General features: G+C 44.6%; 5 protein-coding genes across 7 annotated transcripts in view; 2 read left to right on the top strand and 3 right to left on the bottom strand.

Annotated features, from left to right (window-relative positions):
* Window positions 1-1,774, bottom strand: part of LOC123395150 (protein FRIGIDA) — a 3,198-nt gene extending 1,424 nt beyond the window's left edge. Inside the window, exons 1-2 of the mRNA XM_045090087.1 lie at window positions 535-1,774; window positions 273-448 (exon numbers count right to left, since the gene is read on the bottom strand). Of these exons, the coding sequence (XP_044946022.1) occupies window positions 273-448; window positions 535-1,711 (1,353 nt within the window). The 5' untranslated portion in view covers window positions 1,712-1,774. The remainder of the gene's footprint in view (window positions 1-272; window positions 449-534) is intronic.
* A 1,955-nt stretch (window positions 1,775-3,729) lies between these two features.
* Window positions 3,730-9,697, bottom strand: LOC123395149. 3 transcript variants are annotated; one of them, XR_006609670.1, is made up of 5 exons: window positions 9,387-9,697; window positions 9,069-9,152; window positions 8,320-8,884; window positions 3,897-8,039; window positions 3,730-3,814 (listed from the first exon to the last, which is right to left on the bottom strand). XR_006609670.1 is itself a non-coding variant. In XM_045090086.1 (4 exons), exons 1-4 carry the CDS (start codon window positions 9,676-9,678, stop codon window positions 3,959-3,961), a joined length of 5,022 nt encoding a protein of 1,673 aa, XP_044946021.1. In that variant the 5' UTR covers window positions 9,679-9,697; the 3' UTR covers window positions 3,730-3,958. The 3 variants fall into 3 exon arrangements, 1 of the variants encoding a protein (XP_044946021.1); XR_006609671.1 differs by having other exon boundaries at window positions 3,897-8,036; XM_045090086.1 differs by having other exon boundaries at window positions 3,730-8,039.
* An 11,879-nt stretch (window positions 9,698-21,576) lies between these two features.
* LOC123395148 (U2 small nuclear ribonucleoprotein A') lies at window positions 21,577-26,630 on the bottom strand. Its single transcript, XM_045090085.1, has 8 exons — window positions 26,447-26,630; window positions 26,302-26,342; window positions 24,102-24,231; window positions 23,789-23,994; window positions 22,596-22,763; window positions 22,222-22,272; window positions 21,952-22,122; window positions 21,577-21,847 (listed from the first exon to the last, which is right to left on the bottom strand). The coding sequence occupies exons 1-8, from the start codon at window positions 26,526-26,528 to the stop codon at window positions 21,842-21,844; spliced, it is 855 nt and encodes a 284-aa protein (XP_044946020.1). The 5' UTR covers window positions 26,529-26,630; the 3' UTR covers window positions 21,577-21,841.
* A 6,097-nt stretch (window positions 26,631-32,727) lies between these two features.
* On the top strand, window positions 32,728-35,863 carry LOC123397435. The gene is made up of 7 exons (XM_045091968.1): window positions 32,728-32,783; window positions 33,248-33,271; window positions 33,393-33,488; window positions 33,889-33,975; window positions 34,660-34,936; window positions 35,048-35,234; window positions 35,408-35,863. The coding sequence occupies exons 1-7, from the start codon at window positions 32,728-32,730 to the stop codon at window positions 35,530-35,532; spliced, it is 852 nt and encodes a 283-aa protein (XP_044947903.1). The 3' UTR covers window positions 35,533-35,863.
* Window positions 35,864-38,472: 2,609 nt separating this feature from the next.
* LOC123397434 (putative disease resistance protein At3g14460) lies at window positions 38,473-43,289 on the top strand. Its single transcript, XM_045091967.1, has 2 exons — window positions 38,473-38,964; window positions 41,625-43,289. The coding sequence occupies exons 1-2, from the start codon at window positions 38,611-38,613 to the stop codon at window positions 43,287-43,289; spliced, it is 2,019 nt and encodes a 672-aa protein (XP_044947902.1). The 5' UTR covers window positions 38,473-38,610.
* Window positions 43,290-71,232: the final 27,943 nt, after the last annotated feature.

Genomic DNA, 71,232 nt, shown 5'->3' with positions numbered 1-71,232 from the left:
TGTAACATCTGATATAACAGTTATCGAATATATCGCGGCATATGAAGGTGTTGAAGATTATATGTAACATCTGATATAACAGTTATCGAATATATCGCGGCATATGAAGGTGTTGAAGATTATATCTGACATCTATAACGGTTATTATCCAATCAACGCAATAGTGGAAAGAATTTACCAGGTCAGTCATTAAATCCTTCTGGCCACGTACATCAGTTAACTCTCTTTTCAGTAGTGATAAACTGATTGCATGAGAAAAGGACAAAACATACCGATCCCACCAAATCACACTCCGCCTCGCTCTCTTGCTCCTTCCTATTGCACACAACCTTGTCAACGATGAAAGTGAGTACGCCTGTGATCGGGAACGCCTCCTGCAGGTCAAATGCAAGGATCACACCGATCGCTTCGCGATAAATTCCCCTGTTCAGCATATGAGCAACAACATCTGCAACAGAAGAACAGTCTTGATTAGTCAGGAAGCAGGATAATTAGGCCGTGCCGATGTAAAAGGTCTGGTAGGATGCCCTTTACCACGCAGCTTCTTCATGAAGAGCTGGGAGCATCTGAGCACCTCGACGCAGGTCAAGCAGCCACCGGCAAGCAGCAGCTCATAGAACTCCTGCAGCGGGAATTCGGGGGGAACACCGAAGCCGGCCATGAGGAGGATGAGGCCGCGGGCGTCCCTGGGGCTGGCGTCGGCGACCTGTCCCTTGTCCCGCACGATCCGGCTGCGCCACGACAGCGCCGCCACGCGCGCCTCCGCCCGCAGCTCGGCCTCCGCCTCCGGCCGGCGGGGGCAGCCCGCGCGCAAGTAGAGCTCCAGGAGGAGCACGCAGGCGGTCTCGGCGTTTTCGCTCTCGGCGCAGATGTAGCAGCGGCTGACGGCGCGGAGGACGAGCACGGCTGGGTCCGGGGCGAGGCGCAGCGCGCCCGGGCCAACGCGGCGCAGCCAGGCGCGGTCCCGCAGGTGCCTGGCGACGAAGCCGCGGAGCGACCGCGACCCCATCTGCTCGCAGATGGTCCCCAGCATCTCCGCCGACGGCTCGCCGGCCCTGCGCTCGCGGCCGGGGGCGGGCTTGGGAATGGGGTTGGGCGCGCGAACGGGCTCGAGCCCGACCGGGAGGACGGGTTCAGGTTCGGGCTCCGGGACAGGGACGGCGACCGGGAACCTAGCGGCCGGCGGCGCAGGCACGGGACTGTGCTCGCGGTGCTCGACCACCGGGTCGGGTCTAGGATTGGATTCGTACCGCTGGTGGAGGGGATCTTCCTCGGGAGCAGGCACGGGACTGAGCTCGCGGCGCTCGGCTACGGGGTCGGGTGATCTAGGGTTGGATTCGTCCGCTACGCGGTCGGCGAGGGGGGAGGCGGCGGCGGCGGCGGCGAGGACGGGGTTGCACTGGCCGAGGAGGCCCGCGCGGTCTCCCACGGGGATGGGCATGGGTTCGGGGTTGGTATCGGCTTCGGGGTCGGCGAGCGGGGGCAGGGCGGCGGCGATGGAGTCGGCGTCGAGGAGGAGGGCGTTCCACTGGTGGAGGAAGTCGGCGAGCACGTCGCTGAAGGAGGCGAGACCCTCGACAGTGCTCGCAATGGCGGGGAGGGACGCATCGGGCGCGGCGGCGCTGGTGGGAGAGACGGCGGGCGGCGGCGGCGGCGGCATGGGGGAGTCGGGGAGGGGCGGAGAGGAGTTGCCGGTCGGGCAGGCTGGCATCGCCTCACTACTGTACACAATAGACAAGTCTCGAGCCAACCAACGGAGGAAGGAACGCGTGTCTGCTCACTCCGCGTTTCTTAACATCTTTGTCGTGCAATAAATCCTTTCTTAAACCCTTTTGTATTTTTTGAGGGAAATCACAGGGTATTTGTTCCAAGGTAGTAATGGAATTACAATCTTTCCATCCCAAAAAAGTAAATAAAAAATCTTCTACGACTAGGGAGCTGTTAGCGACATCCAGTTTTAATTTGTGGAGTAGTTAAACCGATGCTTCGCGCGCTCCGCTCCTTGATGGACCGAGGAGCGGATGGTTGCCGAACACAGCCTAGCTCGTACATACTTGAAGAAGGTTGGTTTAACCACCATGCAGTGATATCCTCGTTCTAATCAAATGCCGTTGAACAACATGTAAATTTATTTTGAACATGTAAATTTATTTTGAACGGTATAATTTTTTATTGCAAAATCATGTGACTATGCATTGATCTGTCCAGGGATTCATCTGTGAACGCCTTGAAAGCAATTGTGTAGTACAACTAAAGTTGTATAGGTAAACTTGATCATTCAAATGCCAAAGAGACCCTTTCAATAATCGCATGGATCTCATTTTATAAAGCCCCATTGCAATGGAAAAGCCTTACTATGTAAGTAGCGGAGATCACCTTTTTTTGAACTGGGCAGGCCAGGATGGCCCTTATATTTCATGCGATAGGAGGGTTACATCATTTGCTAGTACATCAATGAGGAAGCTAGGAGGCTTCTCCATCCACTTTATAGTTTCAGTGGGATCAGCATTTCTAGCTAGAGTATCTGCTACCATATTAGCCTACCTAGAACAAAACATAAATTGGATGAGATTGAAGTTTCTAGCAAGAAAAGGACACTCTTCATAGATTGCAGCAGCCGTCGTCGGCCCGTCAAGGCTCGTCGGCCAGATGCTCGGCTAGTCGCCACCGGCGCCGGAACTGCTACCGCCAGCGAAGGACGCCATCGTCGGGAAGAGAGGTCAGGGGAAGGAGCAGTGGGGCGACAGGGGAGAGGAGAAGAGAGGAGAGCGACGCGTCTGGGCGACGTGCCGGGGGGCGCCGACTTTATATAGACCGCTGGGGGAAGGGGAGGCGACGGGACGGTTGGGCGACGTTACTCCCCCGAAGTAAATACGTTGCCTCGGGGAGGCGACGGGCCTCGGGAGACGCGGTTTCAAGCGTTAATGCGACGGCCTCGGGAGGCCGAACCGACGGTCAATAGGCGGCGGCATCAGGCGTTAATGCACCGGGCCCCGGAAGACGGCGGACCGACGGTCAATAGGCGGCGGCATCAGGCGTTAATGCGCCGGGCCTCGGGAGACGGCAAACTGACGACGCAGAGACGGGATTAATGGCGGCGGCCTCGGGAGACGGCGAACTGACGACGCAAACGGGATTAATGGCGGCGGCCTCGGGAGACGGCGAACTGACGACGCAAACGGGATTAATGGCGGCGGCCTCGGGAACCGACGGTCAATCTGAAACCGGCGCGAAGGGGTCTTTTTTAACCGCGGTCAGGGCGACGCAGGCTGGCGTGGAGACGACACGTCACGCCAGCTGACGCGGGTACCCCCAGTACCTATACGTCGCCCGACCGTCCGCTACGTCGCCCGACCGTCCGCTGGTGCCGCGAGGCTGACGCGGGTACCCCCAGTACCTATACGTCGCCCGACCGTCCGCTGGTGCCGCGAGGCTGACGCGCGTACGTTGGAGCGGGAGAAAAGACCATCCTGCCCTTTTTATGAAAGAGTATCGTCCAATCTGAGCCGTCGTTGTGTCCGAGGGGTTGTGCTGAAGAAGAAGTGTCTACCAATATATACAGAAAATCGATATTTTCCAGTTAAAGTTGATTACAGTATAAACTTGCGACAGAAAAAGAGAAACATCCTCCCTCCGTCCCATAATATAAGATCGTTTTGTAAGCTAAAACAGCTTGCAAAACGATCTTATATTATGGGACGGAGGGAGTATGATTTAGGTTATGGTCTGCAAGCATAAAACGTGTGATCCAGAAAAGGCAGGGATGTCATCATCCTGATGACGGTGCATCCCTGCAGCAACCATATCATATCCCCTGCAGAGGAGCTGCTTACATTAGCATCACATAGATGAGTGTGTCAACTCTGAAGATACTAACATGATTAATGCTAGAATACCTTGGAAAGCACTGGTTTGATAACTGTTACGCTTGTAAGAAGTGTGCTTAACATGCCAAGCATTAAGAAGTTTGTGTATTTCCAACAATTTTGACCTTTAGCTTCCCTGTTGCTGCTAGAGACTTGCAGTGATCATTAAACACCTTGCTGCAATTGCTGATATCCAGTTCTTGCAGCGAGAATGGGAGGCCCTGTTCTGGCAGCCTTGAGATTCCTAAACAACCATTGATCTTCAACTTCTTGAGCGAAGGAAGGCCGTGCAACCCCACAGGAAGATATTTGAGATCAGAACTGCAACCCCGGAATTCCAGCTCTTCCAATGATGTCAGAAGCTGAAGCCCTCTCTCTTGCTCCTCTGTTAGTCTCGTTACAAATTCCCAGTTTTCAAGTTCTAGGTGTTGGAGGGAGTTGAGTTGCTTGCAGACTGACATGGTAAAGACAGAGGGGCCATCGGTCACAAGCTTTTTCAGTCCAGGGAATAAAGCATAGCCCTGCTTTGACAAATTCTCCAAACATGGAAGAACGCCAGGGGATCTGAATACTTTCAAATATTTAAGGCTGCCAAGGAACTGCAAGCTCTCTGGTGCAGCAAGTGATCCACAGTTTCCAATTATCAACTCTTCCAGTGCTGTGCAGGTATGCAGCTGTAGAGATCTCAGACTTGGGCTGAACCACACTTCTAGTTTTTTGAGGTTGGTTACATTCCCTGGAAAACATGGCTGCAGCATTTCTGGTGAATCACCACGGATCTCGAGTTCTTCAAGTGATTTCGGCAGGAGCCATCTTCCGTTCCTCTGATCATCATTTCCATCTTTATCCACCAAAGATGAGAGCAGCCCGGGGCATCCCCAAATTGTTAGCTTCTCAAGGCAGGTAAATCTAGACAAGTCTTTGTTATTCCTGCGAAATACTAGATGGGGGCATTCCCGAATCGATATCTTCTTGAGAGAGGACATGAGATTTAGCGGAAGGCACAAGAGTTCATCTTGAGCTGCGCTTGTCAGCAATGTGTCACCTGGACCTCCTGATGATGAATCCACTGGAACTGAGGTACCATAATCTTGAATGTGTTCTTCCTCTTCTATCTCTAACTGTGTTACCCCAGGGCAATCCTCTAAAAATAATTCCACCAGGGCCGGCACATATCCCAGCATCGAAGATAGCCACTTTCCTGCTATTCCACAACACTTAATTCTGAGAGTGACAAGAGATGGGAGGGGCTTGCAACTTGCAGCTGTCACATCTGCATGGGTATGCTCTGGTATAACATTTGACGAGAAAAGTTTTCGACAGCTACATATTTCCAAACTCCTTAAAGAAATAAGTTCCCCTAATCCTGTGAATGAAATAGACACCAGATTTTGGCAACCATCTATACGCAAGTACCTGAGGCCCCTCAGGTTGTGGAATGCCAAAATTTTGCAATCCAGTATAGTCATGATATCAGAAGAAGGATCAAAATTATCATAACCCTCACTTCTGGATCCAACTGTTAATGTCTCGCCAGAAGATCCCTCTATCCTTGGGAGTGTTGGAACGTCAACGACGGATAGTTTGGAGATGGTAGGTGATGGAGGAATGGGATGTGGCACAAGTAAATTAGGACATCCATGGATAATGAGTTCCCTAAGACTGGGCAACCATGACTTGTGCTCGATTTTAAATTTGAGTGAGCTCTCAAATAGAGGAAAGACCTTCACTGCAGGACACCTCTTAATCTTCAGAACCCTTAAATTGGAGCTCAAGTCCCTAGTGGAAATGCAGGAAAACCGCTCCAACTTCGGTGTTTCAATTAATACCAGTTCCTCCAATGAAGGAATTGATATTTCTGTTATACGTGGTAGTTCCATCAACTTCAACTTTCTAAGGAATGGAAGCTGTTCAAAAGATGGAAGTATTTCCAACTTTCCACAACCCTCTATATGAAGGGTCTGCAAAGAGGTAACTGAGGCCAGCCAAATTGGAGAGAGATGCCCATTGTACCCAGATATCCGCAGATGCTTCAGGTTATTGTGTGGTTCAAGGCCCTCAATAACCTCCACCGACAACCAATCTGTAACAGAGGAGCTCATGTCCCTACCATATTCAACATCTGACGAGGGAACTTCCCAGGACAAGTGCAACTCTTTCAAGTGTTGTTTCTCTCTTAGTCCTGCCCCATAAGCCTCCTCCCGAGTTTTAACATTTTCAAGTTGAGACACTCCAAGTCGTACAAGCTCTTTCATGGACTGGAGTTGTGTTATCTCAAAGCCGCTTGAATTTTGAACCACAAAACCGGGTAGCTCCTGAAGAGATGCCAGGTTACCAATGTTAGCAATGGAAGAGTATGCCCTCTCTTCTGTAACAAGATGCCGCAACCTAACAATATGGTCAATCCTGACTGGTATTGTAGGATTGGTGTATGAGCTAACATGTAATACTTCAAGATGGCAAAACTTGATCAAAATTTGAGGCAAAACCCCAAGCCCATTAGCAGCTTCGATGTTTAAGTAGCGAAGATGTTTCAAATTCACCAAACTGCACAGTAAAGGATTTAAATCAGCAGATGCTGCAGAAATTTGCAGCAGGCGCAAATTATGTGCCTCTTGGAATATATCTTGAAAGGATTTGAAGAAGAACATGTCATACTGCCCAATGAATACCAATGTTCTCAATTTTCTCAGCGATGTACATCTGGCGAGCATTTTCTTCTCAAAGTTCTTATTGCAAGGTTTGTCTCCATGCTGAGCTGTGTTATATCCAGAATCACTTACTATTGATACATGGCGCATAGTTGGCAGCATCTCACAGTACTGCGTGCCATCTATAGTTGCAAACTCAGCTCTTGAGACTACCCTAGCAAGATCACGCATAAGATCATGCATAATGTAGCCAGTTTGATTTTCTGGATCGGTCTCTTCTCTTTCAACTTGCTGAAAGAAGCCCAAGTTCACAAGATCAGCCAGATAGTCCAATCCTTTCTCCTCAAGTCTCTTACTTGAATCATCACAATGCACAAATCCATGCGAAATCCACATTTGGACCAGCTCCTCATCAAGGAACTGATATTTCTCGGGGAATAAAGCACAAAATGAGAAGCATTGTCGTAAATTGTATGGGAGCTGGTCGTAGCTAAGCTTCAGAGCAGACATTATACCTCCACTGAGTTGCAGAGATTTCCAATCTTCGTTCTTCAGAATGTTATTCCAATGATCAATAGTAAGGCTCCTTCGTAATAGCTCCCCTACTGTTGCTGCTGCCAATGGGTTTCCCTTTAACTTCTCTACTATTTGCAATCCAATGATGCTAAGATTTTGATCCCTTTCATACTTCTCATCACCAAATGCACATGATTTAAATAATAACCAAAAATCGTCATATGCTAAACTACGTAACTTAATTGGTTTAACTGTACCAACAGTTTGTGCAACAGAAATTTTTTGAGTTGTCAAAAGAATCACAGTACCCTTTGTGCCACACTGCAAAGGAGCCAATAGTTGGCTCCATCTGCGGAAGTTAGATTCATCCCAAACATCATCAAAAATAAGCAGAACCCTCTTTGATGTGATATGCATCTTCAAGACCTCCTGAAGCTTGGCAAAGCTGCATAATCCTTCATGTGTTTGCTTCTGAGAGACAAAATCTAAGATCTCTCTGGAGAGCCTTAGTTCATCGAAGTTGTTAGACACCGAAACCCATATCCTTTGGTCAAAGTGCTCTGCCACGATTGGGTCATTGTATACAAGCTGAGCAAGAGCAGTCTTCCCAACCCCTGCACTGCCTACAATAGGAAGAACATATGAACCATCGGGTCTGTCTTCTGTCATGAACTTTATGATGTAATCCTTCTCTGTAACTCTTCCATAGACTTTCCTTGCGACAACACTTGATGTTCGTACGTGTTGATCTGATATTGTACTTGGATAGTGATTTGAGCTTGCAGCAAAATCTGGTCCATATAACTTGAGAACCTTACTCAGAACCCCTGATATGTCTTGTAACAGGCGAGTTATTTCTTGTATCCTATGCAAGGATTCAGCCTTGTCCCAAAGGTGTGTTTTAGGTTTGGTCCCGCATGTTGACTCCGCATCCATTCTACTCCTTTTTCTGCTGTGTGAACCAGGAATCACAACAGTTTCAATATTTTCTATACCATCAGCGCTGCTGCAGGGAAAGGTAAAATAATAATTGTGGGTTGTCCAAATTGCACAGATGCTGAAATGAACAAAATTCCACATGCACATAAATACTCATTACATATATATATATATATATATATATATATATATATGTGTGTGTGTGTGTGTGTGTGTGTGTGTGTGGAAGCGAATCAAGATTGTTGGCTTGATAACTGAATCAACTTTCTTTTGGTGACAAAGTTTAGTATGCTATTGAAAAAAGTTGTGTGCGTGTGGGGGGATTATCCAGTGATTAAGTGCAGTACCTTGAAGTGTTTAGCGGCTTGTCGGCTGCTTGTTTTTTCTTGGTACAAGCTGCACTATCAATATGGCGTTTCAAACCCGATGTCCCATGTTTGGGTCCACAGTTGAGCTGTGAGCCACAGTGAACACACTTGGCTTTCACAGGCCTGCTGTTTTCATCAGCTTCAGAGATGACAAAGTGGTCCCATACCGGAGACCGTGTCTTGCCACCCTGCCTACTCTGTGCATCTATATCTCCCCTTGATTTCTTATTGCCAAACACTGCCCCAAACATGTCTTCCTGCTCTCTCCGAGCGGTATGTGTGTCATTGGAGAATTCAGTTGCTTCATTTCTACTCTCGCAGCATGCAGTCTTCAAATGTGATGTGCCCAGTCCATGCCTAACCATCAGCTCCGAGCCGCAGCAATAACATTTGACCCGACAATCATGTCCATCTTGATCCAGGAGCTCATGATGTTCCCACATGGAAAACGACTGCCTCTTGCTGGCAACCTGGCTATCCATCATATTCATATCTCCCCTGTATTCCTCCCCAAATCTGTCTTGCTGCTCGCCCACAGCATTATCTGAGACACAAGACAAGAGTACTATGAACAGGTCTGTGGAATTATCTTTTTTTTTATAAAGAGGAAACGAGCCCCCGGCCTCTGCATCAATCGATGCATGCAGCCAAGGAATTATCTGAGACACAAGACACAAGACAAGACACAAGGCAAGCTGACAGAGATTGAATTATGTATGTAGGCTTACCTGACGAATCTGTGGAAGGGGAGTAGATGAACAGGTCGGCGAGCGTAGCCGTAGATTGTATGGACGCGTCATTGCACCCGACCACTGCATACATACGTAGTACTCTCTATAAGTCTTTTAAGATATTTCAATAGATGTCTACATAAAGAGCAAAATGAATAAATCTATACTCTAAAATATGTCTACATACATCCGTATGTAGTCCATTATTAAAACATGTAGAAAGACTTATATTTAGAAACGGAGGGAGTATATAAGTATAAGAAATACATAAGGCGGATTAGCACGAGCAGATCTGCGGTGGGCTTTATTAATTACCTGATGATGAACGAGCAGCGGTGTGGAGGAGGCGGTAGTAGTCAAGCTCGTCGACGAGGTCGTCGGCTTGGTAGAGCAGGTCGTGGAGGCGGGCGAGGGAGCGGGCCAGCAGCGGCCTGTCCCCGGGCAGCCTCTCCCGCACGGCGGCGTACCCCATGTCGGCCACCTCCACCTCCGTCTCCAGCATCTGGATGGCATGCGCGAGGCCCGCCCGGCGAATCCACGCCTGCAGCTCCGCGGTGGCGAGGGCGCCCTGAATGTTTCGCGCCAGCCACCCAATCGCGCCATCCATCACCCTTCTTCCTTTCCTTCTTCCTTTTCCTCTCCTCTCCTCTCCTCTCGGCGATGAAACCAACTCCAACACCGCACACAACAAGGGTACTGTATCTTTGTGTATATATATATATGTATAACCCATGGTTTTTGTGCACGGAAGGCACACAAGTCGAACAAGCCATACAAAATCCTGGTGACTCAGTCAATCAGTCAGAGACACATAAACCACACCCTTCCTTTATACGACACCAAATCAAATCAAACAAACAAACAAACAAACAAACTTTTATAGATGGAACCAAAGTTGAGCACGCCGGCCGGCCGGCCGGCCGTTGAATTTGCAAATTTTCATCATCCTACGCACAAACAAACATCGTTTTAAACAATCAAGCAACAGTCCCTCCTCCTTTACAGCTAGTAAGTAGTAGTAGTAGTTTCTCGTGTTCTCAAAAATTATTAGTCGGTGCATATTACACTCCACGGATCACACGTACATACATACATACATACATACACACATACACACATGTATATACAAATTTAACAAAACGACTTAAAATTCGTGCACCGAGAGAAATGTTGCATCTCAATTATATACACACACACGGACACATAAAACACTATTCCTCTGGCTTGACCGGAAGAAAGCACCCGAGGACGAGCGCGAGGACGAGCAGCAGCGGGAGGACGGTGAATCCGAGGATGAGCACCGCAGCCACGCGCCAGCCGCCCGGGCGGAGCTCGGCCATGGAGAACCAAATGCCGGCCACCATGGGGACGAGGCCCCAGGCGGCGGCGCAGATGAGCGTGCCGTGGTACGCCTCGCCGTGGTTGAGGAATATGCCTTGGGGCGGCCTGAAGATGTACACCGCTAGGGCCAGCACCGTCCCCACGCTGCCGGACATGAAGAGGCCACGCGGCAGCCTCTCCTCGTTGGCCCATCCGTCCGCCATCCAGCCCACGACGGCCACCGCCAACTGGAAATAGTCCATCCTTTCGTTTCGTCCCTCAACTCTACTGCTACTGCACCACCACTGGTATTGGAGTATGGGACTATGGGATGCGTACGTATGGGCTATGGGATATATTATGGGACCGTCCCTCCATGGGAATGGGATAATCCAGTTCTCCACCCATTTCCCTTCCCGATGGTACTTCTCTACCAAGCCTCTGACCCCTTTGGACGCTTGCAGTGTTTGTCCTGGTTACATGTACTCGTCCGTCCACCACCGCTAACATGGATTAATTACTCCTTTACAGGGCGTGCATTGCTAGGTATAGCATCGTGATTTTCATCATTTTCGTTTAAATAGATAACATCCAGCTCTTGTCGCCGAGACGGCTCAGCAAGACTGCGATGGCGAGGCCTGGATGGATTCATTGTCCTCGAATGGCTCACCACCATTGCAACCGTTGGTTCAGCCTATGTTATTTTCCATATCTCCTTCCTTATATCATGGATCTTTCAATGCATCGGTGCTTAAATAAGGTGTTAAGTATATTTAAAATCTTAATAACTAGTCTTCTTAACGCATAGGTGATTAGCTTTTGTTGCTAATTTTTTTATATGAAATTGTTTAATAATTATACTTTATCATGTGTTGGTTGATATTCATTTCACATATGTTCACGTGTTTAGCATCGTTTCTTTCTAAGTTATTATAATGCTCCCTCTTCTTTTTAATTACGTTCTTACGTTATTTTTTTATTTTTGTCTATGTGACATCCTAAGCATCGTTGCACTCGAAAGGGTCTTATGCTCTCTCTATCTAGGTCTTATGCTCTCTCCGTCTACAACCCATTGTTGATGGTGATAGGATAGGGGTTTGTTTCCCAAAACATAAGGCAATGACACTTCATCAAGCATTTAATACACTCGACTGCCTACCTGTTCGGATCCATGGCATTTTCTTAAGCATCTACGGCGGGAATTTGTAAATCCATCCCCACAGACGTGTCCGGTCAGTGATCGGACGTGATCGTTTTGAGCCTTTACTTTTTTATCTGTATAGTCACATCTCTCATATTTTTCTCGTATGTACGGTCACTTGCACGTGACTGATGGAAAAATAAAAAGAAAGAATGAATGAATAAACAAAGAGCAAAGGTGGTCCTGGATAGGGTCACGTCCTACGTGGTGAACTGATCAGGCGTGTCCGCAAGCCCTCATATCGTTTCCATATTTGAAATGGATATAAGGGGTGTCGGTTAGTTCGCACGTTTGAGATAGGTATGAGAGGTCGATGTTGGGGAACGTCGCATGGGAAACAAAAATTTTCCTACGCGCACGACGACCTATCATGGTGATGTCCATCTACGAGAGGGGATGAGTGATCTACGTACCCTTGTAGACCGTACAGCAGAAGCGTTAGTGAACGCGGTTGATGTAGTGGAACGTCCTCACGTCCCTCGATCCGCCCCGCGAACAATCCCGCGATCAGTCCCACGATCTAGTATCGAACAGACGGCACCTCCGCGTTCAGCACACGTACAGCTCGACGATGATCTCGGCCTTCTTGATCCAGCAAGAGAGACGGAGAGGTAGAAGAGTTCTCCGGCAGCGTGACGGCGCTCCGGAGGTTGGTGATGACCTTGTCTCAGCAGGGCTCCGCCCGAGCTCCGCAGAAACGCGATCTAGAGGAAAAACCGTGGAGGTATGTGGTTGGGCTGCCGTGGAAAAATCGTCTCAAATCAGCCCTAAAACCTCCGTATATATAGGTGGGAGGGAGGGGACCTTGCCTTGGGGCTCAAGGAGCCCCAAGGGGGTCGGCCGAGTCCAAGGGGGAAGGCTCCCCCCCCCCCAAACCGAGTTGGACTTGGTTTGGTGGGTGGGAGTCCTTCCTTCCCTTCCCACCTCCTTTTTTTTCTCTTTGATTTTCTTTCCTAGGCGCATAGGGCCCTTTTGGGCTGTCCCACCAGCCCACTAAGGGCTGATGTGCCACCCTCAAGGCCTATGGGCTTCCCCGGGGTGGGTTGCCCCCCCCCCCCCCGGTGAACTCCCGGAACCCATTCGTCATTCCCGGTACATTCCCGGTAACTCCGAAAACCTTCCGGTAATCAAATGAGGTCATCCTATATATCAATCTTCGTTTCCGGACCATTCCGGAAACCCTCGTGACGTCCGTGATCTCATCCGGGACTCCGAACAACATTCGGTAACCAACCATATAACTCAAATACGCATAAAACAACGTCGAACCTTAAGTGTGCAGACCCTGCGGGTTCGAGAACTATGTAGACATGACCCGAGAGACTCCTCGTTCAATATCCAATAGCGGGACCTGGATGCCCATATTGGATCCTAAATATTCTACGAAGATCTTATCGTTTGAACCTCAGTGCCAAGGATTCATATAATCCCGTATGTCATTCCCTTTGTCCTTCGGTATGTTACTTGCCCGAGATTCGATCGTCAGTATCCGCATACCTATTTCAATCTCGTTTACCGGCAAGTCTCTTTACTCGTTCCGTAATACAAGATCCCGCAACTTACACTAAGTCACATTGCTTGCAAGGCTTGTGTGTGATGTTGTATTACCGAGTGGGCCCCGAGATACCTCTCCGTCACACGGAGTGACAAATCCCAGTCTTGATCCATACTAACTCAACTAACACCTTCGGAGATACCTGTTGAGCATCTTTATAGTCACCAAGTTACGTTGCGACGTTTGATACACACAAAGTATTCCTCCGGTATCAGTGAGTTATATGATCTCATGGTCATAGGAACAAATACTTGACACGCAGAAAACAGTAGCAACAAAATGACACGATCAACATGGTACGTCTATTAGTTTGGGTCCAGTCCATCACGTGATTCTCCTAATGACGTGATCCAGTTATCAAGCAACAACACCTTGTTCATAATCAGAAGACACTGACTATCTTTGATCAACTGGCTAGCCAACTAGAGGCTTGCTTGGGACGGTGTTTTGTCTATGTATCCACACATGTAAATGAGTCTTCATTCAATACAATTATAGCATGGATAATAAACGATTATCTTGATACAGGAATTATAATAATAACTATATTTATTATTGCCTCTAGGGCATAATTCCAACAGTATCCCACTTGCACTAGAGTCAATAATCTAGCCCTCACATCATCATGTGAATTACATTGTAATAAATCTAACACCCATACAGTTCTGCTGTTGATCATGCTTTGGTCGTGGAAGAGGTTTAGTCAGCGGGTGTGCTACATTCAGATCCGTGTGCACTTTGCATATATTTACGTCCTCTCCCTGGACGTAGTCGCGGATGAGGTTGAAGCGTCGTTTGATGTGTCTGGTCTTCTTGTGAAACCGTGGTTCCTTTGATAAGGCAATGGCACCCGTGTTGTCACAGAACAAGGTTATTGGATTCAGTGCGCTTGGCACCACTCCAAGATCCGTCATGAACTGCTTCATCCAGACACCCTCCTTAGCCGCCTCCGAGGCAGCCATGTACTCCGCTTCACATGTAGAATTTTCTACGACGCTTTGCTTGGAACTGCACCAGCTTACCGCACCCCCATTAAGAATAAATACGTATCCGGTTTGTGACTTAGAGTCGTCCGGATCTGTGTCAAAGCTTGCATCGACGTAACCTTTTACGGCGAGCTCTTCGTCACCTCCATACACAAGAAACATCTCCTTAGTCCTTTTCAGGTACTTCAGGATATTCTTGACCGCCGTCCAGTGATCCACTCCTGGATTACTCTGGAACCTACCTGCCATACTTATGGCCAGGCTAACATCCGGTCTAGTGCACAGCATTGCATACATGATAGAACCTATGGCTGAAGCATAGGGGACGGAGCGCATATGCTCTCTATCTTCATCAGTTGTTGGGCACTGAGTCTTACTCAATCTCGTACCTTGTAAAACTGGCAAGAACCCTTTCTTGGACTGTTCCATTTTGAACCTCTTCAAAACTTTATCAAGGTATGTGCTTTGTGAAAGTCCTATCAGGCGTTTTGATCTATCCCTATAGATCTTAATGCCTAGAATGTAAGCAGCTTCTCCTAGGTCCTTCATAGAGAAACTTTTATTCAAGTAATCCTTTATGCTCTCTAAAAACTCCACGTTGTTTCCAATCAGCAATATGTCATCCACATATAATATTAGAAACTCCACAGAGCTCCCACTCACTTTCTTGTAAATGCAAGATTCTCCAACCACTTGTATAAACCCAAATGCTTTGATCACCTCATCAAAGCGTTTGTTCCAACTCCGAGATGCTTGCACCAGTCCATAAATGGATCGCTGGAGCTTGCACACCTTGTTAGCATTCTTAGGATCGACAAAACCTTCGGGTTGCATCATATACAATTCTTCCTTAAGGAAACCGTTAAGGAACGCCGTTTTGACATCCATCTGCCAGATTTCATAATCGAAAAATGCAGCTATTGCTAACATGATTCTGACGGACTTAAGCATCGCTACGGGTGAGAATGTCTCATCGTAGTCAACTCCTTGAACTTGTGAAAAACCCTTTGCCACAAGTCGAGCTTTATAAACGGTCACATTGTCGTCAGCGTCTGTCTTCCTCTTAAAGATCCATTTGTTCTGAATAGCCTTGTGGCCTTCAGGCAGTACCTCCAAAGTACACACTTTGTTCTCATACATGGATCCTATCTCGGACTTCATGGCTTCTAGCCATTTGTTGGAATCTGGACCCACCATTGCTTCTTCATAATTTGCAGGTTCATTGTTGTCCAACAACATGATTGACAAGACGGGATTACCGTACCACTCTGGAGCAGCACGTGGTCTCGTCGACCTGTGTGGTTCGATAGAAACTTGAACCGGAGTTTCATGATCATCATCATTAACTTCCTCCTCAACCGGCATCGCAACGACAGAGGTTTCCCCTTGCCCTGCGCCACCATCCAGAGGGATGGGAGGTTCGACAACCTCGTCAAGCTCTATCTTCCTCCCACTCAATTCTCTCGAGAGAAACTCCTTCTCGAGAAAAGCTCCGTTTTTAGCAACAAACACTTTGCCCTCGGATTTGAGATAGAAGGTGTACCCAACTGTCTCTTTTGGGTAACCTATGAAGACGCACTTTTCCGCTTTGGGTTCCAGCTTTTCAGGCTGAAGCCTTTTTGACATAAGCATCACATCCCCAAACTTTAAGAAACGACAACTTTGGCCTTTTGCCATACCACAGTTCGTACGGTGTCGTCTCAACGGATTTTGATGGTGCCCTATTTAAAGTGAATGCAGCTGTTTCTAATGCATAACCCCAAAACGATAACGGCAAATCGGTAAGAGACATCATAGATCGCACCATCTCTAATAAAGTACGATTACGACGTTCGGACACACCATTATGCTGTGGTGTTCCAGGCGGTGTTAACTGTGAAACAATTCCACATTGTCTTAAGTGAGCACCAAACTCGAAACTCAGATATTCACCCCCACGATCAGACCGTAGGAACTTGATCTTCTTGTTACGATGATTTTCAACTTCACTCTGAAATTGCTTGAACTTTTCAAATGTTTCAGACTTGTGCTTCATCAAGTAGACATAACCATATCTACTCAAATCGTCAGTGAAGGTGAGAAAATAACGATATCCGCTGCGCGCCTCTAGGCTCATCGGACCACACACATCGGTATGTATGATTTCCAACAAGTCACTTGCACGCTCCATAGTTCCGGAGAACGGAGTCTTAGTCATCTTGCCCATGAGGCATGGTTCGCACGTGTCAAGTGAATCAAAGTCAAGTGATTCCAAAAGTCCATCAGCATGGAGTTTCTTCATGCGCTTTACACCAATATGACCTAAGCGGCAGTGCCACAAAAATATGGCGCTATCATTGTTACTAACTCTTTTGGTCTCAATGTTATGTATATGCGTATCGCTATCAAGATTCAATATGAACAATCCTCTCACATTAGGTGCATGACCATAAAAGATGTTACTCATAGAAATAGAACAACCATTATTCTCTGACTTAAAAGAGTAACCGTCTCGCAATAAACAAGATCCAGATATAATGTTCATGCTCAACGCAGGCACTAAATAACAATGACTTAAGTTCATAACTAATCCTGATGGTAACTGAAGTGAAACTGTGCCGACGGCGATTGCATCAACCTTGGAAACATTTCCTACGCGCATCGTCACTTCGTCTTTCGCCAGCCTTCGTCTATTCCGCAGTTCCTGTTTCGAGTTGCAAATATGAGCAACAGAACCGGTATCGAATACTCAGGCACTACTACGAGAGCCGGTTAAGTACACATCAATAACATGTATATCAAATATACCTGATTTTTCTTTGGCCGCCTTCTTATCTGCCAGATACTTGGGGCAATTGCGCTTCCAGTGACCCATACCCTTGCAATAGTAACACTCTGTTTCAGGCTTAGGTCCAGCTTTGGGTTTCTTCGTCGGATTGGCAACACGCTTGCCGCTCTTCTTTGAATTACCCTTCTTGCCTTTGCCGTTTCTCTTGAAACTAGTGGTCTTATTCACCATCAACACTTGATGCTCTTTACGGAGTTCAGACTCTGCGACTTTCAACATCGCAAACAAAAATTTTCCTACGCGCACGACGACCTATCATGGTGATGTCCATCTACGAGAGGGGATGAGTGATCTACGTACCCTTGTAGACCGTACAGCAGAAGCGTTAGTGAACGCGGTTGATGTAGTGGAACGTCCTCACGTCCCTCGACCCGCCCCGCGAACAATCCCGCGATCAGTCCCATGATCTAGTATCGAACAGACGGCACCTCCGCGTTCAGCACACGTACAGCTCGACGATGATCTCGGCCTTCTTGATCCAGCAAGAGAGACGGAGAGGTAGAAGAGTTCTCCGGCAGCGTGACGGCGCTCCGGAGGTTGGTGATGACCTTGTCTCAGCAGGGCTCCGCCCGAGCTCCGCAGAAACGCGATCTAGAGGAAAAACCGTGGAGGTATGTGGTCGGGCTGCCGTGGAAAAATCGTCTCAAATTAGCCCTAAAACCTCCGTATATATAGGTGGGAGGGAGGGGACCTTGCCTTGGGGCTCAAGGAGCCCCAAGGGGGTCGGCCGAGTCCAAGGGGGAAGGCTCCCCCCCAAACCGAGTTGGACTTGGTTTGGTGGGTGGGAGTCCTTCCTTCCCTTCCCACCTCCTCTTTTTTTTCTCTCTATTTGATTTTCTTTCCTAGGCGCATAGGGCCCTTTTGGGCTGTCCCACCAGCCCACTAAGGGCTGGTGTGCCACCCTCAAGGCCTATGGGCTTCCCCGGGGTGGGTTCCCCCCCCCCCCGGTGAACTCCCAGAACCCATTTGTCATTCCCGGTAACTCCGAAAACCTTCTGGTAATCAAATGAGGTCATCCTATATATCAATCTTCATTTCCGGACCATTCCGGAAACCCTCGTGACGTCCGTGATCTCATCCGGGACTCCGAACAACATTCGGTAACCAACCATATAACTCAAATACGCATAAAACAACGTCGAACCTTAAGTGTGCAGACCCTGCGGGTTCGAGAACTATGTAGACATGACCCGAGAGACTCCTCGGTCAATATCCAATAGCGGGACCTGGATGCCCAAATTGGATCGTACATATTCTACGAAGATCTTATCGTTTGAACCTCAGTGCCAAGGATTCATATAATCCCGTATGTCATTCCCTTTGTCCTTCGGTATGTTACTTGCCCGAGATTCGATCGTCAGTATCCGCATACCTATTTCAATCTCGTTTACCGGCAAGTCTCTTTAATCATTCCGTAATACAAGATCCCGCAACTTACACTAAGTCACATTGCTTGCAAGGCTTGTGTGTGATGTTGTATTACCGAGTGGGCCCCGAGATACCTCTCCGTCACACGGAGTGACAAATCCCAGTCTTGATCCATACTAACTCAACTAACACCTTCGGAGATACATGTAGAGCATCTTTATAGTCACCCAGTTACGTTGCGACGTTTGATACACACAAAGTATTCCTCCAGTGTCAGTGAGTTATATGATCTCATGGTCATAGAAACAAATACTTGACACGTAGAAAACAGTAGCAACAAAATAACACGATCAACATGCTACGTCTATTAGTTTGGGTCCAGTCCATCACGTGATTCTCCTAATGACGTGATCCAGTTATCAAGCAACAACATCTTGTTCATAATCAGAAGACACTGACTATCTTTGATCAACTGGCTAGCCAACTAGAGGCTTGCTAGGGACGGTGTTTTGTCTATGTATCCACACATGTAAATGAGTCTTCATTCAATACAATTATAGCATGGATAATAAACGATTATCTTGATACAGGAATTATAATAATAACTATATTTATTATTGCCTCTAGGGCATAATTCCAACAGTCGACTGAATCGATTTTTTATGACCGGGCGGACTGCCCGTATGTTTGACGAGCGTTTGAGGATCCGGATGTAGATGCTCTTAGTAGTGAAACCATTGTGATACTCCTTAGAGCATCCCCAACAACAAACAAGCAAAAATATCAAGCACCGAAATAGTTTTACAACGGCATTTTAGCATTTTTAGCGTGTCACGGTCAACATTAATTTTTCACATGCCCAAAAACACGCGCTTAAAAAACACGCAATGCAAATTATAAAGCATGCGTGGTCCGATGCCCTAAATTTGCAGCGTGCGATAACACTTTTTAACGCGTGCCCCTTTTTTTTGCACACGCATTATTTTGCAGCATCTGCTGGAACATGTTAGGCATCAGAAATCTATTTTTGGCGCGTGGAGTAGTTTTTAAACGCCTGTTAGAAATGCTCTTATAAGATAGTATAAAAGAAGGGCAAAATCAAGCTCCCTAGTATCGATCATGTTAGGAGACTGCCTCCCGGGTCGCTCGGGCGAGCGACCCCGGAGGCCCCAACCCTAGATCGAGCGGGCGGACGATCTCGCCCCTCCCTCGGCCGCTGCCGCCGCCGGTGCCGGCGGTGGCGGCCACGCCCGTCTGCCAAAGGCGGGGGCGAGGGCGGCGCGCCCCGACGGCTCTCCTTCGCGCGGTGGGGGGTTGTCCCATGGGGGGCGCGGGTGGCGGTGCGGGCAGCGGCGCGTCATCGTGGGTGCACCTCTGGGCCATGTACCCTCGTGTGGTCAGTCGTCGCGTGGCTGTTGTGGCGGCCGGCGACGCCAGATCTGGCCGCTGTTCTCTGGCCCTGATCTGTGGGCCTCTCTCCTATGGATTGTTGGCGGTGCCGGCGTGGTTGTCAGGGCCCTACCTGCGGGTGAAGCTGGTGGAGGAGATTCGGATTGGGGGAAACCCCTTAGTTGGCCCAGGCCGGCCGCGCCGGCGACAACGCTCAAGGGCGTCGTTTTTTTTTTGGAGACGTCGGTATACATTTGCTCCTTTTTGGAGACGCCGTTTTTCTGTTATAAGTTGTTTTATATCTTTAGTTATGGATATGAAACACAAAACACCAAAAAAATTAGTTGTACTTGCTACTCATGAAGATGGGGGACCTTTTAAAACCCTCGATGTTGGTTATGTGAAAAACATTAAATACTATTTTGATAATTCTGAGAAAACCCCATTCAACTTGATAATGGAAGACACGTTGGATCAATGTGAGAACTTAGGGATTATCGCTTGTCTCAAAAAGGGAAACATGTATGGGACCAAATTATAATATTGTGTTGGTGTAATTGAAATTTATGCTTGAGATGTGATTATATTTGTTGCTCTAAGATTAAGGCTCTACACCTTCCTTTCAATGTGAATTTAATGATAATAAAACCTTGACTTTTTATGCTAAAAGTGTAAGTAGTTACTATCATTGCGTCAACCGCCGCGAACATAGCTTATTTCTATGCATGTTGGACGCATTGCCACGCTCGGGAGATGGCGTTGGCCAGCCTAGATGGACGGAGATCTCCTAGCAATGATGGTGACGCCGGCTCCGACGAGTTTGCCGGCAAGCCCAACTGTATTCGGTTGGCTTGCCGGGCCACCTAACCGGCTACAATGCTGAAGAGCTCCTTCTTCTACTCGCCGGAGAGGTGTTTCACACGGGCTTTGAAGCCGAATGCCATAACGGGCGAGGCGCCACCCAAAAAGGTGTTTAATATCGACCGACACATGGACGAATGTATGGCGCTCGAGGTGTCCAAATAGGATCCTTGACACACGTGCTAGTATAATGGAGATAGAAGGATATACGGATGACGTTTTAATCTGGAGAAAAGGTGCGTGCAAAGGGTGACATGCCATTTCAATGCTGTTTTTTTACCAAGTTTCAATGCCGGATCTAGTGAGTGAATGCGTCCTCTTTGGGCATGCATGAATACAGCCATGACGCTTTCACAGGAAAATGGAACAGACAAGAAAGGGTTTCGGGCATGAATGCAGCCATGACGCTTTGGCAAGAAAATGGAACGGACGAGAAAGGGTTTCGGCGACGGAGAGGCAAGAGAAAACAAGGGCAGGAGTTAATTTCATCAAAAAGTATATTATGATGCTTCCAAGCAACTAAGTTAAGAAAATGGAACGGACGAGAAAGGGTTTCGGCGATGGAGAGGCAAGAGAAAACAAGGGCAGGAGTTAATTTCATCAAAAAGTATATTATGATGCTTCCAAGCAACTAAGTTAATTTTGGTGTGATTTATTAAAATATACTCCTTCTATAAACTAATATAAAAGCGTTTAGATCACTATTCTACTCTACTACTCTACTGATCTAAACGTTCTTATATTAGTTTACGGATGGAGTAGTAAAGGTTGGTTTCTAGATGGGGAGCTGTAGTATTCTGTTTCGCAGGTTGCCTGAAGGTACATGCACTAGCGAAAGAAATAGTCTAAAAAACTGATGCAAATATTTCCTCCCATGATGAAATTACAACCACGGCAAGATACAAATTCAACAAGAAAACCATCTATCAATAGGTAGCGTAACAAATTTAACAACAATAGAGCCCAAGCAAGTAGGCATGGTCGACACACTGCAGGAGTAGAGTCTCAACAACATTCATTCAGGACGCAACGCATCGTCTTCTACAGTCTATTACATCCAACACATCTAGGTCCGCTGGGCGTAAACCTTCCACAACTCGGACAACAGTACCATGTACTCAAAATTGTCGTTAGCATCCACAAGATACATCAGTACTGACACAAGGAGAGAGTTCATCAAGAGGTTTCTGTGAGATTAGGAAAGATTAGGCACATGGTTTCATCCCCCCACGAGAACTGGCAGATTCAGGTGTATGCATGACATCAATCCTGTGGCAAAGGTTAAACAAAACGCAAGCAGGTAAGCAGCCAGTGAAAACAACAGGTACCATGTGTGAGGTAAAAGGCAGAAAACACACTGCAAATATCAGTACCTCCTGAATTGGGGTGCTTTCATCTGCTTGCTTCTGCTCAACAACCCCATCCTCTGGGCCCTGACCATCTGTCTCCATCTTCTCGGCTTCAGCCTCCTCTGACGCTTCAGCCATGTTGGTGTCAGGCTTGGGGAGCGCAAACTCTGCAGGAACTTGGCCAGTGCTCAACGCCTGATATCACGGTGATGGACAGGTGCATGTCAGTACAGAGCATAGTAACTTCGTCAAGCTGCACAAAGCGCCGGAGCTAAATGACACACGGCACGTTACCTTCTCAAGCCTTGTAACTTCATCAAGTGTCTGAGAGTTCACGATAGCGGCCTACAGATTAAAAACATGTCAAACAAAAATTCACAGCCAGATGTTTTACAAAAGAAAACACAAGATACTGACATTTACAACACGACAAAGATACGGTCACTGAGAACAAAAGATGCCTCGGTAACTGGGATGGTCATGGACATCATATAGCTAGACTAAAACATATGAAAGTAAATAGAATGCCCATACCTAACATGACAGTAAAAGACCTGACCATAAAATATCTTTCACTTAATGCAACAGCCAAGTAATAGGGGTTCTACTCAACTTGCAATAATGACATGAACAGGCCGTGTCCAAAATACAAAGAGGGAGTCAAGTACCTTGATAGCTGTGATTTGTGCAGCCGTCGGAGCGACTACTTTAGGGCCCTGGTCTTTTGTGGTACCTTGAGCATCCATCACTACTGGAATATAAGCTTTGGCAGCAACCTTCTTTGCCGCCTCCTCTGCCTCCTTTGAGTGGAACTTTTGGGCTGCTTCGGCTCTCTCCTACGGAAACACAAAATCTCATACAAAAGTTCAGAATCGTACACAAAACCAGGCACGGCAAATAATGCTAGTGAACATGCCAACCAAAAAACATTCAATGGCATTCATGCATCTAATTCACAGATAATCAGTTAAAAGAGTCGCTCGTTTCCCCTTTTGCTGCCAGCACTTCTGCGGTCAGTTCCAAAATCATTTTGGAAATCATTCCGAAGGAAATGAATGAACCTGTTGGGAATAAATCAACAAATCAAGCAGCGGCAGGATTTCTGTGCATATCAACAACTTCTAATAAACTTCATGATAAAAGGATTTTGGCATGGTATAAATCAACAACTCCTAGCTCCATTCAAGAAAGAACTGAAGAAAATGATTAGAAGAAAAGAGTTTAGCCGCTGACAGAACTCATAAACTGTCAATTAATTGCAGTTACTCTTTTCTTTTAGAAGTCCCAAGAATTGTCTTGACTTGATGCTCTAAAGGGCTAGCACGATAGCATCTAGATGGTGTTCTCAACTAATACCTCTTCAATTAAAATAAACATGACTTAAAGCAAACATAGTCTATTGATTAGCATAAAGCCACATAAGCCTGCAATGCTGCAAAATTTTGAGCTCGTTTGAACTAACTCATATCTTAGATAAGTAAAACATATATGGGCAGATGTATAAGAGCCGTAGATACATGCAATATGTTATGTCCAGACATTATATCACTGGATATCTGGGTTCATTGAAGAAATCATGAACAGTTGGTTTTCCGTATATGAAGAACCAAGCAAAGTTCCATGCAGCACAGTGGCGCACAAATGGTAAATGATATTTCATCATTAAAGAAAATGCAAACGTAGATTAGCTATCAAATGAGAGAAAACTGCTGCGAAATTAAACAGATGCCATTCAGAACAAAATCATCGGCACTATGCAGAAGTATATTTGGACTACATGACAATCAAGAAATCAAGCCTGGCTACAGATGATTCAAATATCAAACATAATTGTGTTATCAAGAACTTGGTGGTTGCCAACCTGTTGTTTCACTTTCTTGAAGTCCAGCAAACGCAGATGCTTCAGTTTGTGGATCACATATAACCTATAGTCTGGTTGCTTAGTTACGGTATTATCCAGTAAGCTGAGAAATTGCAGCTTTGGAAGAGAGGCCAGGGGGTCAATCTCCGCAAGACTTGTAAGGCGATTGTTCGTCAGCACCAAAGTATGCATCTTGGGTAAAAACTCTACATAACAACAAAGCAAAGAGAATTGAAGAAACAGACAAACTATGGAGCAAATTATGCAAGTGACAGAAGCACATGGCAACAAGACAAGATAGTGTTCCTCTTACCACCAAGGTTGGGATTGATACGTGTTATTCTGTTGTTGTTGATTAACAAAGTGCCAAGGCGATTCATGAAAGGGAAGTTCTCAAGCTTGACAATCTCATTGTCCGACAAGTCAATCGTGTCAAACTGGTCCTGTTATAAGAAAAAGGAACAAAGACAGTTATAAACACAGCTAGAAAAGGAACTGGAGAAGCTACAAGCAATTCAAAATGAGATAAAGAAAAACCTATGATTTCAATTTCAAATAAAGCTAAACATCTAAAATATGAACTTGTTAAGCCATCGGTAATGCAAGAAAGTAGGCTGGTAACACAATAACAAGCCTCGTAAAGAGAACTGTTATGTCCTGGACAACTATATAGAAGAAAAGCAAAAGTAACCAGGACACTAGAGGTGTGGTGATCAAGTATATAAACACCCCTAGCAGCAAATTCTATAAGGGCACTGCTCATAGTGAAGAGTAAATTATTATTTTTATGAGGAAAAGCATCCAGCTTCACCAACCCTACAATATGCACCTCTTATCAAATTACTACACAATGCACTCCAATATTTCATTTCTCCAAACCTTAGCTGGTATAGCAGTGCATAAAAAATACCATTCCGAACCGTAACAGCAAGATGAGCACTCTTTAGTGGACATTATGCAAAATATGCTCAAACATTACTCATCGCTACAAATATCGGCCGATTAACTGCAGTTAACTGCTATCCCCCCCCCCCCCTCTGTCCGATATGAGAAAAGCATATTCAGCCCACCAACTGGCCCAGTTAATCGGGTCTGACAAGCCGAGTTATCGGTTGTCAGGCCGATTAACTGGGTAGTATATTTTGGCCCAAAACTAGTCTCCTATGCCAAGAATGTACAGGTAGTATTGTTGGTGCTGCTCTCCTTTGATGTTAGATAGTGATGTACAATTACTGCTGCTGTGTTGTTATTGTTGTTGTTGCTGCTCTTCTATGTAGAGCTAGACATCATCAGAACATCAAGGTAACACTCTTCCTTATTGCTATGTAGCCTATGATTGCATATTTAGACATTCAGCACAATGCATGTTGCTATGTAGCCTAGGATATATAGATACGGCCCTAGTTAACCTACCAATAAATGGGTAACCGATATATTAAGTTAAATGGCCGATTCGCCGATTAATCCCTTATGAGCCCCCAACCGACATGGTACCAGTTACTGATATCCTGAACAGTGACATTACTAGACGATGCAGTCCGATACTTAATTCCTCCCAACGATTCAACCGTAGCTGTTATGGCTGTGTATAAAACCCCCTATTCTGAAGTGTAACAGCAAAAGCATTACTCTTTGGTGGACACTACGCAAAAGTGCTCAAACAGTACCAAATCACCAAAATCACACCTTGCAACCCCAGCATAACACTGCATAGCACACACTGATAAAGGTAAACTCCATGCTTACTACGTGGCCAAGGATTATGAATCCACCATCAGAGAGCTAGCATTGGGGTACTAACAGAGATAGTCCCATGACTAACATCTACTCAGTTGAAAAGCATTACAGCATTACCTCCTCAAGCCTCTGTAGCGACTTCAATTGCAGCCAAGCAAATCGATAACCAGGACACTAAAGATGTGGTGAGTATATAAACACTAGTAGCAGCAACTTTAAATGCACCAATCCTAATATATCTACCTCTGTTGGTACACGGTCCAGTTTAATACTTCATTCCTCTCAACGTTAGCTGGTATAGCAGTGCATAAAAACACTATTCTGAACAGTAACAACGAAATCACCACTCTTACTCTTAGGCAGACACTAGACAAAATATGCTCAAAGAGTACCCACGTTACTGCCTTGCAATCCTAGCATAACATAGCATTGCATAGCACGGACCGTTACAGGTAAAGCTCCTTGCCTATAACATGGCCAAGGATTATGAATGAACCGGCAGGGATGGTACTCGGCCAGCGTCAGATCACCAACGGGAACATTCCATCACTAACCTCTGCGAACCTAACAAGGCAGCACAGGATTCCGCCTCCCAGCCCACTTCAATTGCAGCCAAGCGAATCGAGACAGCTTTGGTCCTGTATCACCAACTATCTACAGCTAAGCAGTAACGATTTTCCCTAGAAGCAGATTCCGCCGGCCGGGGAGGTGTTGGGTCGCACCTTAATAGCAGTGAGAGCTTAGAATGGGAAGGACGGGCAGGTTGCGGAGCTCACCTCGGTGGCGCCGATGTTCTCGATGATGGCGATCTTGTTGCCTGCCGCCGCCAAGACCAAACGACGAACCGGTTAGACAGGGAGGGGGAGAAAAAAAGGCAGAGCCCTAGATCTGTCTGACGGGCGAGAGGAAGGGGGCAGGAACCTCGGAGGTCGAGCTCGCGCTCCTTGATGGCGTTGAAGAAGTGCGGGCTCTTCCATATCAGGTCGGCGTTGAGCCTCACCATGGCGCGGCGGCGGGTCGGCGGAGCGGGTGGCGACGATAGGCGTGGCAGTCGGGGGCGAGGGGGAGAAGAAGAACCCTAGCCGATGGAGAGGCGGCGAGCGGGCCGCTGGGTAGTCTCCTATCGCGCTGGCCCCAACGCAGCAGGGGCGAGTGCCCCTGTTTTCTTTTCCTTTCGGCTTTTTTTTTTTGTGTGTGTTGGCTTCATTAAGAAATGTTTAGGATTTCAAACAAGAATCGAATTTTAAAAATCTTCACGAATTTCTTTTCTAAAACGAAAAATTGTTTCCAAATTCAAAAGCTGTTCTTGAATCCGATCATGTTCGTGAATGTTCAAAACGTTCAACTGATGTCCGCGAGTCAAAAAATAATTATGAGTTTGAAAAAGAAGTTTCACGAATTTACAAAAATGTTCATGGATTTTAATAAATGCTCACAGGTTTCAGAAAATAATTGAAATTTTACAAACCGTTCACCGTTTGAAAAGGTGTCTGCGCATATCAAAACAATTCACGAATTCATTGTGCGGGGCGAGCGCCCCTGCTTCCTTTTCCTTTGGTTCTTTTTTGAGTCATTAAGAAATGTTTAAAATTTCAAACAAGAATCGAATTTTAAAAAATATTCACGAATTTATCTTCTAGAATTCAAAATTATACGCAAGTTCAAAAAGTGTCCATTAATTTGATAATGTTTGTGGGCGTTCAAACATTCAACAGATGCCTGCGAGTCAAAAAATGTTTGCGAATTAAAAAAAATGTTTCATGAATTTCTGGAAATGTTCATGAAATTCAAAAATTGTGCACGAATTTCATAAGAACGTCGCAAGTTTGCAAACATGGTTGCGAACATCAAAAGAATTCATGAATTCATTGAATGTTCATAACTTTCAAAAGTGTTTGGAAGTTTGAAAAAAATGTACGTTAGTTTGAAAAAGAATGTTTGCAAAGTTAAAATATTTCTCTGGAACTCTAAACATGTTCACAATTTTCAGAAAATGTCAATGAATTTCGTAACATGCGCAGTTTTTGGAAATTGTTTTGATTTTTAAAATAAGTATAGGAATTGTAGAAGACGTTTTGCGAATTTGAAAATACAAAAAAGAATTTTATAAATAGAAAAAAGGAAAAAAAATGAAAACTGAAAGAAAAACACAAGAAAAACAAAGTGAAAAAAGAAATATTGAAAATGAAAAAGGAAAGAAAACCACAAGAAAAACAAAGTGAAAAAATAAATATTGATAATGGAAAAGATAGAAAACACAAGAAAAACTAGCCTCACCCCCAAAAGACTAGCCTGTTAGGAGGGGACACCCTCACCCTTATAAGTCGTGTTACTTCTACTCCCACAACCGATGTGGGACTAAACCCAACAATCTTTCCCTCACACATCGGTCACCATGGCCCCGCTAATACCAGCGTCTCCCCCTATATATATACTTGAGGTTTTGGGATTTTTGAGACAATTATCTCTCTCTCCCACGGCGCAGCCCTACCTCTCTCTTCTTCCTCCTCCGCAGCGCTTGGCGAAGCCCTGTCAGAGTACCACATAGCTCCACCGTCACCACGTCGTCGTGCTGCCAGAGCTCTCCCTCAACTTCTCCTCTCTCCTTGTTGGATCAAGAAGAAGGAGACGTCACCGGACTGTACGTGTGTTGAACGCGGAGGCACCGTCGTTCAGTGCATAGATCAGAATCTACCGTGATCTGAATCGCTGCGAGTACGACTCCATCAATCGCGTTCTGGCAACGCTTCCGCTTAGCGATCTTCAAAGGTATGAAGATGCTCTACCCCTTTGCTTATTGCTGGTTTCTCCAAAGATAAATCCTTGCATGGCGTAGGATTTTTTTTTAAATTACTACGATCCCCAACAACTTGCAATAAAATCAAATCAAAAGAAATTGGGAGTCGGGGGGGCAACTAACTAATGCAGGTTGAGTGTCTCATGTTTTCTTACATACTAACAAGCTGGACATGTTTGAACAGAGCAAGGTGTTTAAGGAATTATAAAGGCTAATTTGCTCTGTGTTTTTTGCTCTGCTTTGAGAGGCTCATGTGCAACTAAATTTTTGACAGGTTCATTCATCTGTTTTTTCAGACTGGTGTTCGTGCTTTCAGACTTGATTGTAGCTACAGTTTCAAAAACAAGAGATTTCACCGAAGATTGTTGACGGGATCTGTTCGATGGAGCTTCAGGAAACACCACTGAGGGATTTGCGAACCAATTAGAAGATACAGCTCGCGGCGGAAGCACCCCAGCGGCGCTTGGAGATGAGAAAGGTGGTTGCGGGCGGCGCTGTGGTGGTTGAGGGGTGGTGGTTGCGGGCGGCGCCGCGTGGGCGCAGGTTTCTCGGGGCCGGCACATGTTGATTGTTTCTGAATCTGGACAGTTGTTTTAGGTTCTATCTTTACCTAATAATAAAGAGGCTATCGCTTCCGTCGGAAAACCCACCGAGGTGATTTTATAAAAAAATCCTTACTGTTTATGACATTAAACTCGTAGTATATATTAAATATTTTTTAAAATACTCATATCTTTTAAACCGCAACTCCAAATTTAACATATTATACATGGAATTTGATTAGAAAAATATGTAGAATTTAAATATGATATTATTTTATCTGTTAAACGTTTAATAAAAATACTATCTAGGGTGCAATCTTAATAAATAAGTCATTATTCGTCTTTCTTTCATACCGGTACTCATCCGGGTTGGGGATGAACACGTCAACAAAATCAGGATTAGAGATGAAACTGAAGGTCACTTGACTGATTCTTTGTACGTATTAAATCTACATGAAGCTGTGTTAAAATAGAAGACGTGTGAAATTTTGAACTGCATTTTTGTAGGATAAGACCATCTTTATTTGTATCGTAACTATAAATTCTCAAATTATAGACATTTTTTATAAATTAAGAACGTGTGTCGTGTGGTATTTCTTTCTCCCGTTGCAACGCATGGGCCCTTTTGCTAGTTTAATCAAAAGAGGTTAGATTGGACGGTTGGGCACGCATATATCGGATGAATATACGGATGATTGGATATTCTCTACGGATCCACCGTGGACGCGTAGCGTCTCCATAAGAAAAAAATACGTATTCTACCTGTATCTTCATTTATCTCTGATCTCGAGTAACCCACACGTTTACACTTGTATAACATAGAAGCTGGTGCCTGATTTGTGCGTTTCTTTCCTTAGCAATATGGCAGTCGAGTTAAAACCCGTATAGGATTAGGAGGGTCAATCCGTCGACCGCACCAATCGGAAACGCGTTGGCCGGCCCTCTCTCTCGATGCCGATATAAATACACACGAACCCTGCAGACGACGCACTGCGACCTCACCCCTTCCGCGGATTCGATAGGACTGCAGACCAGACCATGCAGCCGGCCATGGCGGATCAGGGCCAGGAGGAGGACTCGTAAGTTTCCTGCTCCTGCAAATTTCATCTCCGCCGTGCCGTCGTATATATGCGTATGCTGTGTTGTTCTTTCCCTTTCCCCGTTGGAGATTCATTCAGGCGAAAGCATTGTGCATCTGTAATGTAATCTCGACTGCTGTCCCCTGCCGTAATTGCTGTTGCAATTCTTGGTCTTGCCTACTTTTCAATTGAAATTTCCGCTGCGGAACCTAATGAGATCTTGTTTTCCTTACCTTATGTAGTGTGGGATTGGTTTTAGAAAGTTATACCCAAATAATAACGCTCACATGTGTGGCATCTTTATACTCCGTTTTAATCTTCGTGTGTTTTGGTTTGCACAAATCTTGACGATCTCTGATGAAATTAAAATAATGCCACGTGATGTGTAGGGGTTATAAAGCACTCGCCCACACGACTCGCACCATGTGGTTGTCAGTTGTGTTGTGTGAATGAACCAGTCCTCGCACATATGAACATCATTCAGTTCATGTCGTGTGGGTGAACATCTCTCACCCACACGATATTCATACGATGATAGATGAAAACTACAGCCGTGCATGTGTGGTAACTAGTTAATCACACATAGCAACTATGGTTGACCATACATACATGATAACTATGATTGACCATATATGGCAACTATGATGGACCACATGTGGTAACTAGTTAATCACACATGACAACTATGTTTGACCATACATGACAACTATGGATTGACCACACATCGCAACTAACGTTAATTAGACGTGATAACTATAGTTAACCAAAATAGAGAAGTTGCCATGGTTTAAAACTAAAGTAGACATCCCCTGGTAACTAAAGTTGTCATCCTCGGATAACTAAAGTTTTCATCAAAAAAGTCTGGATGGAATTGCTTCATGCCACACGTGCATGGTGGAGATGAGTAGTTATTATTAAACGTGTGGCCCAAAGTAGTTGTGTCCGGATATGTGAACAATTTTAATGTTCGTCCACACAGAACTGTGTGAGATGCCTCCTGAGTATGTCACACAGGATCGTGTGATCGGATGTGTATTATATCACACATGTGATGAATATTGGGATCCAAGTTTTATTGAAGACTTCTTTCCCTATATTCGCTGAAGGATTTTAAGAATGTGCTCATAGTAACTTTTCATCTTTCCCGACAACATGTGTTTTTCTTCTCTCTCTTTTTTCTCTCTAGAACGACATTTTTTTGCATTTATGTTAATCGTTCAAACAACTCTGTATTTTTGTGTTTTTAGTTTCCATCTAAATTCACAAGATATAACGTCCATCTCTTCGATAATTTAAAATGATGCCCGGGCTCTCATGTATACCTATTGAAAAGTAAATTCATAAAAAGTAGCCAAAAATAAAAATAAAAATGGATTTTTAGGTATCAAAGATGCTCATGTGCACAAGATGCTTGCAAGTTTTCATGGTGTTTGGACATCTGAGGAGTATGCACAAAATCGGCTATGAATCGTATTCTTTTTCAAAGTTTCTCACATACTTAAAATTTGTATTTTTAGCACGAGCTCCTCACATGTCGAAACACTATGAAATTATGCACGAACCTTGTGCTCATAAGCATCTTCCATGCCTAAGAATTTCAGATTTTTTTAATTTATTATTTACACAAACATATAGATGATCCCCGCTGCAAAATAACCGCTCTCCCGACTCTAACATTTTTTTAGTTCATGAAGGACATGCCTGACATAGTGGTGGAAAATAGGCAAGATATAAAAAGTCGTGTAAATAGTATTTTCCTATTATATTGAGTGTTGTTTTAGAAGACATAATACAAGACTGGAGCGATTTAAAGTCTTCAGTCGTACTGATACGGGTTAAAACATGGACAATCACTCTAAAACACATGATAGGGAAACACGAGAGGATCTAGGGTATGCAGGTGCATGCATCAATCACATTTTTTGGCTTTTAAAATTCATCTTTTAAGTTTTGTTTGTGTATTCTGTTTAAATAAGATCACTCTGACCATGCTTTGACAATGTTTTATTTTTTCCGTAATCTTCAACTACTAAAGCTTGCTAGGAATTCATTAAGCTTCACAAATTGAAACTTAAAAGCATACACAGAATCCATTAATCATGAAGCAATTGTATAGCCGGGCAGCAGTGTGCCCGTGTCAAAAACCAGTGCTAGAAGCTTCCAGACCCGTAGATCCCCCGCATAATGTAATGCAAACCTCTTTGACACACGTGAATTAAGAAAAATAAAATAAAGATAAAAGGCGTAGAAATAAACACAAAGAACTCATGATCGAATGTATGCGAGGGGTGAAGGTGATGCGGTGAAATGAAAGGAAGAATAGGTATGACCGATCCTGCAGTAATGTATATTCTAGCACGATGCTTGTCCCATGTCTCTTCCTTGGTGACGTGACGACTCTGCACACCTTGAACTTCATTTCTCGTTACACTCCTCAGCTAACTCATTTCCCCATATATCCAACTCAGCCCCTTGGCTCTAGTTTTGCTTTGGTTTTACCGTCATTTTTCCCCAAGCAATCCTTATCGTCTTTGGCTCCTTCACAATTCTTAAAAAAAAACAATTCACGACTAGCAAAGAGAGGTCGATCTTGAGATAATGTATTAAAAAGTGATAATATTTTGTTTTCTTATTTTAGTTTCATTTTGAGAACTACGAATCGTACCCTTTGTAGCATACTTTAAAAATCCCAAAACAAAGAAAACGTGCATTTTTTCCACAAATCGATTCCCCTTCACCCCTAAAAAATTCCCCAAATTAACCCCTCCCAGGCCGTGACCGACCATGTCCATGGACGACTGCTTCCTCCCGCTCCCCTCCCCACTTCATGACAGCGGGCGGTGCGGCTCTCACCCCTAGATCTGGACGAGCGCGCAGCCGCCGGTTCCGGCACGGCGGGCAAGGGATTATCCTGTTTGATATATCAATTTCCTCTCATCCTCATCCTGTTTGATATGTCTAATCCTCATCCTGTTTGATATATCAATTTCCTCTCATCCTGTTTGATTCGTTTCTAAACTAGGCCCACTAGGTGTGTCTGTTTCCAAGAACAAATTGTTTCCGTTCCAAAATGTGCCGACATTGGAAATGAATCTATGGACAAATGAAATTGGGAATGAATCTAAGAACAAATGTATACGGGAACAACTTCTTGTGGCTCTAAAATTGCTGGAGTTTGTAATGTGTCTGAGAACAATTTCTTATAGTTCCAAAACATTGCTGAAACTAGTAATGTACTCCCTCTGTAAATTAATATATGAGTGTTTAGATAACTAAAATAGTAATCTAAACACTCTTATATTAGTTTGCGGAAGGAGTATCTGAGAAGGTGAGACCAAATTATTACGATTCTGGGAGTTGCTGAAATTAGAATAGCAATAGACTGTGTTGATGACTCTGCTTCATTTTACTGTGATGCTCAATAAATAAATCATATGTCATGGTTCAAGGTATAAGGGGAATTCAGTGCATGCCTTCCCAGAGGAGGAGCCAAAGCAACACCAAGTCCAAGTTTCACGTGCCGCTTCAAAGGGGAGATATGCAAGGTAATTAAAAACTCCTAACATCTTCACTTGTTTTTTCTGGGTTGCTGTCTGTTCAACACCACTGTGCATGGTCATTCGGCATTCTCAAATGTAAATACTCTGCTTCCCATTGCTAACTTTTCCATTTTTTTATATTTCAAACTGTGCTTTTCCTAGAAACTGGTTAGCATAATTCCTCCCGTTCCCAGATGATAAGCCGAATTTCGTTTTTTTGAAAGAAAAAAAAAATTCTACACTGCAGGGTGTGTCAGTGATGGGCTACTGAAAAGCGCAGCAATGCTATCGGTTCCAAAAACATTTTCTGATTCTAAATTTTACTACAATGAGAATAATCATATATACAATATGTCGATTACCCAGTTTCCTTGCTATTCTATTTAATTCGTACGTTCTGTTTCAGGTTTAAGGAGAATTTAAATGCCAAGGCAGAGGAGACAAAGCAACACCACCATCAAGTTGCCGTCTCATGCTCCGCTTCAAAAGGGAGGTATGCAAGTTAAAAATCATAACCTCTTCACTTATTTTTTCCTGGATTGCTCTCTGTTCAACACCATTGTGCATCTTCATTTGTCATTCTGAAATGTCGCTGCAAGATTGATAACCCAAATCCTCTGGTTCCCAGCATTAAGTCATCAATTATTGTTTATATCCCAAACTATTTTTCCTTGAAAATGGCTAACACAATTCCTCCTGTTCCCATGTGGTTATCTGAATTTGTTCCTTCTAAAACTATTCTACACTGCAAATTGCATCAATGACAGGCTTGTGCTGAAACCTCATGGTTTGCTCTCATTGTGATTACAGTGCAAACTATTCTCAGCCCATTTCTGCCATTCAGCTGTTTGTATCCAGTATCCAGACCTGGCAGCTGTTCATTTCATCATGTCAAATTTTAATTCCAAACATACTTCGACAAGTTTTAATATTGTTTCAAGAAATTTGCTTTTTCTTCACCATAAAGAAAAGCGACTGGGTTAATCATGTCAAATTTTAATCCCATACAAACTCAGCAAGTTTGTAAACATGTTTCCCGAACTCTGCATGCACCTTCATCATGAAAGGGAAGCAACTGGGTAAATGCTACACTTAAATTTTCATGATGCATTAATGCACAGTACATGTGATTTGTTCATTTCTTATCGCATGACAATCTGTTCACAATAATAACCAGGAATCGAGCTGGTTGGATGTCCCATGAGAGGAGCACTCCTGAAGGTATCAACATGAAGGAACATGCTTGGAGGTTTCGGTTCCCCTTCCCCGAACTCCCGAAGTCGACTTACCGTGGTGACCTGAATTCCCTTGGAAGGCCAGTTGTAATGAAACAGAGGAAACCTCTGGAGGTGAGGAACGCTCTTCGTGAAAGAAGAGTAGCGGCCAAACAAAAGGCTGCGCGCTACCATGCGGAAGTGGCCCTGCGCAAATATAACAGAGCAAACAACACCAAGGTCTTCCCCTCCCTCCCTCCCTCTCCGTGTATGTGAGGTAGTAGCAATTGGAATGGTTTTTTAGCCTTATTATCCATTCTATAAATGTGTTTTTCCATTTTGATTTTTCAGTTTGAGCTGCTGGAGGTAAAAGTGATATCTATATTTTCCGAATTTGGAGGAGCCGGGGCCCACTATAACTTCACAGCTAAGCAGCCTGATGCTGACAGTACCAAGCTATTCTTCTCTGAAGTCGACCTCTATTTTCGGAGTGAGAATGATGTGATCATGTGCTGTATAGTTGAGGAAAATGATGCAGGTACTTGTCGACAGTTGTTCCTGTTCCTTCTTTCCTGATCATTATTCCCATGTGTTCTTGTTGTTCATGGAGTTAGCATCAGGTGCAACTGTTGACACACATGTTCTAATTCCAATCTCATATTTTTCCTCACATTGATATTTGTCTAACTCCTTATGTCTGGTATGTTCTAGGCCATTGCTATGGATGCAAAAACTACCAGCCTGTTATTCACCCAAGCAGCGAAGCATACGGGGGTGGTAGTAGTACTTGTATTGACTACCCTTATCCAGACAGTGAAAGCTCAGATAGCGATTAGTAATGTAACGATTGAAGCTTGGTGGCTGGCTTGTGTGGCCATTCTTCTCTGGTGTGTCTTGGATTGCCCTTGTGAGAATAGCTTCCGCGGGGAGTAGATGAAGTTGATAGACTTGTCATGGGATGGAAACCTGAGTTTTAACTTGATAATGTCATATTTGCTCTCGTGATTTGTTGTCTTGGCTTTGGAGGATATGTGCTGCAATGAGTAAATGAGCTTTAGAGATGTGTGATGGGATGAGAAACCTGGGTTATAATTTTTTGACTATGAACCTGGGTTATAATTGAATGTTGTTGTGCTATCCTTGCAATTCGATTACACTTGCAACTGATTTTGTTGAGTTTTTTGACTTCTCTATCTAAACGAGGCTGTAGCCTTTGTTTGTGTTTCTCCATGTAATGTTGAGATAGTTGTAATCTTGCGTAAATTTACTTTGCAGCTTTTTTTTTGAAAGGCTTGTATTTGTTTCGGAATGCTAAATGTCATTCCACAAAAGAAGTGGACTCAGCCAGTGCTGCCAAATGGCCTCCTCCTATTCGCTCGGATGTAGCTGGTTATCCAATGCCTATTCTGGTGTTCCACTAGTCACAAAAGCTCTGGCGTTACTGACTGGTATGTAATAGGCTTTGTTGGATGGTTTGATTCTCTACCTGCAACACTGCATGCAGCGGCTGGTTCAGTGTTATGCTTGGGTAGAAGTTGTCAGCTGCCCATTGTTGTCCATAGGAGGTACTCTCCCTCAACAAATCTGAGCAAGGATAATAATATTTTTACATTTTTTTGTTCAAATTTTAAATTTGAGAAAATGCAGAGCCCACACACCTTTATTGCCATGTTCCATGCATCCAGATATGAATCAATTTTTACAACTGAATGTTTTTCTTCCAGAAAATTTATAGCTATGAATTACTGATTCTTGTTGTTTTAAATCTTGTAGGGTCTCTTTTGAATGTTCTGAGTGAGCATTTGAATTCCTAGACTTCTGATCATGCCTCCAGTTATCAAGTAAGGCAGTAAGCTATTACTCCGTCTTCATTTAAGTTTCTGTTATTAAAATTAGGTGTACCGATCGTATCTGAACTAGTGGTTGTTTGACTTTCAAATTATTGTGCATTTATTCAGAATTCACAAATTTAGTGCATACAGTTGCATAATATCTTATTTAGGTGGGTGGGAAATGGATGACATAGAGTCAAGACCCTGTAGGGGTGTTTGGGTGTTACCTTGGAAAACTTTGCATTGTCAGATACAGATTCATTTGTGTGGATCATCGTTCAGTTCAATATCTCCTTCACCCACCTTCCTAATTTTAAAGGGACTCGATATTGGGTGGTGCATCATGCATGTCATCGATTGGTTCCCATGTGGACCGGGGAGTGCAAACTACACCTTTACTTTTGTCTGTTACCGCTCCGAGTCAGATGTGACGTACTGATAGTTATCTGCTCCGTGTAAGAATATACTAGCAAAAGGGCCCGTGCGTTGCAACGGGAGAAAAATAACTATAATCTTCAAGAATGCTGATCATATTACGTCCTTAAAATTTTAGGACATTTCTTGAAATGCATGAACATTTTTTGAATTAGCAAACATTTTTTTCAATTGCACTCAAAAAATAATACACAAACTTTTTTCTCAAAATCATGGACTTTTATTGTTTTCACCAACATTGTTCTCAAAATTATGAACATTTTTCTGAATATGGGAATACTTTTACAAATATCCCGAGCATTTTTTGAATTCACAAATATTTTATGTTTTCTTCAAAATTCTATTTCAAAATTCTCAGTTTTATAAGTTGCAAAAGTTTTTCAAAAGTCGATATTATTTAAATTTAAAAAAATGGAACAAAAAATGAAAATAAAAATGAGACTAAAAACAGAGGCACAAACTGTTTTTAAGATTTTTACACGGACTTTTGTTTAAAATTATCGACTTTTTTCATTTTACAGACATTTTCTAAAAATTTAAACATTTTTTTGTATATGCAAACATTTTTCAAAACTCCTGAGTAGTTTTTGAATTCTCAAAAAAATTATGTTTTTTAATATTTTATTTCAAAATTCTCAGTTTCTTAAATTTAAGAAAAGTTATTTGAAATTCTAAATTATTTAAAGTAGAAAAAAGTGGAACTAAAAAGTAAAATAAAAAAACTAAACTAAAAGAACAGGCGGCCACGCATGGGCCGGCCCAAATAGGTGTGCTGCATCTTTTTCCAATGCCCAGAGCGTAATATAGGAGGTGCCTATATGGGCCGGCCCAGTCCAGAGATTTTCCTGTTTAAAACGTTTTCTATGACTTATAAGTGGTAATTGTGGGTAATTTTCATCAACTTTATGGGTAATGTTAATGACGAACGACAGAAGCACTAATTGCTTTATTAGTAGGTAAAGATAAAGATATGAAAAATAAATAGAGAATAAGATAAAGTTTCCATTGCTATGTTAGCACGTCCACTAAGCCCCAGTAATGTACCACAAGTCCACAACAATCCGGAAAAAGATAATTTAATTATTTGGATGTTGGAACATGAGTAGCAATTTCCTACTATGACCAAAGCAAACTGCACCTCATATATAGAATACTCCTTTCTATATAATAAATTACTAATGCAATGCCGACACTGATTACCAGTTCAAACTTAGTTCAAACATCTCTCTCAACCAGTACTTGTTTACTTCTGTGTTTTTGTCAGTACCTCGATCAGTGGGGGTGCAATGCAATCACAATTCACAACTCATTCGTCGTGTAACTGACACTAATAAATATTTGAACTAACTTATTAGCTTATTCATGGAGTTCTGACATGCATATTATTATACATGCAAGTTGTTTCACTTGATCCTTGCTTAATGATATTATACATGTCAAGTTGTTTCCCTTGCTTTGACTAGCCGGGTATTGCACACACGAGTTATATTTGCTGATTACTCAGTTTATATTGGCCTAGGCTTCCTCTTTTGCTGAGTTTGGCTCTCAGAGTAGATACACATATCGTCTCTTGCCAACTGCGAGGTCTCAAGAACCTGATGCAAGGCAGGAACGTCATAAGTTCCTCTCTCTGAAAAGCCTCAAGTAATGGTTGATCCTTTGACAATAGGCGCAGCGGGATGGGGGATAGCCATGGCGGGGTGGATCATCTCGCCATACGTCACCAGGCTTATAGACGAAGTCTACTCCCACATCAAACCTGACAAGAAATCGGGGGAGAATCTTCACAAACTGAAGACTCAGGTTATCCCTCGACTGAAGCTTATTCTGGAAGCTGCGGATGGCACTCAACATAAGGAGCTCTTCGAGGAACTGGTGAGTGGTCTCAAATCTGCTTTCCGTGACACGGAAGACATCCTGGATGAACTGGAGTACATTCGTCAATACAAGCAGGCAAGACAGAGGAAACGTAAATTGCCTGAGAGTGGCCCCTCAGACCAGGTCCTTCCTTTTCTATCCTCTACATAATTGCTCTCTACTCAGCTGTTCATCCATGCATGCGATCTCAAATTATTATTTTGTGATGGGGCTTTATGTTCTTTTAAGAGTTACTTATATCCAAAGAGATAGGGTGACAGGAATAATTTGACTGTGTGCATCCTCGATGTCTGACTAACTCTTGACGTTCTGTTGGTATAGAGTCTAGATATATTTGGTATGTTCTTGATATTAACACATTATCCTTATAAAAAACGTTTTGATGCTGAAATTTTACTAGAAATGAATTGAACATTCAAACATCACTAGGTTCCGTAATAAGGGCCTGTTATGGCATTTTCTATTTAGCGCCACATGCGCCAGTTAACGTGAATTTTTGTTAACTGGCGCCTGTGGCATTTGTGAATGGGCCGGCCCATCTAGGCACCCTATGATGTTTTTTTAGAAAATGTATGAAAATATTGATAAACATTTAGCGAATATATTGTAAGATTGATGAACTTTTTTGAATATCGATGAACTTTTTTGAATTTTGATAACATCTTCTTGAAAATGGATGAACTGTTTTAAGATTTATGATTTTTTTTAAAATATACATGAACTTTTGTTGAATTTCTATGAATTTTTACTAAATTGGATGATTTTTTTATGAACTTTTGACAAGTTTATTGAAATTTTTAAAAATTGAATGAACTTTACCTAAATTGGATGAACTTTTGTTTTTCATTTTCAATGTTTTTTTTCTTCAAATTGATTAACTTTTTTCAAAATTGATGAACCTTTTTTAAAGATAAGAACTTTTTTTAAAATGGATGAACCTTTTTTTCTTTAAATCTATAAGCCTTTTTTTGATTTTATATTTTTATTTTCATAATAAAAGGAATCCAAAAACAATTATAACTGGGCAGCACTCTAATGGGCCGGCCCATGCTAGCAGTGATGTAGGCGTCGGATCGTTAACGGGCGCCTGTAGCGCTGCATAGGAGCTCTGCGTGTTATGATCTCCTCCCACTTGAAACTTCTGAAAATCTGGGCCCAAAGCCAGCCCGAATTTAATAGCTACACGAAGCTGAAATCCAGGAAGCCATAATGGCTTAGTGCATTTTTCTAAAGCTACTGATTCCTAGCTCCACATTTTTGTGAATATGAAGCTGCAATTATTTAGGGCCGCGTGCCACTGCCAAAGAAACGATTCGGCACCTCCTCCCCAGATCGATCCCGCAAACAGAACGGCTCGCTCATAGATCGTCTCTACCCTCACCCTCACGGCCGCCGTTCCCCGCCTCTGCGTCCGGCTGCCCCCGTCGTCGGTCGGGTCCTCGCGTCTGCCTAAAGATCCGGTTGTCCCAGCTCGTTTTCCACCTTATCCATTCGTCGGCGACGCGAATCGCGTGGTGTGCCAGGAGCTGCGACTCCATGGCTCTCAGGTGCTAGCCTCGACGACATTGACGTTCGGAGGAACTAGCCCCGACCCTTTGAGCCAAGAGCAGCACCAGGACGACTGCGCCCCCAAGTCCAAACGGCAAGGCGAACTCGTCCCCGTCTCCTCTGTGTCCCATCTGTCCAGTGTCATGGTTCTGTACACCTCTCTATAGAACATAAATCGCAGAAATTAGCTGCTGTAAAAAAAAAATCAGCCCAACCATTCAACCCCGGACTATGGGCCAGCTCTTTACTCTTTTTTTCGGGCTGTGAGCAGTTTGGCCCGAAATGGGCTCTTTCCAGCCGACCCAAGGTGGCAGTAAGCAGGCCTTGAGTGTCCCAGCTGGGCTGCCACGTCATCCAGGCGCTGGGAGAAGCTATAGCATCTCCAGAACGTTTCCAGATCGCCAGGCGCCAGCTGAAGCAAAAAAGCGACATAAGAAGCTAGATATGAGAAGTTTTTGAGAAGTTAGATGGTTTCAGAACAGGCCCTAAGACTGTAAAGTGTAAACTGATTCGTGCACATCGTCTCTCTATTATCTAACCTTAACTATTATGTCCCCTTGTCCCTGCAGCAGTCAAGAACTCTTTTCTATTTATGTGGTGTTCTTTCTTATCTAGTACTTATAAAAGTATGAGTTAGGCGGGGATGTGTTGATCTGAACCGTCGATAAATATTTTCATTAATTACTTTCTGATTACTCCCCACTTTTTAGCAAAATACCTTTATCCTCCGTTAGATGTTTATGTAGATCTAATTGTTGTGATCGTCTTAGCTACAGATATATGTAGATCCAATGGTTGTGATAACTTGTTATGAAGATCTAACAGTTCTAATCAGTTTGGTTAATACCTGTCCACCAGATAGAGGGTCGAAATTGTTTTTTTGCTTTTTGTAAGAATTTCTAGTGCATGTCCATTGCTTTCAGTCTCGTGCTTTTAGTATGTAACTAGAAACGGTCACACGACCTGCCACTGCGCTTCTCTTATAGGTAAAGCTATGCAGGCCTGGCAATTTTGACATGCATGGTTATGTATATGGTTATGCAGATTTAACGACTACAATATGTTTGGGTATGGTTATGCAGGTATAACGTTTTTTGGTAAGTAATTTTGGTCCACAAGAGATGGGGAGAATTTCTAGTGTCGTAAAATTGTGCACTAGGCTTAGACCTTTTCTCATGTTAAATGTTGGTATTAGATTTGAAGTTTAACTTCCAAAATGTTGGTTGCTTTTTCAGATAACTGGGCCTTTAAGGGATAAGCTGGATAAAAATATAAAAAAGATACAACGACTCATCGATGAAGCACGTGAAACTCTTAAAATCGAAAATGAAACACGTATAGCCATTGAAGGGTCCAGCCTCACAAGTAATAGTGGTAGTGCCGAAGGTGGACCAAATGCTACTGCCGGGAAAGTAACTGGCAGAGATGATGTCCGTGACCGGATAATGTGCAAGCTTGAAGGTGATTGCAATCCAAGGCCAGGTGACAAATGTTTCTCTGTAGTAGGCATTTATGGCCTTCCAGGATATGGGAAGACAACCCTTGCACAACATGTTAGCGAGACAGCAGAAACGTCAGAATACTTCAAACTTGTTATGTGGATTCGTGTTTCTGAGAAGTTCAATGTGGATATCATTTTGAAGGAGATGTTTGAGCAAGCTTGGAATGGAAATGGACAATGTCCTCAGCATAATAGCCCTGTTGTTCTGAAAAAAGAATTGAAGAAGCTACTAAAAGATAAGCGGTTCCTCTTGGTACTGGACGATGTTTGGTGCAGCAAGAATGTTAATGAGCAGAAGAAGCTTCCAGAGTTACTTCCACCACTGATTGCTGCACACAATGGAAGCAAAATCCTAGTGACAAGCCGACATCATGATGCACTATTGGAACTAGGTCCTCAGGTGAGAGTAATTGATAATTATGCAATACCTGAGTTGGAGGATGAAGTCTTCTTACAACTTCTCATGCATAATGCATTTGGCCAAAGAATTAGAGATGATGATGCAAGTTACAGACAGCTCTTAAAATTTGGTTCTAAAATTGCACAAAAGCTGAAGAAATCACCTCTATTGGCCAGTGTAGTGGGACAAATGCTATATAAAAACCATGATGTTGATCATTGGGAAAGTATTGCAGAACAGAAAATCTTGGATGAGTACATGGGACCTCTTTGGTGGTGCTACCAGCATCTTGATGAGCAGGTCAAACGATGCTTTGCTTACTGCAGTGTTTTTCCCAGGAGACGTCATTTGTACCGTGACGAGCTAGTAAACTTGTGGGTTGCAGAAGGGTTTATAAGTACCACCAAGGGAGGACGGGACATGCAACGTGTTAGCCAGGATTACTTTAATGAATTGTTATCAATCTCATTTCTGCAACCAAGAAAGGATAATTTTGGCAAGGACTGTTTTCTTATTCATGATCTGCTCCATGATTTATCAGAGATGGTTGCTGGAGGTGAGTGCTTCAAAATTGGGAGTGTATGGACACAAGCTCCTTCAAATATTCGCCACCTTTCTATTGAGAGTTGTAATGCATTGATGGTTACTGAATATATTCTCAAACTGAAAAATCTGCGTACCCTAATTATTTTTCATGCTACAAATGACGTGAGGGGGTATGTCTTGAACAAGATATTTATGGAGTTAACTAAGCTGCGGGTACTGATCTTCCAAACCAAAAGAGCAGTCTTTCATGATCACTGCATCTTGTTGTTCCCAACATCTATAAATTATTTGAAGCATTTGCGCTATCTTGGTTTTGTGATCAAATGGATACCCAAGACATGCTTGCCAGACACAATAGCAGAGCGTTACCTTCTGCATGTTGGCAAATCTCACACCTCTCTGCTCTCACTCAACGGGAGAAAGAAGAACACGAGAGAGTTTTTGCGCTGCTGAAACTTGCAGCCTTTTCTGTTGCTATTATTCCTCTTGTTATACTCCAGCTTACAAGAGAATCGGGCTTAAGGCCCCTACTACTTCGCCACCTCCCGATCGTGCTGCTCGTGCCATCCCACGAGCGGTCAAGGGGGAGTGAGACTCGCTCCTGACGCAACGGCTGCGAGCTATTCTCGCGCGCCGCTTTTGACTGCTAAACTGACGAAGGAAAAACGCTAACAACAGACACCGACGAAACTGAAAGAAAAAGACACTTAGCAGACAGGGTTTATGCACCCCCTAAACCTACCTTATTTTCTTCATGCCAATCTTCTCACGTAGCTGGTGAAAAGCAATGCGTCCCAAGGGTTTTGTCAGGATGTCTGCCAGTTGATCTTCAGTCCTGATGAAATCAACAGTCATCTTTCCTTCCTCCACGCACTCTCTTATGAAATGATAGCGCACGTCTATGTGCTTACTCCGATCATGGAGCACCAGGTTCTTGCATAGAGCAATGGTTGATTTGTTATCCACCAAGAGCAGCGGCACCTGGAGTTTGTCCCCCATAATCTCAGCTAGCAACTGAAAAGACCTCGATGACGCCTAGAGGGGGGGGGGTGAATAGGCTATTTAAAAGCTTCTTCAGATTTGGCTTGAACCTAATGCGGAAATAAACTAAGAGGGTACTTGTCAAGCACAAATCCTAAATGCACTAGGCACTGCAACGTGTATCAACAACACGATCTACCAAGATGGACACAATACAGTTACTAACAAGCACAAGTAAGTTACACAAACTTACTTGAGCTATATCACACGACAAGTAGGTGAAAAACACAAGATACTAGATCACACTATATCAACACGATATATCAAGGGCTGCAAGTATGAACGTGTGGATATAGAGGGTATGCTTGAATGATTAATCTTGTACAAGAAATGGCCAACACAATATAATGAGCACAAGCAATATGCAATGTATGTATGCTCAAATGACACAAGTAAACCACAAGTAAGGAGTTAGGGTTAAGGATAACCAAGGTCACTGAGACGAAGATGTATCCCGATGTTCACTTCCCTGAAGGGAAGCTAGTCACCGTTAGAGAGGTGGATGTTACCACGAAGGCACACCAACGCCACGAAGGCTCACCCTATTCTCCCTTTGAGATAACACCACGAAGGCATTTCTCAACCACTAGTGGTAAGCCTTTGAGGTGGCTTCCAAACCCTCACAAACTTTTCCCGGGGAAATCACACGAATTGATTCCTCTCCGAAGAACTCCTACCGCCTAGGAGTCTCCAACCTCCAAGAGTAACAAGATCACGGGGAATGCTCAAAACTTGCTCAAATCACAAATAGCTTGGGTTGAGAGAAGGAGAGGGAGACGATCTATCTTTTGATTGGAACAACTCTCAAAGGGGCTCACAAATGCTCTTGGGATCTAAGATTTGGAGTGAGCAAATGTGTGTGAGGTGGAAATGTGTTCTTATGAGGATAAGGCTGTGTTAGGCAACCCTCTCACGAAGTGGGAGGGGGGTATTTATAGTGGGGAGAAAAAAAGAGCCGTTGGGGACACTTTAAGTCACACAGGGTCCGGACGTCCGACAGTTGTCGGAAGTCCGGGCGTCCGCGAGGGGTCGGACGTCCGACAGGGGTCGGTCGTCCGAGGCCTGTAGATACGACTGAAACTATTTTGAATTAAACAGCGACCGGACGTCCGACATGGGTCGGTCGTCCGAGGCCTGTAGATACGACTGAACCTATGTTGAATTTATCAGCCACCGGACGTCCGGAGAGGACTGGAAATCCGAGTTATACAACTCAAATTCTACTGGTGGTAGGTTCCGGATTTCCGACGGGTGTCGGACGTCCGGCGCTCGGACGTCCGGAGGGAGCCGGATTTCCGAGATATAGAACTCAACTTCTACTGGTGCAGGCTTCCGGATTTCCGGGACTTGGCCGGACATTCGGGCCTCGGACGTCCGGAGGGAGCCGGAAGTCCGAGTTATATGACTCTGATTTCTCTGGTATAGGATTCCGGATTTCCGTACTAGTCAGTCGTCCGGTCCTCGGACGTCCGGAGAAAGCCGGATGTCCGAGGCACTGGTTCTGTTTTCAGATAGCAATAAAACAGTGGAGATGTGGACTGAGCAGAAAGTGATGATGTAGTTTGAGCAAGTTCATCGCAAAACCTGTGATCCCCTCTTAATAGTGCGGGATTCCTAAGGACTTAAGAATCATAAAAGAGTACTGATGATCCATACTTGAGTGTATACTTTTATTCGCTGATCATCACTCCGCACCACTAACGTCAAAGGAAACTGATACCTTTGAGTTAGCCCTTTCACCTGAGCTTGATGTTGTTGTTCCTTCTTGGCTCAAGTTGAAAGCAAGACATGATGAAGTCTTCAAGTAGCTTTCCCATACACAATGCGGAAAGCCTAGCTTATGTATTTATCTTCATTTGTCCACCATGTGAACATCCACAAGAATCAAGCATGTAGTGCTCAAGAATGCTTATCTTGATCTTGTCCTTGTTAGCACATGAGATTGTCCTTATCAACACATGATCATTGACAATAGTTTCAATGATATATTCATGCTGATCCACTTGAACTTGCACACAACAATCTTGTTGACGATCACCACTTGACGTCATCCTTCATGGGTTGTATGAGATCTTCCTTTTGACGCAAGCCCAATGGAAACACACCTAACCCCCACATAGGAGTCTCACAAAGACCATGGGTTAGTACACAAACACGTAATGGACAATGCTTACCATACCATGGGATCACTTGATCCCTCTCGGTACATCTTATACGCTTTGTGTGTTGATCATCTTGATTTAGTCTTAGTCTGAGATCTTGATCAACCTAGTGTTTCTATGACCATTCTTTGGATAATACCTTGAATAACATCTTGGTCAACATATAAACTCCTTGAACCCAACAAATGGACTTCAAGAAGTGCCTATGGACAAATCCTATAAATATAACTTAAGGCAACCATTAGTCCATAGAAATTGTCATCAATTACCAAAACCACATATGGAGATATATACTCTAACAATCTCCCCCATTTTGGTAATTGAAGACAACCACTTCAAGAGAGTTTATATAAGGAAATAAGCATAACCAAGCGCACACATACAAGGTAATAATGCATGTGAGAAAGATGTAAATGCTTACGCAATAAAAGCAAAACCTTCTACATATCTACATATCCAAAGTAAACTCTCTAAACTTCTCCCCCATTGGCATCGATTGCCAAAATGGACGAAAAGTTTAGAAAGCAAATATAGTAGGTGGTCCTTCAAAAAGTGTGTACTTTCAGCAAATGAGTGCAGAAAAATACACAAATACAATGATAAGTAGTTGGAGGAAAACAAACTATATTGAGGACCCAAAGATTGCAAATAAAATGATCGTATGCCACAAAGACATACACAGATAGAGGCAAGCAATCAAAAGATTTCAGATGGAACAAACAATCATATGGTCCTTCGAACCACATGAAGAAAAGATATTATGATAAAGGCAACATAGTGCTTTATCAAAAACTAGAGAAGCTCCCCATGATTTGTGCACTAATATGAGATTTTTGTATTTGACACAGGTGCACAAAATAGGATCGTTGTTCCCCCAGAATTTATAAAACACACAACGAGTGCAAGAGGATAGATGAGATACTAAGCATATCACTTGCACAAAACAAATGGTTGAGCAACATGTAATAGAAGCAACTTAAGAATAGGCTCAAACAAAGTAATGTGTATGAGTCATGGCAAAGCACTTGAGAAGACTAAGATAAGGATGAGCATTACTCATCAACATAGTCTTGATGAAATGAGATACAAAGTGCAAGACATATCATTCCCACACACACATACTAGAAAATGGGTTCACAAGCTTACTAATAAACAAAATAAGAACCAACGCTTGTGAGAACCCATTGTGAAGATAGGAAGTAAGAACCTTGTCAAGAGGAGGGATACTGATTGAAAATGGCAAAAACCCTCAACAAGACAAGCATGAGGAAAAATAATCTTCACGGCCAAAGAGTGCATCAAGATGTAGAAATAGAGATGCGCACTCAAAACAAATCCTTTCACGAAGCCATCAAAAAAAAACTTGAAAGAGGAAATGCAACGATGGACGTGAAAGAAAAGAGGATATCAATTAGAGATGTAACTTCTCTCATGTGTAAAAGATTCTAAGTAGAAGACAATCATGATGATATATATCCAGAAAGAAGTATGTACACACGAAATGGTTACAAGAAGGAACAAACTAGATATCCAAAAAGGAAGTCATAAATATATCAATGAGATCTTTTTCTTGGAAGCATAGCACATGGCCTAATATTTTCTTATTGTATAATATGAACTTCCAACATACGAACATCAAAGACATCCCAACTAGTAGTAAGACATCATCGTTCGGATGCTTTGAGAAAGCAAACAAGTACTACAAGAACGAATCAAGAGATTCATGCCATGATGCAACCTGGAAAAGAAAAGACAGGTTGGGTCCTTTGTAAGAGAAGAATGCATGAAGTGGATACTTGTTACCGAGACAACATTGGATTGATGTAGTAGATAGTTGTTCTTTGATCATCCTAACTTGGCTCCAATAATCATATGGTCTCAACATCTTCCTTATAGGTGAGCCGAGCATCCAATGCATCTCCAGTTGTTCCTGGAACAACAAAAACAAACAAAATGGTGCCCAACCTCATTGGGACCAAAGAGTTAGAAAACCAGCAATACATAGGACAAACTCCACACACATATGTGCATATAGATATGAATTTGAATTTCATGCACACCTTAGCCAATTTATGACAGGGTGGAGTTTCCCTTATATATTGGGTCAAAGGAGGAAAACAAGCAAAAGAAGTTGTATATAGTAGCTAGATATGCATGCTCAAGACTCTCAAGAATCAACTCAACACAAAGTTGATAAGTCATCAAAAGACAAGGTATCAAGTGATAATAAGATCCTAAAACAAAAGAACTATCACTTGAAAGATATCAATTAAAATATACATCAAGGAATGAGATATCCATTGACACATGCCAAATAGAAGGCAACAAGAAACCAATTGAAGGAAAACAAACACGAGGTATCTAGTTTCTAAGAGAGAGCTAGGTTCCAACAAAACAAAGCCCTCTACAAATTTTCATGATGGCACAAAGCATCATAAAGAGCAAGACTTGCCTCCCATCAACACACACTTGATGGGGATCAAATGATTTTATGATGGGTGAATAAAGAGAGTGTTTTTAAAGAGAATAGGATAACTCCCCCAAGGGACGTGCATTATATAGAATTTGCATTTGAATACAAAACACACATGATGGGATCATCACTTTCTCTATATCTATAACCACACTAGACATTTTAAAATAGATTCATAAGACGCAAGAAAGACAAACGAAACACAAAATCCAATGTAAAGATGATTATCAATTCCAATCATATGATGGGAATACCAATTGTCAAGGACAAGAAGTATTTTTGAAATGATACTCATTGGTAGATCACAAATATATCCAAGATCATCTTTACCCATAAAGCGCAAGCAAATGACACTTGTAGAGCTAACATGCCACCTAGGAACAAGATAGTTTACAATATCAACGCTAAGTGGCAATACGTCAAATGTACACATTTTCTAGGTTTGTAATATGCACATAGCATATTACTCCCCCATAATGTGATAAACCAATAACATTAACAAGTGGCAAATTAAAACCAATAAGAGATACTTAATGGACCATATAGAATTTGAATTTCTCATGAGTAAGACATACCACATAGACACTAGATAATCTTGAAGCATCAAAACTAAGTGGTATTCCCCATGTATACATATTTATAGGATGGTGAGGTGTGAAAAGCACATCACTCCCCCATAATGGGGTAATCCATTAATCTCTCACAAGAGCCAACAAAAAATACAGACAAGATGCAAATAGGCTCAATACAAGACTCATATGTACATGATGTGCAAACCAACATACACATACTTGATTACTCAAGATAAGCAAGTTGGAGGCACAACATATACAAACGCATGCAAGGTACAAAACCACAACATGCAAAGGGGCAAGCACCTAACAATGTAAACAGTTTAAGTATAAGTTACCGTAAGGAGGCACATTGGATATAAGATAGAAACTCGATAATCCAAATGACTTGGCTTGAGATAATATGAATGATGAAGACCCCTTAATTCTTCATTAGTATCCAAGTCTCTAATGTCCTCCGTAGTCACCTATTGATCAAGTTTGAGCTTGTTGGTCCCCAACTACGTTGGGTCCTAAGAGGTTAATCACAATAGGCTTGGCAACCCAAATGGTTCTTTTCTTGACACCATTTTGAGTACCAACAAACTTGGCAAACACATTGACAACCTTATCCTTCCCAAGGGAATAGCTATCATCAATAGTGATTGGGTTGGATAAGTTATCTCTTGTGCAAGACGAAGCGACGTGACCTTTCTCACGACATAAGTAGCAACATCTACCCTTTGCTTTCTTCCCAGTTGATTTCTCACCTCGGGGAGTGTTGGCTTGGGTCTTATTGGGAAGAGGCCTTCCTTCAACTTGTAGTTGAATATGTGATTGAGTTTGTGGCCGCTTCCCTTGTTGCTTGTGACTTTGAGACTTCGTCTTCAGAGGGCAAGATCTAACGTGGTGCCCTTTAACTTTGCACTTGAAGCAAATGATTTTGGCCGAATTCTTGACTTGTTCTAGGCCCCTCTTGTTCTTGTTTGAGTTTACTCCAAACTCATTTTTGTCATTCGGAGATGTTTGCTCACACAGGACGTTGTTGAGTGTGGGCATCCCTTCATGACACTGTTCCAAGTCTTTCTTCAAAGAAGTGACTTGGGCCTTGAGCTCTTTGATTTCCTCTGCACGGTTAGTATCAATGCAAGTACTAGAGGAAGTGTAAGCTTCAATGTTAGAGCAACAAGGCAAGGAAAGTAATTCATCACACGAGGTAGCAACATTATGAGTAGACGAATTACGAGGACTAGCACATGGAAATATAGTACTTTGACTAGAAGTAGTGCCATTGTCCACATGAGGCTCGCTTGATGTTACCTTGGTGATGATAGCCTCATGAGCTAACTTTTGCACATTATGGGATGTTAGAAGATCGGCATGAGAGCTTGTGAGCATTACATGGTTTTCTTCCAACTTCCCATAATTGCTAGTTAGTAAATCAAGTTGAGCACGTAGCTCAACATTCTCCTTCAATGTTGATACTTCAAATGAGGTAGAGTTAGACGTACAAGTATCATCAACAATATGAGAGGAGTAAGTAGCAAATAGATACTTCTCATGAGTAGATTGAAGCTCCTCAAATATCTTAGAGGTTTTGACGAGCTCTCCCTTGACATTCTTGCATTCAAGGAGAAGGACCTCAAAATCCCTTTTAAGTTTATCATGAGCAACTTCAATCTCTCCTTTTGAAGATCTTAAGTCTCTACATGCTTGATGACTCTTCTCAAGTTCATGTTCAAGTTGTTCACTTTTAGCTTGTTCATGATTAAGTGAATCATTACAATTTTCAAAGTAAGCAAGAACATCTTGGAACCTTTGAAGAGCGTTATTTTTAGCTTTATGAAGAATTTTACTGATCACATAGATATTTTCAGTCAAGTCATCATCATCATCCTCATCGCAAATATCATCGTTATTGCACAGGGAATATGATACCTCATTATTACCTCTTGCCATGAGGCACATGTGAACTGGTGGAGTTGATGACGATTCTTTTGGTGAATCAGATTCTTCATTAGTCAAAAGTACTTCATATTTCTTGATTTCCCTTAAATGATTAGTCATAGAGCAACTAGGGAGAAACAAGATATTTTGATCAAGAGGACACGAGGAAGCAGGCATATCACCACACTCATTTGTCGAGGAATCTTTAGGTGAAATGCATGACCTATCAGCACAATAATTTACACTATGTGTGGTGCTAGATATGCTCGTGTCCATAGAGGCTATGACATTTTCATCAACATATATTTCTTCACTCACCATGTCATTACCTTGTGAGATTGAAGATGCTGAGGTGTGCAAGCAATCGGATATGGAAGTAGTGGTGGACTCTTTAAGATCGAAAAGAGTAAAGAGCTCATGCACCAACTCCTTCATCATAATACCGTCTTCATCAAGATTGGACCCACCATATATATCTTCAAGTTTAGTCCAAACTTCATGAGCTGACTTGCAAGTCGAGATAGACTTAAACACTTCAGGACTTATGGTTCGATGAATGGCAAGAAAAGCCTCACAATCAAGATACATCTCATTAGTAGATGAAGATGCATCATCCTTTTTGTCGGCAATCCCTACAAGAACAATTCGTAAAGTATTTGGGCCCATGGCCCGAAAGTGATGAAGCATACGAATTCTCCATAGGGTATAATTTGTGCCATCAAAGTCAAAGATGCCATTGTGCACTAATCCAATAGTCGACATCGATACTCTCTAGGTCGTGAAACCTAATTAAAGAGAGACCTAGCTCTGATACCAATTGAAAAGACCTCGATGACGCCTAGAGGGGGGGGGTGAATAGGCTATTTAAAAGCTTCTTCAGATTTGGCTTGAACCTGATGCAGAAATAAACTAAGAGGGTACTTGTCAAGCACAAATCCTAAATGCACTAGGCACTGTAACGTGTACCAACAACACGATCTACCAAGATGGACACAATACAGTTACTAACAAGCACAAGTAAGTTACACAAACTTACTTGAGCTATATCACACGACAAGTAGGTGAACAACACAAGATACTAGATCACACTATATCAACACGATATATCAAGGGCTGCAAGTATGAACGTGTGGATATAGAGGGTATGCTTGAATGATTAATCTTGTACAAGAAATGGCCAACACAATATAATGAGCACAAGCAATATGCAATGTATGTATGCTCAAATGACACAAGTAAACCACAAGTAAGGAGTTAGGGTTAAGGATAACCAAGGTCACTGAGACGAAGATGTCTCCCGATGTTCACTTCCTTGGAGGGAAGCTAGTCACCGTTAGAGAGGTGGATGTTACCACGAAGGCACACCAACGCCACGAAGGCTCACCCTATTCTCCCTTTGAGATAACACCACGAAGGTGTTTCTCAACCACTAGTGGTAAGCCTTTGAGGTGGCTTCCAAACCCTCACAAACTTTTCCGGGGGAAATCACACGAATTGATTCCTTTCCGAAGAACTCCTACCGCCTAGGAGTCTCCAACCTCCAAGAGTAACAAGATCACGGGGAATGCTCAAAACTTGCTCAAATCACAAATAGCTTGGGTTGAGAGAAGGAGAGGGAGACGATCTATCTTTTGATTGGAACAACTCTCAAAGGGGTTCACAAATGCTCTTGGGATCTAAGATTTGGAGTGAGCAAATGTGTGTGAGGTGGAAATGTGTTCTTATGAGGATAAGGCTGTGTTAGGCAACCCTCTCACGAAGTGGGAGGGGGGTATTTATAGTGGGGAGAGAAAAAGAGCCGTTGGGGACACTTTAAGTCACACAGGGTCCGGACGTCCGACAGTTGTCGGAAGTCCGGGCGTCCGCGAGGGGTCGGACGTCCGAGGCCTGTAGATACGACTGAAACTATTTTGAATTAAACAGCGACCGGACGTCCGACAGGGGTCGGTCGTCCGAGGCCTGTAGATACGACTGGACCTATGTTGAATTTATCAGCCTTCGGACGTCCGGAGAGGACCGGAAATCCGAGTTATACAACTCAACTTCTACTGGTGGTAGGTTCCGGATTTCCGACGGGTGTCGGACGTCCGGCGCTCGGACGTTCGGAGGGAGCCAGATTTCCGAGATATAGAACTCAACTTCTACTGGTGCAGGCTTCCGGATTTCCGGGACTTGGCCGGACATCCGGGCCTCGAACGTCCGGAGGGAGCCGGAAGTCCGAGTTATATGGCTCTGATTTCTCTGGTATAGGATTCCGGATTTCCAAACTAGTCGGTCGTCCGGTCCTCGGACGTCCGGAGAAAGCCGGATGTCCGAGGCACTGGTTCTGTTTTCAGATAACAATAAAACAGTGGAGATGTGGACTGAGCAGAAAGTGATGATGTAGTTTGAGCAAGTTCATCGCAAAACCTGTGCGGGATTCCTAAGGACTCAAGAATCATAAAAGAGTACTGATGATCCATACTTGAGTGCATACTTTTATTCGCTGATCATCACTCCGCACCACTAACGTCAAAGGAAACTGATACCTTTGAGTTAGCCCTTTCACCTGAGCTTGATGTTGTTGTTCCTTCTTGGCTCAAGTTGAAAGCAAGATATGATGAAGTCTTCAAGTAGCTTTCCCATACACAATGCGGAAAGCCTAGCTTATGTATTTATCTTCATTTGTCCACCATGTGAACATCCACAAGAATCAAGCATGTAGTGCTCAAGAATGCTTATCTTGATCTTTTCCTTGTTAGCACATGAGATTGTCCTTATCAACACATGATCATTGACAATAGTTTCAATGATATATTCATGCTGATCCACTTGAACTTGCACACAACAATCTTGATGACGATCACCACTTGACGTCATCCTTCATGGGTTGTATGAGATCTTCCTTTTGACGCAAGCCCAATGGAAATACACCTAACCCCCACATAGGAGTCTCACAAAGACCATGGGTTAGTACACAAACACGTAATGGACAATGCTTACCATACCATGGGATCACTTGATCCCTCTCGGTACATCTTATACGCTTTGTGTGTTGATCATCTAGATTTAGTCTTAGTCTGAGATCTTGATCAACCTAGTGTTTCTATGACCATTCTTTGGATAATACCTTGAATAACATCTTGGTCAACATATAAACTCCTTGAACCCAACAGATGGACTTCAAGAAGTGCCTATGGACAAATCCTATAAATATAAATTAAGGCAACCATTAGTCCATAGGAATTGTCATCAATTACCAAAACCACATATGGAGATATATGCTCTAACAGCAACCGAGCCACCCACACAGTCTGGCAGGCTGCTGTTGTTGCTGCCATGAACTCTGCTTCGCACGACGACAGAGCGACCACCTTCTGTTTCTGAGACAGCCAACTGACTGGACTGCTGCCGAGAAAGAAGATCCCTCCCGATGTGCTCTTGCGATCATCAATGTCGCCCGCCATGTCACTGTCACTGTATCCCAAGAGCTTGGCCTCTGTCTCTTGTCGACGGGGAAAGTGACAACCCAAGTCACGGGTCCCGGCCACATACCTTATGATGTGCTGAACTGCAATGAGATGCTCGACAGTAGGTGCCTCCATGAATCGACTCACATACCCCACGGCGAAGGTGATGTCAGGCCGGGAGTGAGTGAGGTAGCGCAGCATCCCCACCAGACTTCTGTACTCCGTTGCATCTGTGGGGGCGGCAGTGCTTGTCTTGCTCAGCTTCAGACGTGCCTCCATGGGTGTTTCCCGTGATTTGCAGCCTGCAAGCCCCGCCTTCTCGATGATCTTCTGGGCATATGCGCTCTGCGCAATGGTAACCCCGTTAGCTTCCCGGCGTACCTCTATGCCCAGGTAGTAGGAGAGCAATCCGAGATCGCTCATCCGAAACTTGGCTTGCATTGCTGCCTTGAAGTTGTTGATCTCTGTTGCATCAGCCCCAGTGATCACCAGGTCATCCACATACACCCCCAGAAGGAGGAGCTCATGCCCTGATCCACGTGCGTAGACGGCATGCTCGGTGTTGCACCTACGAAACCCCATGTCGACGAGTGTGGCGTCAAGCTTGGAGTTCCAGGCGCGTGGTGCTTGGTGCAGACCATATAGGGCTTTGCTGAGCTTCAGTACCTGGTGCCTGCGATCGACAGCAACGAATCCAGGGGGCTGCTCGACGTAGACTTCTTCCTTCAGCTCGCCGTTGAGGAAAGCCGATTTCACGTCCATGTGATGTATCAGCCATCCCTCGTGTGCAGCAAGAGCGAGCAGCACGCGCACTGACTCCAGCCGAGCCACAGGCGCAAACACTTCGTCGAAGTCGATTCTAGGTTTCTGCACAAAACCTTTTGCTACGAGACGGGCTTTGTACTTCACGATCTCCCCAGCAGAATCCCTTTTCACGCGGAACACCCACTTCACGCCAATGGCCTTGTGTCCTGGTGGTAGATCAGTCAGCTCCCAGGTGTTGTTCTCCTCAATGGAGTTTACTTCTTCGATCATCGCTTTGCGCCAGCTAGGATCGAGCTCTGCCTCTCTGAAAGTCCCTGGTTCTTCAGCAGAAGCAATCAGCAGTTTCTCTTCTGGTTGCACGACACCATAGTGCAGCCCGAGTATGTCAGACATGCGACGAAAGCGATGTGCCACTTGGGAGTCATCGGCAGCATCCAGCTCCGCCGACCCGGAGGGTGGTGTGGCGAACTCCACCCTTGCTGGGGTGATGGCCGCTACGGGAGTCTGGGGCTCACCCCCTGTCGATGCTGAGCTATGGGGGGGAGACTGATCCCACTGCGCCTGCATCCGGGCTAACGATCGACGTTGGAGTGCTGGTTCCGGCCCCCGCTACTGCTGTGGTTGGAGTCCGTGGCGTCACAGGCGTCTGCTGACCTGGATCTTCGCTGCTGATGCGCGTGATCTGCACATTGTAGCTCGACACTTCCACTGTGAATATATCTCCCATGGTCGTCGGAGTAGCTTGGGCTTCGTCAGCCCAGTTCCACCTTGCTGATTCGTCGAAGACGACGTCTGTGGTGACGTGAACGTGCTTGGTTGCTGGGTTGTAGGTGCAATATGCTTTTCCGCCCTCCTCGTATCCGACGAAAACCATTGGAGTGGAGCGATCATCCAGCTTGCTCTGATGAGGCTTCACCGGCTTGACGTGGGCTACACACCCAAAGGTGCGCAGGAAATGCACTGGGGGTCTATCCCCGTGCCACGCCTCGTATGGAGTCATGCCAACCACGGAGCGCGTCGGTGACCTGTTCAGGATGAAGACGGCAGTGGTTACCGCCTCCCCCCAGAACTCCCCTGGCATGGAAGTAGCCTTCATCATGCTCCTGGCCATGGCGACAACCGTTTGGTTGCGACGTTCCACAACGCCGTTTTGCTCCGGTGAGTACGGCGCCGTGAGCTGCCGCTGCACGCCGCGATCGGCGCAGTAGTCGGTGAAGTCGATGGACGTGAACTCGCCGCCGCGGTATGTCCGCAGCGCTCGCAGCTTGCGTCCTGTCTCCGTCTCCACGCGCGCCTGGAAGCGGGCGATCGCTCCGGCCGCCTCTTCCTTGGACCGCAGCACAGATAGCCACATGTACCTGGACATGTCGTCGACGAGGAGCAGAAAGTAGCGCCTCCCGCCTGCTGTAGGAGGGGTGATCGGTCCGCAGATGTCGCCGTGCACCAGCTCCAGGGTCTGCTCCGCCCTGAAGTTCGCCTCTGCCGGGAACGACGAGCGTCGCTGCTTGCGGGAGAGACATCCATCACAAACCTGGTCGACGTGGTCGATGTGAGGAAGCCCGCGAACTAGTCCTTGCTGGGCAAGCTTGCGGAGCGCCTGGAAGTTGAGGTGTCCATACCGCGCATGCCACATCCACGCCTCGTCCGTGGCGCACCGTGTGGCCAGGCAGACTGGGCGCGCGAGCTGGAGCGCGTATGGATACAACCTATTGCGCGCTCTCTGCACCTTTGCCACGATGCGCCGCTGCTGGTCGTAGAGGGTGAAGACACCGTGCTCGATTTCTGATCGGCACCCGATTTGATCGAGTTGGCCGACGCTGATGATGTTGCTCTTCAGCCGAGGGATGAAGTACACCCCACTCAGCACGCGATGACCTCCGGTGTGGTCGGTGAAGAGCACAGAGCCGCGTCCTTGGATGTCCACCACCGATCCGTCGCCGAACTTGACGTTGACGGTGACGTTGTGATCGAGTTCGCTGAACACGGCCTCCTCCCCGGACATGTGGTTGCGGGCTCCTGTGTCCAGGAACCACACGCCGGTGTGCGTGTCCGTGGCCAGGCCCAGATGTGCCTCGACCCGTTCCTCCACCAGCTCGACATGCGTACTGCCATCGCCAGGGTCAGTAGACAGATCGCATACCTGCGCCATGAGGAGATGCGTGGGATCGGCATCGTCCCCACCATTCCCTTGGGCGAGGAGTGCCTTGGCGTCGTCGTCACGTTTCTTCTTTCTGCAGTCGCGGACCCAGTGCCCTACGTTGTTGCGGTAGCGGCACCGATCCCGATCATCATCGTTGCCGGCCCCAGAGTTGTTGGCGTTGCCTCTGCCAGCGCCTCCGGTCTGACCGCGTCCCCTGCCGCCACCGCGGCGTCCACGTCCTCTTCCACGACGGCCCCGGGACGGTCCGCCCCCAGAGCCGCCGGGATGATGATCGCCCGTCTTGAGGCGGGCGTTCCATTCTTCCTCGGTGAGGAGTAGCCTCCCCATGCTGTCGGTGGCCTGATGTAGCTCGTGGCGCTCCTCCGCTGCCTTCAATCTCCCCGTCAGCTCCTCGACGGAAAGTGCATCGAGGTCCACCAGGGTCTCGACCGACAGAGCGATCTGCGAGAATTGCTTGGGAACGACAGAGAGGAATTTCCTAACCACACGCTTATCAGGGATCACCTCACCGAGTTGCGCCATCTGTGCCACCATCGCCGTGAGCCTCATGGCGAACTCATCCACCGACTCGCCGTCGGCGAACTTGATGTCGCCGTACTGCTTGGTGAGAGTCGCGAGCTTTGCCTCGCGCACTCGTGCTACCCCAAGCCTCATCGTCTTCAGGGAGTCCCAGGCCTCCTTCGCCGTGGCCTTGGCAGCAAGGGTCGGCCCCATCTCCGGCGGCACTCCTCGAAGGATTGCCTCGAGCGCCAGCCGATCCTCGCTGCGCTCCGCCGTGCCCATCTGGACAGCGTCCCAGAGATGACGTCCCTCCATCATGACCTGCATGAGGACGGCCCAGTCGGTGTAGTTGCTCCGCGTCAGCTGCGGCCACGCCGCGCTGCCGGTGTCGCGCGCCATCCGCGTCAGAGATCTGTCTGCGACGATCTCATTGCCGCCGGGGTTCCGCGGGGTCGCCGGCGACTTGCTACCACCGGAATCGCCTGATCCAGACATGTCCCGAGCTCACAACTAAGCTCTGATGCCAATTGTTGGCAAATCTCACACCTCTCTGCTCTCACTCAACGGGAGAAAGAAGAACATGAGAGAGTTTTTGCGCTGCTGAAACTTGCAGCCTTTTCTGTTGCTATTATTCCTCTTGTTATACTCCAGCTTACAAGAGAATCGGGCTTAAGGCCCCTACTACTTCGCCACCTCCCGATCGTGCTGCTCGTGCCATCCCACGAGCGATCAAGGGGGAGCGAGACTCGCTCCTGACGCAACGGCTGCGAGCTATTCTCGCGCGCCGCTTCTGACTGCTAAACTGACGAAGGAAAAACGCTAACAACAGACACCGACAAAACTGAAAGAAAAAGACACTTAGCAGACAGGGTTTATGCAACACTGCAAGTGATTGATTTCGGTTTCCTTGCATATGACAGAAGCAAAATGCCCACTGGTGTAGACTATTCTAGTCTCACCAACTTACGGCATGTAATAGTTGAGGGTGAAGTGTATTTTCCGAATGTGGGAAGGATAACATCACTCCAGACGATACCAACCTTCAATGTGAAAAAGCTTGAAGGGTACGAGTTACACCAGCTGAGTCACCTCAACGATCTTCGGGGCGTCCTGAGGATCAAGGGTCTTGATGTTGTTGATAGCAAGGACGAAGCTCTTCAAGCCAAGTTAGCTGATAAGAAACGAGTCAAATCTTTGTCACTAAGCTGGGAGTATGGCGGGGGTCTTCAAGCCGCTGATGTCCTTGAGGCTCTATGCCCACCGGATAATCTTCAGTACCTCAAAATCTGCCACTACCGAGGTTCAAGGTTTCCCAGTTGGATGTTGGGTCCGCAGGAGAGCACTATTGACCTGCACGAACTCGAACTCGACTACTGCAAACTGGTACAAGCCCCTGGTCGTGAACTTTTTTTCATCCGAGTGACTTCTCTCGTGTTAAGAAACTGCGACTGGGTTGCCATGCCATATAATATGGTGCACCTCACGTCGCTCATGCTTGTGTGCTCCCGCTATAAGGCGATGCCAGATAACATGGACCAGCTCACTTCCCTCAAGATGCTCAGGATCCATGATTGCTCGTATTTTGACCGATTTCCGGCACTGCCCACATCTCTTAAGTATTTTGAACTCAGGGGCTGCAGTGACGAGTTCGTCAGCTCGTGCCAATCAATAGGCCATAAAAATTACAAGGCGATTGAGCATGTTCCTGATAAACATATCCACTTCCACTCTCCTGAATTTATCGAGCCCTATCTTCCGGAGTTGCACGATATATCGCCTGACGATTTGAGGGCTTTTAACACAGCAATTTTATAGTTGTAAGTATGTAATTATATAATGTGCCTTTTCATTTGGTTGGTTGTTGACCACTTGATTCTGTCCGATCTGCCAGCTAGCGCAGTGGAGCTGCAATCGTACTACCATGCATGCACTTACGAAAGGTCCATGGCTGCAAGTAACAGACACTGAGTCAATTTGTCTCCACAGTTTGTAATTATGTGAAACAATGACCACCGAATTGATTTGTTTCACTAGTGTCGACAAACGTCCTACATTATGGGACGGCGGGAGTACCATATATTTGTGGAATGATGAACACCATAACTGTATTTTGTGTCCTATACTTGTCTGTAACATTATATCTGTGGATTGATGAACATCAGAAATATGTATGCGGTTCAGTTTCCCTGGAAGAGCTACCAAGGAAAATGTTTTGCTTTATCTGTATTACCAGTTTATCACGTAGCTGTTTGACAGTGCAGAGCATGAGTTTGTCTATCTGGGGCCGCTGTTGTTTCGATAGTTTGCACCGCTGCGGTACAAATATTTGGACTGCAAATTCAAAAGAGGAAAATATGTCAGCGAGTGTCATCTTTGTTCCAACTTCCTGTGCTCGCGGTAGGTCTGATGTTGTTCCACTCACCAGCAGTTTTAACATGGCCCCTCTTAGATATTCATTTCATGTGAAAAGAGGGGTAAGACTTAAGAGGATCATGTTAAACTTAGTCTCCACTTTAAGCCATGTATTGCAGGGCATTCTTAATGGTGAGCACTACTGCTATTTCTCAGGGATTTATCTCTTCTGTCACGTGGTCGTGGCGATTCCGCTGAGTTTCAGACATACAAGTGAGTTCATACGCAGAATTGCAAATGTGATACCCAACCTGTATGGCGCTGAAGGATGCAGTACAAGAGCCGGTTCAATCTCGAAGATGACTTGTTTCCATGCCTTCTTTTCTCTCTTGCTCTGTTATTAAAAAAGGCTTTCGTCCCGTTTTATATATAAAGCAACGACCAGCAACAACCCGTTGCAGACAAGAACAACCTCTCTTGCTCTGTTACACCATCGGCATTTTCATTGAATAGTAGGTCTGAGTAACTCTTACATTATTACCTCACATGTGAAAATAGGTGGTAAGAGAGATCATATCAAAATTTAGCCTACTTCTTTAGTCTTGACCCTTACCTCCGGAGTTTCCCTTGCAGGCAGAGCGGGAGCAGTCGATCACACCCTGGGCTGGCCATTAGATGCTGGATCCTGTCAATAGATTTCTTTTGTTTCCGTTTAAAAAACTGGCCGCTGGATATTTTTAATTCAGAAATTACAAATTTATAAGTTTTAATATTTTATCCTTTTTATTAAATTCTAAAAAAGTGCTCACAAATTCAAACATTCTGCGTTTGCTTGACATTACGACCTAGTAAGCTTCAAATACGATCAACCCTTCATCTGGTCGCATCCACCATTGGCCTTTCGTTCGAGCGCCCATATGTCTCGCTTTCAGCGAGATAGAGGGAACCGCTCGCTGAAAGATGCTGCAGTTGTGCTGGCCCAGGTGCGCGGGATACAACTTTTTATGATCCTTTAGCATGGCCTTCAATTTCAGCTTCTCTTTTTCTGTATCGCATTCTCTCTTTGCAACAGAAATGACTCAACCAAGACCATCAGCGGGCTCATATGATGCCGGTTGTTCTTCACCTCCTTCTTCTTCATTATCTTTCACTGTAGTATCACCGTATTCTTCAGTGAACATAGGATAGTTGTCATCATCATCTTCTTCTTCATTGTCTTCCATCCTAACCCCTCTTTCTCCGTGCATGGTCTAAGAATAATATGTGGGCATGAAACCTTTCTGTAGTGATTGTTTTTCGAGGTAGAGTACTCCTTCACGTTTCGACAGCCAACGCATGGACAAGACATAAAATTATCCACTTTGTTTGGCTCAGCCACATCGATAAATTTATGTAGGCCTGCGATAAATCCGAAACCATGTCGTTCGCCGTACATCTATCGCTTCCGTGCATCGATCTGACATCATACATGAACAATGAAATGACCACCGTACACTAACACATGCAATATTTTTGTATCAATTACAGATGAAAAGGATAAGGTTGCTAACCTCGGTCGAAGATACCATTTTGTGTGAATTTAAGTGTGACTTGGGCATTAGTCACCGTACATCCATTGTCGGTTTATCTGTATTATAAAATTAAGTATATAAAAAAACCATTGCAGAACATCACGAATAGAGAAATGACCAAATTAATACAAGTTCATCATCACATTAAAACCAAAGCACAGTAGTGATCAAATGTTATTATTGCAAAAATAAATACATAAAGTTCTCTCATAAAACAACATACAAATATGTAAAACATTTAAATGCAACAACAAATGTGATCAAAATCGTAACTAAGGTAACAATTGACCCAACAACATAATGATACCAAGCCTCTTTATCAATGTCATATTTTCTAATATTCCTAATCTTCAAGCGCATTGCATCCATCTTCAACCGCATCCCATCCATCTTCATCTTGCGATCGTCGACGACATCGACAACATGCAACTCTAGTTCCATATTCTTCTCCTCAATTTTTTTTTAATTTTTTCTTCAATTATTGTTTTTCTTTTTCAACCAAATTTAACTTCTCGATCAGAATTTCTATACGGGTTGGAATTTCCGGTTCACATACCTCCTAGATTAAAATATATATGTCACGTTGGTCGTCATAATTATCATAAGTACTAAATAAAACAAAAAGTTATAAAAGATAATATATACCACATCCGAATCATAGACAGGACGAGGGCCGACGGAGGCGGATACCCAAACCATCGCACTATATAATAACAAGAAATAATGAAAGTAAGTAATTTATACAAGTATTTATCTATATCATATAAGTAAGAAAAAAATCTTTAAAAAAGAAGACAAGAACAAGAGGCTCACCATGGTGGTGCTCGCGACGAGATCGGCGCGGGCGATCGACAACGGTGAGGACAGGCACGGGACACTTGTGTAGTTGGTGCGCGGCCAAACCTAGACAAATATTAAGAAAAATGGAGCTTGAAGGTCGAGCTTGGAGAGGAGAAATCATAAGTAGTATGGCTCGGACATTTCATCGTAGACCTCATGTGCATAAACTAGAAGGGTGACAATAGCATAGCATGCACACCTCAACAACCAAAAAACAAAGGAGAGGATGGCAGGGGCGAGGGTATATATAGACAACACTTTAGTCCCAGTTTTAGACAAAAACCGGGACTAATAGCCTACCATTTAGTACCGGTTTTGGCCAAAAATCGGGAATAATGCTCCGCGGCAGGCCACGTGGCAGTCGCTGGATCTTTAGTCCCGGTTTTTGCCCCGAACCGGGACTAATGAGATGAACCGAACCGGGACCAATGCCGTGACAAACTGAACCGGAACCAATGCCTGGCATTGGTCCCGGTTTTAGTTTAAACCGGGGCTAATGTGGTTTTCGGCTTCGACCGAAAGACTCATTTTCTACTAGTGGAAGGGCAGTATCACACACTCGTGTATTTGAGGACATGGATACCTACATTTTGATTTTTGTACAATACATTGCAGTATAATATATATTATCTTAACTCGTACTTTTTGATAAATTTCATCTCTAGTTCTTCAATGACAATATTGTTTCCACTTGTTCTTGCTTAAACATATTTCCCAAGCAAAAAAGGCTTCTTATCTTTTGGTTTATTTGCACCATCGTGTGTTGTTAAACTATTTATGCTGCTATTATTCTGGAAATCAAGAGACCATATTCTTAAGATATAATTTAAAATACTATTTGCTAGACACTTCTACTTCAGATTTATGGTTACCATTGATACTAACATCTATTTTTTTTCTTAATAGTACAAAAAACATATTTTTAAATATTCTTTTTCGTGCCATGATATACCTGTCAATCTATTGCCATAATGGACGTGCGTGTCAACGTACACCATCGATTATCTAGTTCCCATCTGGGAGATCGTTAAAGTCAATGATGTGTTAGCGCCATTATTTTTTACGATCCCAGTAATTACATGCACTGGGTTAGAAGGGAAATACTTTGTACCAGATGTCTGATAGAAGCCATCCGTCACACCAGTCGCATCTCGTGGATTCAATTTAAATCTTACGACCCAGGGTTCATCCCACCATTCACGCAAAATCCTCTCCCATAACTCTGTTCACATAAATCTCACTTACCCCAGACGGCCAGACCCACCTGTCGCTCCTCCTCATCTCCATCGTGTGCTCCCGTTCCCGTGACTCGCCAATCACCTCGCTGCCCTCACCTCTCTGCCATGAACCATCCCTGCCCGCGAGACCCACCACACCGGTCTGCCTTCCCATGTGGATCCGACCGACGACGCCATGACAAGCGAGCTCGCAACCTCATCACTCCCCAGTCATCTTCGCTTGCTTTGGGCTATACTGTTCGGTCCTTTGTCGTTCTTTCGATATTCTTTTGATAAATAGGTCTTGTGTTCGCTATCTGATGTGTTTTTTGTTGTTGCAAATCAATTGGATGTTATTGACAGGATCGGCAGAATCAATTGCCTCTAGATTTCAGGCATGTCGGTGATGAATTTGGAGGATTGGGTCGATGAGGAATTGAGGACCAACTGCAGTTTGCAAGAAGCATGTGACCAGGCCGTTCAAGTCATCAGATACTTCCAGATACATAGACGTACCTGCACTGCTGAAACAAATGAACCTACTAGTGCTTGTACAAAGTATTTGAGGACATTTTTGACAAGCAAATTGATGCAAATATGTATCATGTAAGAAGCATGCGATAAGAACATACGATGTATTGTAGTATCAACACTTGAAGGTAGCACTTTTGTAAATTGTCAAAGCAAGTAACATGAACGTATGAAGCATTTTTATTTTCATGTCGACTTGGAAGCAAATTTATTTTCAGTCAACATGGAAACAACTTCCATTTGGCATGAAATCAAATTTATTTACAGTCCACATATGGAAGCAAATTATCGTTCAACATGGAAGCAAAATTTCGTTTGGCATGGAAGCAACACAATTTATTTTAGATCGAAGCACACTTCATTTGCGCTCGATGCAATTTAAAGGAACAATGAAAGCATGAAATACTTCATCAGGAAAGAATATGTGATTCGTAAGGAAGAAAATCGCATTTGGAAAGTCTTTACGCTGTTCTTTCTAAGAAAATAAAATGTGCTTCAGAAGGAAGAAAATTGCATTTGAAAAGTCTTTACGCTACATTAATCCTTCCCAAATTTGTTTCCTGAAGCTGCTCGATCGGTTTCCTAAAGATTTGGGATTAATTACTCTAAATTACGTGCTTCTATATCTCATGCTTCTAAAGGAGCTCGATTTGTACTAAATCCAACGGACCACTAGGCTGTAATCCAACGGCAGCGCATTAGTCTGATGGAGTTTAGGAATCAATAGTCCGATTTCTAGTGCTTCCCGGGTTAGAAACCTTCTTCCTCCACTGCATAACTATACCCTCCGCGCCAACTCATCATCCGTAGATTGCATCTCAATGCCGAAGGAAACCACCGAATCTAGAGAAAGGAATCCCCATAAACACCAATGACAGAGGACACCACCGCCGGCAGGCACGTCACGCGAAGAGAGCCCTGCTCAAGTACGCCGACCTAGGGGTCAGCAACTTATTTTTACACATTCATTCTTTTATTGCTAGTACCTCCGTCTAGAATTACTTATTTTAGATTTATCTAGGAACGGATGTATCTATTTAGATATAACTGTATCTGTATCTAGTCAAAACTAAAATAAAAATTGAGGACCGTATTCGATACCGTCGTTAACAATACATACAAGATGAGCTGGCCGGATTGGCCCGCTGTCTGTTGTCGACACTGGAGGTCGATGGATACGGACGAGGCAGACACATCACACATGCACGCACGACGGAAGAAGACATGCATGCTATTCCCTCCGTTCGTGAATATAAGTCTTTTAAGAGATTTTACTAAATGACTACATATAAAACAAAATAAGTGAATCTACACTCTAAAATATGCCTATATACATCCGTATGTAGTTTTCTAGTGAAATCTTTAAAAAGACTTATATTTAGGAAGGAAGGGAGTACAAGCCTACAACAACAGCAATGGATTATTGTACTACGCAAGGACGACGGGTGCACCTACCTACCTACCGTGGCAGGCTGGCATGGTCACGGGGCACTCCGTCGGTGCAATATATCCTCTCTTTATAAACGGTGGCCCTGTTGAAGCAAGCGTACCTATATGTACGTTCCGAGATTATTAGCTACTGCAACGCAGAAAGAATCGTCAGACAGAGAGCAAGTCAGATATGGAGAGGAAGAGCCATGCTGCGCTGTTGGCGGTTGTCGTCGTCGTCCTCCTCCTCACCGCTGCGGTGGACGCCAATATCAACTATGATGCGCTAAACCCGCAGGTGTGCCCCAAGCGTCCCAGCTGCGCTGCGCCTGGAGGGAGCTATACCAATGGCCCTAAATGTATATACCATAACCGAGAAGCGGCCTGCTAGCTCCAGTGGCAGTGGCCATGATGCAATGTCATATCGGCGTATCTGTGTCTATCTATCGGTGTCTCCGCTGCTATGTAATGTGTGCACTCTTTATCGTCGAATATGGTACACGAACATTGATTTGCTTCATAAGGTCTGTAAGTCTGTAGCATGTATATTTATGGAATGATGGACATCAGAACAATTTGTTTTGCACTGTTCAGTGTCACTGAAAGAGCTACCAACAAGGAGATTATTTTGTTTTATTTGTATATTTATATCAGATAACTGTTTGACAGTGCAGAGCACAAGGTTGTATGGTCTCCGGCAAGCGCCTCGCGTTTGGAACTCCAAGCTGGACAGCAACCTTGTGTTTGTGTCGCTGGGGTTCACAGGTAGCAAGATGGAGCTGTTAGGTTGATCTCTTCCGCGTGGGCCCAACGGTCCACCGGGCCCTTGATCTATGCGTCCTGATCGGGGGCGCTCAACCCGTTATGGTTGGTGGGCCCCTGTGACCTGCGCTATATATATAAAGTGGTGGGGGCCGGGGCGCACGGTACGAGGTTCACCGTGCCGCCAGACTCCTCACCTAAATCCTCTTTCGATCTAGGGTTAGCGCAGTGCTCACGGGAAGCACCACCTACGACCACACCTCCTCCCTCACGCCACCGACGACTACACCGGCACCGATGGCCGGAGCAGGGAGTTCATCGGGCTCGGGATTAGGTGAGTACATGGTAATTCCGGATCTATCTATGCCTAGTCGATCTACGGCTTCAACATTGGTATCATGAGCCACTAGGCAGAGATTTATTCGGTACAAAGAAAAGAAAGCATGTTTCCCCACCCCTACGAACCCTAGATGGGCATGGCACCGAGGATGGCTACGGCCTCGTCGGAAAAGAAGCGCCGCCGCAAGGCCGCGCCTGTTCCTCTCGATCCCCACACGCATCGGCAAGCCGAGGTGCGGGGAAGAAGAACCTACCCCCTCGGGGGCTAAGTACGGATCAAGATCCGAAAGGAAAAACAAAAGGAAGATCGGATTGAAACCGACAAAAGACAACAAAAAGAGAAGGGGGGAACGATGCAAAACAAAGGCAAAGGGCGCCACTATCGAACCGTTTGACAGCGGCGCGTTCACCCTAGAGGTGCTCGCGCAGCCGGCAAAGGGGACGGAGGCGGCGCCGTAGAATCACGCAACCAGGGCCATGGTTCTCGGTTGTGGTGGTCTAAGTTAAAAGAAAACAAACCGCAGCCGACCGCTTGACGGCGGCACACCCACCGCAAGTCGTGTGCGCAGCCGGCGAGGGGAAGGCCACGGCTCCGGTATGAAAAAGGCCGCCCGAGAGGTATGACGCGGGGCTCAGGGACCTCCTCGGCGGGGCATGCATGCCACCAACGCGAGGGAAGGCCACGGCCGCCGCGGAGAGCAAAGGGAAGAGGAGCAGCGCTAGCTGCTCCCCTCCAAAGCACCTCACGGGAGGTAGATAGAGGGCGCGCTCGGTAGGAGAGTTGAATCTCACCGCCGGCGGCCGGCTCCACTCCTGGCCACGGGATGCTTGGGAGAGAAGGGGCCGGCGCCGAGAAGTACTGCCGCTCAAAAAGAAGAAAAGAGGCCGATGGCCGGCGCCGTCAGGTACTGCGCCGAGACGAGCCGTCGGGCTGAAAGGAGAGAGCGGCGCCAAGGGGGAAGAATGAGCTAGGGTTTTTCGGTGGGTGCGGCTCCAGCCGTTTTTGATGCACCGATGGACCCGCCCGACCGTCGGATCTCATCCGACGGCCGAGGCCGATAACCTAGCTCGGCAGCAGACTCGGTTTGGGCCGCGCGAGGGGCTGCGCCGCCCCAATGGGCCGGCGGGAGCCGCGCAGGAGCAACTGGGCCGCCAGAAGGTGCGCCGGTTCGGCCGCCAGAAGGCCTCCTGGTCTTGCGGGCGCGCAGGGGAAAAAGGGCCCAAGTCGGCCTTTTTCCTTATTTTAAAGGATATTATGTTTCTGTCTATTTAGACAGATATAAAAGTGTTTTCTAGACGTTTTTTTCTATGAAAATATGTTTAGAAAAATAGAAAGTAAAAATGTTCAAAGTTTCTGTAATTTTATACAGAATTGTTATATTTTTTCTGTAAAGAAAAGTAAAAGGGTTTTTGGGAATAAAATAGCTTTCTCAGAAAAGGAATAGGTCATGAATTTTATAAAAGCATTAATAAAGTTCATGAATTTTATTTTAAATGTCATAATTATTTTCTGTTAAGTTAAGAGGCACATGAAATTTTATTTCACGTTTTCCGCTGCTAAAAGCAATATGGAATATGATCATGTTGTTATTCTGACCGACGTTGTTTAATCACACGGTCATATTGCATATTGCAAAATGATGCATTTATTTATATCATTTGCCCAACGGTAATGTAGATTAATATGCATAGGCAATTATATGATTATGTTAACCGACGTTATTTAATGCATATGATTGTCGTGCTGACTTCGCTTATTTGGTGATTTCAGGAGGTTTCCATCTGATGAGCTGCCTCAAGGAAATTCTGACACTCAGGGGAGACAACTACTCTGAGTGGAGGAAGAAGGTGGACATGGCCCTCTGCATTGCAGAGGTAGATTGGGTGCTGGAGGAACCACAGCCAGCTACGCCTGCAGACCCAGTCAGAGAGGCTGATGAGGATGATGAGAGCTGGGACAAAAAGAAAGGAAATTATGAAAAGAAGGTGATGTCCCACTCCATCAGCAACATGCTATGGTTGAATGCCAACAAGAAATGCTTGGCGTTCATAAAGAACACCATTGAGACCACTATCGTGGGATCAATTGCTGATTGCCCTATGGCAAAAGAAATGCTGAATAAGATAAAGAGTCAGTTTACTGGCTCTTCTAAGACGTATGCCACCCAGCTGATCAAATAGCTGGTGACAGAGAGCTACCATGGTGGTGGCCATGGCATAAGGGAGCACATCCTTAGGATGAGCCACACGGCGGCTAAGCTCAAACCTATGGATGCGGATTTGGAGATAAAATCAGCTCTCCTTGTCCACCTGGTGATGGCATCTTTGCCCAAGGAGTTCAAGACTTTTGTTGTCAACTACAACATGCAGCCCGAGACTTGGGACATAGAGAAAGTCATCGCAATGTGCACTCAGGAGGAGGAGAGGATTAAGGCCTCACATGGTGGATCTATCAACTATGTGAAGGAAAAGAAGAAGGGCTTTCCGCCCAAAAAAGCTTCTCCCTCCAAGCCACAGGGCAAGGGCAATGGCAATGGCAATGGCAAAGCTCCTGTCTATTTTCAGCATAGGCACATTCCAGTGGACAGGGAAACTTGCGTCCACTGTAAGGAGAAAGGGCACTACAAGAAGGATTGCCCTGTTTTTCTAAAGACCTTCATGGCGAAGAGAGGTAAAGATATAGTTTCTTTTGTTAATGAATCCTTGTATACAAAGTTTATGAAATCTACTTGGTGGATTGACTCAGGAGCAACTGTTCATGTTGCAAATCTTTACAGGGATTCAGTTCGACGATAACTTTGCCAAGAAATTCAAGAGGAATTGAAGTTGCGAACAGTGTCCAAGCCGAAGTTGAAGCTGTGGGTGACGTCTCCTTGGAGCTAGCCGGTGGTTTCAAACTTCTGCTTAGGGATGTGCTTTTCGTACCTTCATGTAATAGGAACTTAATAAGTGTTTCCTGTTTAGACAAAGATGATTATCAATGTTTCTTTGGACATGGCAAATGCGCCATTTGGTCTCATAATGATTATGTTGGGGATGCATTTCTTCATGATGAGCTTTATTTATTATCGCTATGTGAAAAAGCGCCCTATGTGTTGAATGTGAATGAACAAAGTACTTCGTCGAACAACGATCAAAAGAAAAGAAAAAGAACTCATGACTCCTCGAAACTATGGCACTGTTGATTGGGCCATATTTCCAGGGGAGAATAGAAAGATTAATCAAAAATGAAATTCTTCCAAAGTTGGAGTTCTCTGACTTAGAACAATGCATGGATTGCATTAAAGGGAAATATGTAAAACAGATAAAGAAAGGAGCAAACCGAAGCACAGGAACACTGTAAATTGTCCACACTGATATTTGTGGACCGTTTCCGGTGAAAAGTGTGGACGGTTATGATTCGTTCATAACGTTCACAGACGATTACTCCCGCTTCGGTTACATTTATCCAATCAAAGACCGAGATGAAGCATTGGATAAATTCAAGATATTCAAAGCTGAAGTTGAAAATCAGCTTGATAAAAATATTAAGATGGTGAGGTCTGACCGGGGGGGGGGGGAGTACTACGGTCGACACACTCCATATGGCCAAGTCCCTGGACCTTTTGCAAAATTCTTGCAAGAGACTGGCATTGTTGCCCAGTATTCCATGCCGGGCGAGCCTCAGCAAAATGGAGTAGCTGAAAGGCGTAACCGTACTCTCATGGATATGGTACGCAGCATGATGAGCTACTCAGACCTTCCGTTGGGATTGTGGATGGAGGCGCTTAAAACCGCCATTCACATTCTCAACAGAGTTCCAAGCAAGTCGGTGCCCAAAACACCGCACGAGCTCTGGACAGGAAGAGTGCCATCCCTACAACACTTAAGAGTGTGGGGATGCCCTGCGGAGGCCAAAATGTTTAATCCAAATCTTGGAAAGTTAGACCCGAAGACAGTGAGTTGCCATTTCATTGGCTACCCTAATAGGTCAAAAGGTTTTCGTTTCTACTGTCCAGAAAGATACACAAAGTTTGTGGAAACGAGACATGCTGTCTTCTTAGAGGACGAGATGATGAGGGGGAGCCGGGTAGCTCGGACAATTGATCTTGAGGAGAAAAGGGTGCATGCACCCATTCCGATGATTCAAGAGCCATTTTTCTCACTACCCGATGTAACTCCAACCATGACAACTACGGGAGAAGACCCGGAACCTGTCCTTCAGGAGCCGACTGAACCCGTTGTTGATCATGAATTGGAAGTGCAACAAGAAATAGTAGAAAGTGTGCCCGACAATGAGGCACTTAGAAGGTCTAATAGAACAAGA

The sequence above is a fragment of the Hordeum vulgare genome, chromosome 5H (assembly GCF_904849725.1).
Source record: "Hordeum vulgare subsp. vulgare chromosome 5H, MorexV3_pseudomolecules_assembly, whole genome shotgun sequence".
In the NCBI taxonomy this organism is placed as follows: Eukaryota; Viridiplantae; Streptophyta; class Magnoliopsida; order Poales; family Poaceae; genus Hordeum; species Hordeum vulgare.
Note: the sequence above shows the minus strand (reverse complement) of the source record. Positions and strands in the feature narration are given on the sequence as shown.

Excerpts from the sequence above, each read along its gene's own strand:
- LOC123395148 (XM_045090085.1), bottom strand. The coding sequence starts at position 26,528 with ATGGTGAGGCTCAACGCCGACCTGATATGGAAGAGCCCGCACTTCTTC. Across the intron at positions 22,764-23,788 it reads TCAAGAAAGTGAAACAACAG|GAGAGAGCCGAAGCAGCCCA; the intron begins GTTGGCAACCAC and ends GTGTTTCCGTAG. Across the intron at positions 22,273-22,595 it reads CACAAATCACAGCTATCAAG|GCCGCTATCGTGAACTCTCA; the intron begins GTACTTGACTCC and ends TTTAATCTGTAG.
- LOC123395149 (XM_045090086.1), bottom strand. The coding sequence starts at position 9,678 with ATGGATGGCGCGATTGGGTGGCTGGCGCGAAACATTCAGGGCGCCCTC. Across the intron at positions 9,153-9,386 it reads CGCTGCTCGTTCATCATCAG|TGGTCGGGTGCAATGACGCG; the intron begins GTAATTAATAAA and ends GTATGTATGCAG. Across the intron at positions 8,885-9,068 it reads CCCTTCCACAGATTCGTCAG|ATAATGCTGTGGGCGAGCAG; the intron begins GTAAGCCTACAT and ends CTTGTGTCTCAG.
- LOC123397435 (XM_045091968.1), top strand. The coding sequence starts at position 32,728 with ATGTCCATGGACGACTGCTTCCTCCCGCTCCCCTCCCCACTTCATGAC. Across the intron at positions 32,784-33,247 it reads CCACTTCATGACAGCGGGCG|TTTGCGGAAGGAGTATCTGA; the intron begins GTGCGGCTCTCA and ends CTCTTATATTAG. Across the intron at positions 34,937-35,047 it reads ACAGAGCAAACAACACCAAG|TTTGAGCTGCTGGAGGTAAA; the intron begins GTCTTCCCCTCC and ends TTGATTTTTCAG.
- LOC123397434 (XM_045091967.1), top strand. The coding sequence starts at position 38,611 with ATGGTTGATCCTTTGACAATAGGCGCAGCGGGATGGGGGATAGCCATG. Across the intron at positions 38,965-41,624 it reads AGAGTGGCCCCTCAGACCAG|ATAACTGGGCCTTTAAGGGA; the intron begins GTCCTTCCTTTT and ends TTGCTTTTTCAG.